The following is a 72,089-nucleotide window of genomic DNA, read 5'->3' as shown; positions in this document are numbered from 1 at the left end:
CGGCAGCATCCCCAGTTGTCGAATATGTGGCCTTCAGAATCTGAAGATGCCTGCCAGTTATTGTGCTTCTGTGTACTGGGAGGTGCCAGATGCAATAATTAATCTTTCACTCAGTACAAGGTGTCCTGGAATGCCGTGACCACTAGACCACTACAATTTTACGAAGGTGGCTCATCCTTGAGTTGTCATCGTGCTTACCTCCCATCTTCCAGAGCACACGGATCTTAAAGGTCTCTAACGTGCTAGCCACTTCTTGCTCATCTAGCCCAAATACCATGATGTAATTGATATAGTGGACTGATACAGTACTTTGCAAGATGTGTAGATTGTCCAGGCCCTTGCATATGATATCATGGAGATTACTAGCATAATCCTGGAGCTACATTCTAAATCAGTGATTTTTCAACCAGCATGCCACAAGAAATTTTAAAAACATTCGATACCTATTTAGTCAGGGGTACTGACCTCTTATTCCTTAAATTGTTAAATTAAAAAATGACAACAGCCACCTGGCTGGAGTAGCTCAGTGGATTGAGCATGGGCTGTGAACCAAAGTGTTGCAGGTTCGATTCCCAGTCAAGGTACATGCCTGGGTTGCAAGCCATGACCCCCAGCAACCGCACATTGATGTTTCTGTCTCTCTCTCTCTCCCTTTCTTCCCTCTCTAAAAATAAATAAATAAAATCTTTTTAAAAAATGACAACAGCCAACACAATAATAGCCAATCAGTGTGAATGAATCAAAATTATACCTATTTTGGTCATATTGGCAAAAAATATATTCTTGGTGTGCCACAGAATTTTACTAATTATTTTATGGGTACATAAGATGAAAATGGTTGAAAGTTGCAGCTCTAAATATATCCTGTTGCCTGTTATCTGAATTCAAATGATCTCTGAGAGTGATGGAAAGACCACATTTGATAAATCAATGGCTATATGCTAAGTACACAGAGCTGTTTGAATTTGCTCAAGCAAAGAATTTCCGCCTGGGACTGTAGCTGTAAATGAGGATGGCTCCCTGGTTGTGAGTGTGCCCTACTCTAGTGCCACTTTGGAGGCTTCCTCTGGTTTTCTCAAGGAGCAGGCTGGTGATGTAAGTGGAGAGATGACTGGAGCCACCAACCCTGCCTTCTGTAGATTGTTGTGAGTGGGATATGGGATGCAGTACTATTTTTGATTTGCTGTATAGGAAGGGAGTTTTGCAGAATCTGAAGCTTCCACTTAGAATTTCACACTAGAACCATTTTTACCCTATGATCCAAGGTTCCCATGTAGGTATTATACCATTGCCAAGGGGGACTACTCTGACTACGTTATGGACCATAAGAATGACTACTAGGTGGGTTTGTGCACCCAGTGTGCCCCTGTGAACCAGTTTTCATTCATGCCCTAGCCTCCATAGTTCCCCACTTTAACAGGTCATGACACATGGTACCTCTAGGTACCAATGTAACTCAGACTCTTCACCCATCATTCCATAAAACATTTAGCTGTTTACCTTTTCCTAGGCCACAATTATCCTAGCATATAGTTGTGTCTCCTGTGTTCATCCATTCTGAAAATTTCTGTCTTTTAGTAGGCGGTTTACACCATTTTCATTTAATGTAATTATTGATATATTTAAATTTGGCCTACCATTTTCTTGTCTGTTCTTCATCTTTCTGTTCTTCTTTTTTCTGTTTCTTCTTGCCAAATTTATTATGACTTATTTGAATATGTTCTAGAATTCAATTTTCATCAGTCTGTGTGGCTTTTGGATTCTGTGGTCTTTACTTAGGTGTTATTAGTAATTGCTATAGAAATTAATTTTTACCTAATTTCCGGCCAGTCTTCAAGTTAACTGATTTTTATGTCATATCCATTTTGCAAGTGAGCTATTTAAGTGATTTTTCAAAAATCCCATTGTTATATTTTTCAGTTCTAAAATTTCTATTTTTTCTTCTTAATGGCTTCTACTTTGCTGAGAACAGATTTTTTTCATTCATTTCAAGAATATTTGTCCTTCATGGAGTATAGTTACAATTTCTGCTTTAAACTGATAGTTCCAATTTCTGGGTCATCTCGGGTTTAGCATCTGTGAATTTTCTAGCACCTGTGAATTTCACTGAGATTGCACTGGTACTTTACGTATCAAGCACTTTTCAACTGTATCCAGGACTTTTTGAATATTGTGTTGTGAGATTGTTACATTCTTCAGAGAATGCTGACATTTTGTTTGAGCGGCAACCTACCTCATTAAGTTCAGAAACAAGTCTTAACCTTTGGTGGGCTGTAGCTTAGGTGTCAGTTTAGTTTTCCACGGTTATGCAGTGCTATTTGTGCTAGCTGGGGACTTACCAGTGATTTAAACTTGTGTGTGACAGCACTCTTGGGGTCAGTTAGTTCCATGCTTGTGCAACTCAGAGCGTGAGCCTGGGACCTTGGACACAGATTTAGGGATCTCTTACTCTAGATCCCTCCTCTCTGTGATTTTCCCCACACTGTCTTCAGAGCATCCTCTTTTGCTGACCCCCTGGCCATTAAGCTTAAGTCTTCCTGTCCTGTGTTGTCTGTCACACACTTCCTATAACTAAAAAATAACCCGAATTGTCCCCACTCTCTCTTTGGACCACAAGGACTTCTTTGCTGAGTCCTTCTAGTTAGAAAGGATTGTCCCATAGCACTGGGTTCCTGAGAGGCCACACTGCTGTCCTTGCCACGCAATGCAGCTGCATGTCTTGCGCTTGTATAGAAAGGGCTGGACTGCTGACTTTTGCTAAACCGGGAATTCCCTCTATTACTGTTCTACAAACCTCCCACTTCCTCATCCTCTGGCCAGAAAAGGGCTTTACAATTTTTCTGTCCCTAAGTGCAGATTGAGGATACCCAAAAACCTATGGTGGGTTCTGGCTGGTGTGCCTCAGTGGATTGAGTGCCAGCCTGCAAACCAAGGGGTCACCAGTTTGATTCCCAGTCAGGGTACAGGCCTGGGTTGCAGGCCAAATCCCCAGGTGGGGGTACATGAGAAGCAACCACACATTGATGCTTCTCTTCCTCTCTTTCTCCCTCCTTTCCCCTCTCTAAAAAAAGTGTGTGTTGTGGGGGAACCTATGGTGGGAGTCATAGAAGAAAAACATAACAGGAGATACAAGTCTGTATTGGTTATTATTCAGGTTTTTATTTCCCTCCCAAATCTGCTTGGTATTGTATTACTGATTTTTCACAGTTCTCAGTTAGCACCTTTATATATTTTGCCCAGGGTTTTCAGTTTTAATAAGAGATAGGGTAGAATGTGTTATTCCATTTTACTTGGAATTTGAACCCCAAAATTGAAGTATAAGAAATACATTATTGTGAATCTCATAAAAGAATGTTAAGCATTAGATAAATTAGTCATGGCATTTAAGAAATTAAAAAAAAACACACCAGGAAACATTCAATAATATTGGGTTGGTCAAAAAGTTCATTTAGTTTTTTCCATACGCATGATGGCTCTAGTAGTGCTTAGTTGTCTTTAACTTCATTCAAAACAGTTTCGTTAGATTGTATTATGACAGCTGTCCTATCATTGTGTATTAAAAATACTTATCATAACTGGTGATTTTTTGTGCAGCCATTTTAATACTGAAGATAGAAGATAGGCAACATTTTTGGCATGTTATCCTTTATTATTGAGAAAAGTAAAATGCAACTGAAATGCAAAAAAATATTTGTGCATCCTTGGCTGGTGTGAGAATACAGAGAAATTGTCTGTGTCCCGACATGCAGTGTTCTTTCACGTTTTCATGCCTCATGCATACTCTTGCGTCTTCTCTGGACTGGCATTGCCTTTCCCTTCCAGTAAGGGTTCGTTCCCTTCTGCTCTTCCCTGGAAGTAGCCAGAGCCTTCATGCGTTTACCTGTTTTACAGATAAACCACTTGTGGTTTGGTTACAGAAAGCATAATGAATCTCCTGCAAAAACATCTGCAATAAATACATTATGTTATATTTGACATTCTTTCAGGACCTTAGAAATTAAAAATTAGCCCTGGCCAGGCAGCTCAGTTGGTTAGGATATTGTCCTGATATGCCAAAATTGCCAGTTCCATCCCTGGCCAGGGAGCATGTAAGAATCAACCAGTGAATGCATAAATGTGTCATGACACATCAATGTTTTTCTCTCTCAAAATCAATGAAAAAAAAAAGAAAATTAGACCCCAAATGGGAGAGCTATCCTAGCTAGTTTTCCTTAGATCTAATATAAGTGTTCTGAAGCTGTCACCGTTCAGGAAGGTGGAGAAACTTCACACAGCGGGATGTCAGTGAGAAACACTAGTAGGAATGCTACATGGCAGGAACCTTGCCTTTGTCGGAGAACAGCGATCCCCTTAGGCGAGCGTAGCTCCAACACGCCAGGGCACAGTCTTTTTCAAGTCTCAGTTGGCAGAACTTGGGGGAGGGATCAGGATATTCTCAGGGGTCTGTAATGTCTTCCCAATATTTTATTTTAAATAGTTTTTATTTTTATTGATTTTAGAGAGAGGAACGGAGGGAGGGAGAGGGAGTGGCAGAGAAAGAAGTATCAATCTCTTGTTCCACTTATTTATGCGTTCATTGGATGCTGCTTGTACGGAGCCTCACCGAGGATCTAACCGGCAGCCTTGGTGGATGACGCTCTACAACCAACTGAGCGCCTGGACCGGGCCTCCGCATTTTAAATTTTATGCTTTTATTGTATTTGGGGCTCATCCCAACAGCTTGCTTCTTAAACTCTGCATGGTCATTTCAGTGCTAGCTTTTATACTTGCATAACAATCTCTTTAGCATGAAGTAGACCTATTTTAATGCAATGTGCCGTGAAATAAGAGAGCTGTTCTATGTCTGTACCTGGTGTGATCCCAGCAGGTGGAGACCACACGGCATTACACCGCGCTGTGCGGAGTCTGGGAGTGGTGCGGGGAGGGACGAGGGGGCAGTGAGTCGGTGCGTGCCTCACGTGCGCCTGCTCTGCATCACACATGGTAGTCTCACTCCAAACACGCTTATTTCACCCACTACTGGCATAATTAGATAAATGTTATTAAGGTAAATATTGTTCTGTGGCTGGTTGTACTTTGTATTTTCTATCTTATAGTTTTATGAGAAGGTAAGGCAAAAGAAGTCCATTTCAAAGTTTATGTTCATACGTATTCAATTGTGTGGAAAGCATATTGTGTGGGAAGCATGTTTCCTTTAAATAGTTTTTATATTATTCAATGTTTTGGAAACAACGGAGGTTGAAAGATTGGGGACCTTGAAACTAGACATATTCAAATTCTGATTCTGTTGCACCTTAACTGAGGAAGTAAATTAGATTCTCTGAGCCTATGCCTTCTCATCTACGAGAATAATGGCAACTTCGTTGTTAAAACCAGGAAGAGGATAAAACTGTGCAGTGTATGCTTTGTTCTCTTCCTTTCTTTTCTCTCTTTATCTTCAATCCACATTTTGCCATCTGCATTTCTGAATAGAACCTTCCAGTAGCAAGGGACACAGATTAGCAGCACAGTGCACTTCTGGTTCTTTCAGCCCTGATGGAAATTATGTGAGAGGAAGTGGAAGAAGATTTACAGCATTGGAATTATTTATAAAAGCAAATTACTCATGTTCTTTCTGGTCCCCGAAAGCAGAGGTAATCAGGATGTGTTTAACACCTGCTTCCTTATACTAAACTGGAAGAAATTTGAGGATTAAAATATTTTTTCATCGGATTAACATCTGCCTTGAATTTTTAGTCCTAAGAAATTAGCAACAAAGCAAACTTCTATACCTAAATTACATAGTGGTTTAAATTTTTATTTTTTTGAATTATGGCTGACTTTAATATTTTGTATTAGTTTTAGGTGAATAGCATAGTGGTTAGACAATCATAATTACAAAGTTTTTTTATGGCTTACTTTAATGTTATTTTGTATTAGTTTTAGGTGTGCAGCATAGTGGTTAGACAATCATATAATTTACAAAGTTTCCTTCCCACTGGTATTTCCAGTCCCACCTGGCACCACTCATCGTCATCCCAGCATCACTGACTGTATCCCCTATGCTGTCCTGTCCATCCCTGTGACTGCTCTGTAACTGCCAATCTGTACCTCTCGGTCCCTTCACCTCTTTCACCCAGTCTCCTAACCCTTTTCCCCTCTGGCAACCACCAGTCCAGTCTCTGTGTCTGAGCCTGTTTCAACTTTGTTCATTTCTTCTGTTCTTCAGATTCCACACATAAGTAAAAATATATATGGTACTTGTCTTTCTTTTAGTTCATTGAACATAAGACCCTCTCAGTCCATGCATGCTGTCTTAAATGGTAAGATATCATTCTTCTTTGCGGCCAAGTAATATTCCATTTCATATACAAACCACTTCTTTTCTATCCACTGATCTATGGACGGGCACTTGGGTGGCCTCCATATCTTGGCTATTGTAAATAATGCTGCGATGAGCATTGGGGTGCACCTATTTTTTTCAGATTAGTGTTTTTGGTTTCTTTGGATAAAAATACCCAGAAGTGGGATCACTGGGTCATAAGGCAGTTCCATTTTTAAGTTTTTGAGGAAACTCCACACTGTTTTCCATAGTAGCTGTACCACTCTGCATTCCCATCATCAGTGCAAGATCCCCCTTTTTCTCCACATTCTTGCCAGTCCTTGTTTATTGATTTATTGATGATAGCCATTTTGACAGGTGTGAGGTGATGTCTCATTGTTGTTTTAATTTGTATTTCTCTGATAATTAGTGACAGAGCATTAAAAAAAACAACAACCCTAGAAGTAAGTTTAACCAAGGAAGTAAGAGACCTGTACTCAGAAAGTTACAAGATACTGAAGAAAGAAATTGGACATACAAGTGGAAGCCTACCATGTTCATGAATAGGAGGAATTAACATCATTGAAATGTCCATACTACCCCAAAGGCAATTTGTAGATTGAACACACTCCCTATCAAAATACCAATGGCATGTTTCACAGAACTAGAACAAATAATCCAAAAATTTTATGGAAACACAAAATTAAGACTCATCAATCCTGAGAAAGAACAAAGCTAAAGAAACCACGCTACCTGATACTGAACTAGACAAGGCTACAGCAGTGAGCACAGCACGATGCTGCCATGAAAAGACACGAAGATCAACGGAATGGGACAGCCCCCCAAACAAACCCACATCTGTGTAAGTTATATTTGACAGTGGAGGCAAGAACACACGATGGGTTTTGATTAAAGTCGAAAGGTGTGAAATAAAAACCTTTCATGTTTGGAACACAAGTTTAGACAATTTATTTAATTTTCATGCCTATAAAAATAGAATATGGAGTATCAGAATATATAAAAGGACTGACACTCAGCTTCATTTTTAATTTTGGGGGGAAAACTCTCCAGCATGAAATCTTTGCTCTTAGACTTTTGCTGAGAGACTTTATGACAAGCATGGTTACGTGACAATATCCTAACAGCAATTTTTCAGGGTGCACATGCGTCAATCTCATCAGTCTGCTAATCCCCAGTGTGGCACATGAGCTAATATCATGGTTGATTCCACCTTTAACTTTTATGACTCTGCTTATTAAGCAAATCATCTTTTGAGAACAAGGCAGTTAATAGGCTATGGGCTCTAAAAAGATGCACTCAGCAGTTTGTGCCCTCGTAGAGCTAAGACGCATGTTCGTTACTACTATTATGTAATACTTGGTGCCTTACAAAAGCGGGTGGGAACAGAGAAGGAGACACAGAAGCGGTAACCTTCTGAGTGGAACCTTGAAGAATGAGTACACTGTTGATGGGAATGGTAGAGTGACTGTTTCACATTGAGTGCAGAGACAAGAAAGCAAGCTGTGTTCACCAGTGGCCAGTTGCAGACTGGGTGAAATATAGGTCTCATAAAGGCAGTTAGTTTAAGATAGGATGGAACCCCACAAAGTGGGCGGATAGAGGGCTTAGAGTGCCAAACTGTTTAAACAGGTGGTAATGTGCACCAGGACCCACACACAGCATGGAGCAAGATTGAGCTTAGTTTAAGAGAACTTCAGAAAATGCTTAATGACCTTCAAGTAACAAAGCTCATCTTATAAACCAAAGGACATGGGAAGCCTCAGTCCACTGAAGATACCTCTTGTCCTTAACTGGAGGCGAAAAAGGGAACAGTTTATGCCTACCATTCTCTCATGTTCAGGGGTCATTCACTATACTATCTCACTGGCTTGGCATAACTATGAACTGCATCCTTTTTCTTTCTAATGAATTTAAAAATCTCTCTTCTTGTTCCCATCCATGCATGATTAGGGTCTAAGCAAGGCATACCGTGAATGTTATCTCAGCTCCAGGCACAAACCCAGGAGTGTACCAAACTCAGGTAATATTGTAATGGCTGAGTGTGGGCTCTTTAGCCAGCCAGTCTAAGAGTTTAAATCATGCCCAACCCTGATCCTCCATGGCTACACCCTAGCTGTATATGAGCAAATTATTCCAGTTTCCCATCTTGAGTTAAGAATAAATGCGTAGAAGAGTGGAACCTCGGTTCTCAAACTTAATATGTTCCAGAAAACTTTGGGAAGTGATTTGTTCGAAAACCAAATGTCCTTTGTCACCTGGGAGACACATGACTGATTATGCAGGGATGAGTGTGAAAGGGTTTGTCAGGTAGAGACTTGAGATCCAAAGTTTTGCCAGACAACCGAGACAAACTGTTCAAAAACCGACATTCAAGAACTGAGGTTTGACCGAATTAGATAATGTAGTATTCTTCCTTGATGCTACAAAATGAGACAATAGTTTCTTCAAGTTTTTGAGTTGCAACAGGGAATTTGAAACTTACCAATGGAGTTCTCAAACCCTATTAAGATTAAAATCCATGGGTCTCGACTGTACTTACAATGGCTATTTTACCCATGCAGCATTTTGTAACATTTCCCATCGGACACTGGATACTGCCACTCACTGAGTCATGCAGATCTTTAAAATGTTAACATACATATTTTATAATACAATATTTAAAAATCCCATTAGTTAATATTACCACCTGTTATTACAAAAGCATTGGGATATCAAGTTCACGATGAATACAAGTTTTCCAAAATTCTAGTTTTAATTTTAAAGCTACAATTTTATTATTTGCAACAAATATGTCAGCTTCTTATGACAGGCTCACTTTATTCATTTCTGAGAAATGTCTACCAAATACCACGGGCTTAATAACCGTATTTGTCTTAGTCTTATGCTCAAGTAAAAATGATATTCCATGAAAACAAGGAGTTACTTCAGACCCCAACGGAAATAACTGCATCTCTGCAAAATACCCATCATGTTTTGGTATGCAGAAATGCTTTATATATAATTCCCATTTTATCATTCCAACTATTAAAGACATATACTCAGCAGGTTGATATAAAAAATGACTTTTACAATTTCATTAAAGACTCAAGTGAAAGTGCTGGCGTAGTTCAGTGGATTGAGCGCGGGCTGGGAACCAAAGTGTCCCAGGTTCGATTCCCAGCCAGGGTACATTCCTGGGTTGCAGGCCATAACCCCCAGCAACCGCACATTGATGTCTCCCTCTCTCTTTCTCTCCCCCCCCCCCCCGCCTTCCCTCCCTGAAAATGGATGAATAAAATCTTAAAAAAAAAAAAAACGTTTCAGATGCAAGGCAGGGAAAACTGCAGGCAGGGCTGTGGCAGCAGCAGCGTGGCGGAGCCTCCACTTGTGCACATGTGAAGGGCCAGTTTGTCCTTCTGTGTAAACATCTAGCTGTCAGTACCATCTATTGAAACTACTTGAAAATGGCTTGTATTTCGTAGATGACATTAGTCAATTTGCTAATATTTTCATGACTTTTGAGGACTACAGTCCTCTCATTTTCCTATCTTGTGATGTCTTTTGTCAAGTTTCAGTATTAGAACAATGGCCTCATAAAACAAGTTGGAAGTATTCCCTGCTAATTTGTCTTCTGAAGGACCTTGTGTTAAGACTGATGTTATTTTTTTCTTGACTGGTAAAATTTACAAGTGAAACCATATAAAACTGGAGTTTTCTTTGAGGGAAGATATTTAATAATACTTTCAACTGCCTTAACAGGTGTGAGGCTATTCAGGTTTTATATATCCTTGTATCAGTTTTGGTAAGTTTTATTTTACTAATCATTTTTCCATGTTGTCTAAGTTGTTGAATTTATTGGCATAAAGTCATAACTTTGTATCGTTTTAATTTAGCTAAGGATCCATAGTGACAACTCTTTTGCTCCCAATACTAGTGATTTATGATTTCTCTGGTTTGATTGGTTTAATTTGAAATACTCCAATTTTGTTGCTTTTCTGCAAACTAGATGTTGGTTTCATTGATTTCTCTCCATTGTTTCTCTGTCTTACATCTGGTGGATTTCTATCCTTTATTATTTATTTCCATCTATTTAATTTGGATTTACTTTGTTCTTGTTTATCTAGCATATAGCTTACAGTAGTAGAACCTTAGACCATTGAATCTGACTGTACCTGTTTTCTACTAGAAGCACTTTAATTTATCATTTCCTAACGATTTTTTTTAAAAAATCAAAATGATACCAAGTATGACTCCTCACCATAACACAATTAAACTAGAAATCAGTTAAGAAAAGGCTACCTGGAAAATCCCCATTGTAACTGGAAATGAATACACTTCAAAAAAAAACCCCACACATCCCAATTGCCTTCATAAAGCTAGTATTACCCAGAAACCAAATAAAAGCTGTAGAAAACAAACAAACAAACAAAAAACCTACAGGGCAATGACCCTCAAGAAAACACATAAAAATATTAGCAAACAGAATCCACCAATACATAAAAAGGATTATATACCATATGCAAGTGGGGTTTATTCAAGGGACATAAGGCTGGTTTAATATTTAAAAAGTAAGCATAGTACTAACAGTTACACGATCATATAAATCAATGTAGAAAAAGCATCTGACAAGATTCAATACTCTGCGAACGAGCCCTGATCCAACCAGGCACAGAGGCGAACTTCTGCCACTTGATAAAGGACATCTCCCAAAAGCCTATACTAGCATTATGCTTGCTGGCAACAGACTGAATGCCTTCTTAATTTTTGAAAAAAGTTAAATATGCCAGTTCTCATTATTTATACTAGGTAGGAAAAGGGAAAAAAAAGGCACATAAGTAAAAAATACTAAAACTGCCCTGATTGAGGATGACATGATTGTGGCAATGCTGGCCTGTTCGATCACTCTCTCACACTGGAAGTGGGATTCCCAAATCTGTGCTTTTGCCTTTCTTAGCGTACTTGAAATGCTGGGGGGAAAAAACCAAACCACAAGGAATCCTCTTGTCAAATGTTTGAGGTTCTTTTCACGTGTGCATACTGCTCATCTAAGCATCTCTCAAACTTATTATGTACAATAGATCGACAAGTGTTCGCTGTCAGAGAGGTCGCCTATCACGGGTTCTGGAGACCAGCTGCCGACATCCGTACCTGGGCTCTGCCACTGGGCTCTGTATTATCACCACGGGCAAGTTTCTTAACTTCTCTGCTCCATTCGGTTTCCTCAATTGTACAATGCTGACGATAACACTACTCGCCTCACTGGGTCATTAATGGACTACATGTGAAAACATGTGCATGTGAGAACAGTGTCTGATGTACAGAAAGAGCTCAACAGATGTTACTCATATTACTGCAGATGCGTGGAATCCATATTTCCATCCCACTGAATGTTTTCCCTCTAATCAAAGAACAACAACATTACTCACAAAACTTTAATGTTTGAGAATTTCCATCAAAGAGCAAATTTATGAGACAAGAATTATGAAAGCAGACACATAGAAAATGTGTTAGCAGAGGAAAATTCACACCTATGGCAAAATAATCACCCCACAAGTTATTTACACAGTGGTAATTAACAAAACAGTGAAGTAACATTTTATAACTAGTACATTACAAGTATTAACACCTGTGCTAAATTGTGGTCAACAGGTATACTAGATTGGTGACAATGTAAATTGACAAAGCTGTTTTTTGCAAACAATTTACAATACACTTGAAAGAAAAGAAAAACCTTCGTACGTCTGTTCTATTGATACTGAGCTTCCTATAACTCAGCATTTATAGCTTTGCCCCCTGGCCTCCCACAGTAGTCAGAACTGATTCCAGGCACAGACCTTTCCAATGTATCCAATGATATCAGTTACCTGGGTGTTCTCTGACAGCCTCACATATGTATGAGGACGGAAAGTAAGAAATGTTAAACCCAGGGCCAAGCAGTATGAGCATATGTCAGGGAAAGGATAACACAAAGGAGCTAAAACTGAAGTCTGAAGAAGGGATATGCATATAAAACATACAGAAACATACCCAAGATGAGACTGGCACATGTCAGAGCTTTCAAGATTTAGAGTTTGGAGGCACTGGTGATACACCTATAGATACTACGCAATCTTTTGAGATCTTAAAGAAACATCATCCTTTTAAACTGGAAAGCTGAAGACACTAAGAAATACAATAATCATCAAATTTTGAGCCCTACTGGTAGAAGAGATGAATTTAATTTACTTACACACATATCAGACTAAAGAAAAGAGATCTGTTGTCTCCTCCTTTCTCACTCACCAATAAATTGTTACTGACTGGATTATGAAAAGGCTGACAAAAATCTCTGAAAATACTGGCAGACATCAGGTAAACTTGCACCAGAGAGCAGCATGCAACACACCTTTTCTTAAGTGTCTACTGAAATATTCATAACGATTTTTTAAAAATGTGCAAATGCAGATTACTAAGCATATAGAAACATGATATTCAAACATCATAAAATGGGAAATAAATCTTGAAAGAGTCTGTCATTTGAGGCTAAAGCAGGGATCTAACATCCACAGAGAACTAACCACAAACAGCTCAGAACAGGCTTAATACCCTTTCTCTGTGTTCTCTTTGTCGGCCCAGCTCCTTGCTTCATACATCTTCCTTACCTGAGTGACTTCATTAGCCATTGAAAACACATTGACATTATTTTAGGAATTAAACTAAAAGCTGATTGTCGGCTATCTTTATCCTGTAATCTAATTTCACCTGTTTCTTTGTATTTTTGCTTTTACAAAAAGAACTTCCCACCAACCAGGTATCTCAGGCTCCCTAATATATTGTATAAAAGAGTTTCGTAAGGAAAAGAATTGATGACATGCACAAAATCACCATCACAGTAATTGGGCCACAGTTACACTTATTTTAAAAAGAGGAACCATGTTCATTTAAAAGTGATATAGAGAAATATGGATTAAGTAACAAAATAACATTAAATCTTTATATAAACAAATTAAATAAATCCCAATTTCTTTAAAAAGTTTATGTTTAAAAAACAGGTCAGGGTGAAGGAGTAAATTCATACTTTTAACTTCCACATGTGATCATTTGGGCTCTTTTGCCTTGGACTTGGCTTCCCTCGGAACCTTTCCATTTTGACACTGAGTAGATCTGGTTACTGTAGAAACACCATCCACAAACTTGGTTTTGAAAAGGACGTTTGCATTGTTGAACATACCTTCCTTCAGGGACACCACAATGAACTTAAGGGAAAAGGGGAAAAAAAAGCATAAAAATAATTTCTGTAATCCTTGAAGAAGTTCACTTTTCAAAATAATGGGGTTAAAGAATTGTTTGGAGATATTTAGATTTTTGATTTTTCTTCAAGTGCCTAGTTCCAAGCAAACACACATCCTCAAATGTGGATAACAACTAGTTACATCAGACACCTAAGTTAATTCTAGTTTTCCATATTCGGTTTTAGGAGTCTCTTAATTTTATCTTGAATGCTTCATTACCCAAGTTTACTATTTCCTGTTGGCTGACGGCTTGTTGCTATCTTCTGTACCTGGCAACTTTTTTTGCTACCTCTCAATGCCCCAGGGAAATCTTTTTCTCTGTGATATTCTAATATCAAGGCTTCAAGTTCTTATGGCATCACCACTAGTTCCATCGGAATATTTGTACTTGTGTAATTAAGAATAGGTGCCACTTCACTGTTGTATGCTAAAATAAAACTGCCGTTAAGAAATACACAATCTATGATAACTATGATAAGTAAAGCCCTTCAAGAGTTGTGCAATGCATTACCTATAAACTGTGTTTGGTGGTCCCAGTTCAATAAAACAAACTGTTCTTAGCCTAATGGGGCTTTCTCTGCTCTCTAGCCAGGAGAAATAAATGACAAGTACCCCAGCAGGGGCCACATGATGTTCTGACACACAGGTGTATCCTGAACCATTCCTGTTTTGACTGTGTGTCTCTGGCAGCTAGCTAGAAAAGTAATTACATTTAGCCCTAAATTAATCCCAAATTATGGTACAGAAGTATTACATTCTCCTCACACTACAAACAACTGTAATGTCTGGCTTTTTCTATAATATGAGACCAAATCCTTTTTTGTTCTAAACCCATTTGAATGTTAATATATATTTAAAGAAATACACAAACCTTTAGTATTCCTCAATCTTAAATATCTTAATAATGGCCAGTACAACGAATGGTTTTAGGAAAACAAGTATTACTACTGAGACATTTTTAAAACTTGAAAAAAAAAAAAAGATGTTCTTTCTGGTGCTTACCTGAGAATGTGTGAAATGAGTCCTCAACATCTGTCCGATATTCTGAGTATGAGAAAGATCCAAGGCTGCATCCACCTCGTCCAGAATGTAAATTGGAGCAGGTTTGAAGAGGAGCATGGACAATATTAATGACAAAGCTACTAAAGACCTAAGAAAAGAAGGTCAGGAAAAAGCTGTCAAAACTCGATTTTACCATGTATCAAAACACCAAAGCAAACCTGCTCTCTTGTTATCATTATGATGGAGAGCGCAGATTTAGCTAAGAAACAGCCACAGAAAAAGGAACCTTAAGTTTCAAACTGCAACACTTGTACTAAAATGTGTTTTATTTCTGCCTTTCATTTTTCCTCTTCAATGAGTTCTATTTTGAATAGAACAGGTTTATATCCTTCCCTCCAAATAATCAGGATGTTGTATTTGGCACCTGTCCTTAAGAAAACATTTTAGTGTTAAGTTTCTTTCCTTCCATAATTGTGTTAGATGCTATGCCGTTAGGTGCCTCTTTCGAACTTTCATATGTATGCATCTTCTTGCACACACATACTCTATCCTTTTTTTTAATGGCACCAATCAAGTAAGTTGAATAGAGTATGGCCTGTTACTCTAAATATTTCTCACTGCCCGAAGTTTAAGCAGTCCTTTTGTGATGGTTAATTCTGCATCAACTTGATTGAATCACAGGGTGCCCAGATGTCTGGCTGAACGTTACTACTGGGCGTGTCTGTGTGGGTGTGTTTAGATGAATATAGCATTCCCACTGCAACTCAGTAAAGCAGTATGCCCACCCCGGTGTGGGCGGACAGCATTCAAGCTGCCGAGGGCCTGAGTACTGAAACAGGTAGAGGAAAGAATTCTTCCCTTCCTGCCTGATTACTTGAGTTGGGACTTGAATATTCTGCTCTCAGTGCTCCTGGCTCTCAGGTCTTCACCATCTGACTGCCCTATACCACTTGCTTTCCTGGGTCTCTAGTTTGCAGACACCAAACTGTGGGAATTCTCAGCCTCCACGATAAAATGAGCTAATTCCTTGTAATAAATCTCTTCACATATATTACATAAAAACCCCTACAGGTTCTTTGTCTCTGGAGAACACTCACACACCTTATTTAAAATTTGTTCTTATGCCCACTCAGATCTGCATCTCATTTCAAGTTCTCTTCTAGCTAACCTCCCCCCACAAATGGTTCTGGTATGAAGAATCATAGTAATTTTTGTAACGTTATTTCTTAAGCATATTTTATAAGAAAGCCTTGTTTATTTTAGTACAAAATACTTACAATTATTCAACATGAGAATAAAAATCACAAACATTTGTAACACTCTGTAGTGCCTGCGTGCAGCACTAGAGTGAGCTGTCACCCTGATGCTCACTGCACACTGATAGGGGTTTATTAAGAAACAGGTCAGTGGGGTAAAAGGAAATGTGTGCACTGTAGAGGGTGTCTACGGAGGCGGAAACAAAACATCCAGCAGCGGAAATGAATGAGATGATACAATAAAAAACAACAGTGAGACTTAAATTTGCCTCTACTTTATGCATATAGAATTTAAGAAGCCCAATATGTAAGATTACATATTTTAGTTAGAAAGTTTGCTTAAAATAATAGGCAACAAAGGAAATGTAAGGATAATCAACTAGAAAACTAAAATATGTAGCTGAGGTTATTCATGCAACCTAATATTATTTCTCATTGGCTTTCTCTGGCCACTGAGCTTTAAATTTTCCATTCAGAAAATAAAAGAAAAATTCCTCATCAAGAGTTAAACTACTTTGCGGGATAATAGTATAAGTACAAATAATTTCATATCACCTTAATTATGGAAATAATTTTTAGGTCCCAATAACAAAATTAATTTTTGTTCTATTTTCCTTAAAACATTTTCTAAGACTCTGGCAAAAACAGTTCTTTAGATATTGGGGTCTAAACTGGAATTCAATTTTGGCTGACAGGAAGCAGAAACTCAAAATATTAAGGAATTTTATCAATAATGAAAATTACAGGGTGGATTGATATTACTGGTATTCTACTTATAAAAATGACAAGGATTTCATAAAGGAAACTAACAGGTCTTAGTATTTCCTACGAACGTAAGAGAAGAGGACCATGATGGCATTATGGAGCACAGGAAAAAATTAATAACCATCTTAAATTATGTAAATATTCACAAATTTTTCTTATGAGGTTTTACTTACTTGGTTCTCTGCAGGTAGGGAGTGAGGTCACATGACCTTTTACGTTTCTTTGGTAAGCTGACTGTCTAAATCACTGAGTAAAGGCTGGGAGAAACTTCCCTGAGCACCAGAACATGCTATTTCCAATGCTCTTCATTCATTCTTTTATGTAGGTTTCATATTGTATCTGGTACCATTTTCCTTTACCTGTATAGTTCTACTTGGATCAAATTCTTACAGCTTTTGTTTTTCTGAAAAATATAATTCTAGTGCCTTCAATTGGAAGACTATTTCTATTTGACATAGAATTCTGATGTTGTTCCAGAGTTCTGGCTTGCACAGTTTTTGAAAAAGTCTAAAGTTATTCTCACCTTTGTTCCTTGGCACTGTAATATGCCTTCTTACCTCTGGCTGCTTTAAAGGTTTGCCTTCTAATCACTGGCATATATAACCATAGCAACTGTACAATCTATGACATGCCTTGCTATATTATTCTATGCATGTGAGGTGTTTATTTTACCTGAAGTTAACAGAAATCAAGACTGTAGGTTTATAGAACTCATGAAACCTGGACAATTCAGGACCATTATTTCTTCAAGTACTTTTCTGTTTTGCCTCTTTCTCTCCTTGTGGAACTCTAATTACATGTATGTTGGATGGCTTAATATCTCACAGGTCACTGAAGCTCTGTTTTTCGTGTTCTCTGTTTCTCAGTTCAGCTTGAGTAGACTCTGTATTCAAATTCACTCCTGTTTCTTTTACATTGTCTGATTCATTGTTAATTTCATGCAATGAACTTTTCCTTTTAGTTATATATATATATATTTTAAAGATTTTATTTATTTATTTTTAGAGAGGGAAGGGAGGGAGAAAGAGAGAGAAAAACATCAATATGCAGTTGCTGGGGGCCATGGCCTGCAACCCAGGCATGTGCCCTGACTGGGAATCAAACCTGCGATGCTTTGGTTCGCAGCCCGCACTCAATCCACTGAGCTATGCCAGCCAGGGCTTTATATTTTTCTATTTAGAAGTTCCACTTGATACTTCTTTAAAAGTTTCCATTTCTCTCATCACATTTTTTTCTTTTAATTCTTGGAAATAGTTAATGTAACTCTTTTACCTTCCTTATATGCTAATTTTATCACCTATCATTTGTAGGTCTGTTTGCATTGACTGATTTTTCTGTAGGGTATGAGTCATATTTTCCTGATTTCTATCTAGTAATTTTTATTAGATGGCAGATACATTACTATGTTGTTCAGAGACTGGGTTTTGATGTCTTTCTGTAAAGAGTGTTGGGCTTTGTTCCATGAAACAATTAAGTTACATGCAAATTAGCTATATTCTTCAAGGCCTGCAATGAACTTTGCTAAGGTCTATCTATAGCAGCTTTCACTTCAGGAATAACACAACAAGAATACAAGAATACAAATAATTCTACGGTATGGTTCCCCAGAGTCTCCCAAACGCTAATGTCTGTTCCCTAATTTGGTGGTACTGCAGGGCACTGTGTGGGGTCCCGCTCCATCTGCATCCCAGACACGGCTGCCAGGAGGAAAGCAGGGCAAACTCTGGGCTCGCAGCACTGGTGTTCCCTTTCTCTCAGGTCTACCCTCCTGGGCCACTCTTTTTCCAGTGCCTGAAAATAACCATTTTTCATATATTTTATCCAGTTTTCTAGTTAATTATCCTTACATTTCCTTTGTCGCCTATTATTTTAATAAAATGTTCTAGTTGAAATGTGTAGTCTTAAATATTAGGCTCCTGAAATTCTATATGCAGAGAAAGATAAGCAATGCAAAACTGGCATAAAATTGATAGGCACGGAGATGATGGATTATAATAAAATAAGAGGAATTTGGAACTACAATAAAATAAGAGGAATTCATAATTATAATATAGCTAAGAGATTACTCACCTCTGACCGCCACTAAGTTCAGTTAGGTTTTCTTTCCAAGTATTTCCTAAAGCAACCTTGAACTCCAGACCATCCAATACAGTTTGCTTCTCTGGTGGTGCAAGCATAGCATTAGCACCAGGCAAAAGAGTAGAAAAAATAGACCCAAAGTCCTTGTTCACCTGGGTAAAAAAATCATGTTAAAGGTTTTCTAAAGTATCAAATTTTGACATGTGTATATGCAACCCAACAGTGTATTTTTTTGTTTGTTACTTTACCTCAGGGGTTGTCAAGTTATGGCCCCTGTGACAAATCTAGAAATCACATTTATGTATTTTCTATGGCTGCAAGCACTAAAACAACAGTCCAGTAGTTGTCACAAAGACTATTTGGCTGGGAAAACGACAGCAACAAAATTACTTATCCCTTTACAGAAATAGTTCACTGAGCTCTGCTCCAACTTCCAAAGGGAACTAGAGGCTATACCTCAACTCTAGCTTGAAGTTTTGGAGGCCATAATGTAGGAATACTCAAAGACACATAATTGTACAATATAGAATACTGAATTTTTGGTTAGAGAAGCAAAAACAAAAAAACTTTTTGTCACAAAACGTTCTCTTACAAAACTTGTTTTCTGTTGACTGGTATGGTTAAGATGGGCCTGTCATTATCAACTAACCTTAAAAAGCCTAGGATGATCAGGTGGCCCTGGAGAAAAAGAAGCATAAAACCACACAACCAGGTCTGTTCAAGGTGTGGAATGATTCTTTTTATGCCTCTTCTCATTGCCAAAAAAGTTGAGGTGTCAAGGTACAGGAACAGAATTGGACCCCAAGAGAAAAGGCTAAAGAAGCTGTTTGGCCTAGGAGATTAGAGATTTAGGGCCAATAGTATAGCTTTTAATTGGGTGAGTTTTGTGCATATACACTTAATGATGTGAGAATTTGGCCATCTGTTCTCAAAGACACGACTAATAACCTCCGAGTTCAGCAGATAAATGAGAGCATATATGCAACACACCACACAGCCACAGGGCTTGGACAGCCCCGTTCTCTAGGAAAATCTCCAAATTCAAGTACAAAATTCAAGGCAGATATACTTTTTATGAGCATGTTTAGTAAAAAAGAACTCTCCTAGACATCATCAGTTTTCTGGAATATAAATTTACTAAGGAATACATATTTTCAGAGCACTGTACACACGCTAAGTAATTATCCCACAGGGGACGCAGGCTCTAGTTTTATCTGGGATAAAGTTTCAGAGGTAGGCAAGGTTCAGCCAAATGGGGAGACAACAACGGTCTCTTTTGGGAGAGCTGGGAGGTAGCACAGTACTTATAAACATCTAGATTCTTAATATTTTGGCCAGGCAAGAGAGAGGCAGTTCAGAACTAAGACAGTAAAATGCCACTAAGCCCTAAACATGGCCATGGACCCCATATATAAGTCTTTTGAAGGAAGAAAGAGAAACTAACTTATCAGTTAATGGACAGCAAAGAATATACCTTGTCCTAGATAGAAAATAAACTGTATTCATGGGTAGGTATAGAGAGATACAATGCAATCAATTTTAAAAACCCAATTAGGCGAAAAAGGAAAAACACAACCAGTGCCTAAAATACTCTGGCTTTGTGAATGAAGCATGCTTATGGCCAGAAGGAGTACATAATGCTGACAACAATGCCTACCTCATTAGGTTCCTGTGAGGATTAAATGAAAAAATTAATGGGAATAGTGAATGACATAAGCACTCAGTATGAAGGATAAATTTATTCTAACCATTAACCCACGAACCACAGGGAAAACAAGAAACAAGAGACAAAACCTTGTAGGTCCAGTGTTAAATCCACACGATGTACACCAATGGGACCAACTTTTTGCATGCATTTTTAAAAAGACAGACAGATGAGACATGGGGAACCCTGAAAACTGACTGGAAGGGGTTAACTGTGCTGCCATAATTGAAAATAAAGTTCCAATAGAATTAAGAAAAAAAGAGGAATGGTGCCCAGTTAAATTCTAAAAGCATAGGATTGTTCAAGTACCAAACAGCATGGTAACTATGCTCAGAATTTAATGAAAAAGTGTTTTTTGCTATGGTAGACATAGAAAAATAGGTTAAGGAATTATTCTAAAGGAGACAAATATATACAGCCAGGAAATTAGAACTAATTAGAAGCTTGAAATCATCCAAAGTTGTCATAAAACAAAACAAAAATGGTAACTGAGATTAAAAAAAAAAAGAGTCCAGTAAAAAACAATACTTCCTTGTTTATTGCCCAATTCTTAAACAAAAGGGTGATAACAGTTAGTAACAAAAGGCAGTTTTTTTAACTTTGGTACTAATTTAGGAAAAAAGAATCCCAGTTTTTAATCTTAGGCTATTTCATTTTTATAAGCTTTGGTTTCTTCATGTATAAAATAGGAATAACTATCAAAGTAATGGAATAGTTTTAAGATAATTCATGTAAATTAACAAAGAAACTGTTTAATGTGTTAACTAATATACTTAATACAATGTGTACAAAAATGCTTTGTTAAAAACCTACATAATGCATAACATTTAAGAATTATGAAATTAAATTCAAAATTTTTTAAGTGGTAAAAAATGCCAACTTTGCCATAAAAACATTCTTAAAATTAATACTTGACCTCTGTGAGTCTGGGCAAGAGAAACCATGGAGGTTAGAACTGAAGGGATTCTTGGGAGAACTTTTCCAATAATCAGAGATTTCCCAATGTGAAAGTAATACTGCTTCCAGTTTCAAGCACAGGGTGAGCAGAGAGTATCTTAAGGTTTCTTTCAAATATAGAACCAGAGAAGAGACAGACAGAGTATGATGGAGTGACACAAACCTCCCTCTGCAAATCAGTAGCAGCCAGGCCCAGAAGGACAAAACGCATGAGGCCCTTTCAAACATAAACCAGTCATCTCCAATTCATCTTACATAAAACCTGTCACCAGTATTCTTCATCTTTGCCTCACACAGAATAAATGATACTAGTTTTGGTTCAAATACCTTTTGCCAAGCAATATTTAGGGCTTGGTTCTTCTTCTGGTCAAGGTCTTCTATAGTTGCGAGTATTTTGGATTTGTCATTTTCTACAATTCTCTTCTTCTTCATCAAGTCATTATACTGGAAAGATAAAAAGCATACTTAATTAGAAAAATTAGAAGTTGTTCTTATATTATAGAATTCAGTCAGGAATAAAAGGCATTATTTTATTTACATTATGTACACTCTTACTTACCCAAAAGATATACTGTACTGACAGCTATAATGTACACCAATCATGAGGAAAGGAAATTTATCAGTATATAAAATTCAATTATAACTGAGAAATTGTAGGACAAGCTCCTATAATATTTTGACTCCACTAATATTCCCTTGTCTTCCTAGCAGCCAAGACACAATGAAAAATGTATCATATGTAAACTCAAAAGTAGCTCTGCATGCTTAAGGTTAGTTAGTCTTAGCAGTGACAATTTCAATTCTTGGCCACAATGTACAAATACTACATAATCTGGCCTTTATCTATCTCTCTGAATCTGGGTATCACACTCCTCTCCACACTGCAGCCATTTGGTCTTTTTCAGTTCCTTGAACATCATCAACTCACTGTAGCCTCCGGGTCTGTGCACTGTTCTCTCTTCCTGAGCACTCTTCATCTGTATCTGACCTCTCACTTAGTGACTCAAGTTTTAGCTCCAACATCACACCTTCACAGTGACCTTTACTAGTCAATGTAGACATTTTCTGGAAACAAACTGAGGGAGGCTGCAGAGGGGTAACCATACCACAAGCAGCAGAACTCCCTAAAAAATTCTCTTAACTGGTTTTCCCCCAAAATCACATTTCAAGGCCTCAAACTCTCTCCCTTAAAAACTCCAGCCAGTCCTGCTAGCTTCCTTGCTGTCCTCTTCCTTACGGCCAGGCTCCTAAAACCTGTTCTCCACATTTTTATCTCATTCCTTGCATTAATCCATGTAGTAGTTTCTTAGGTGTACAGACACAAAATACAGCAGAAAAACAAACAAAAGGCCATCTACTTATCAGTAACAGAGCTTTTCTCTTTGGTAGAGAGATGGAAGTTAGTAAACTGCCTAAAAAAAGATTTTAACAGTTACCATTATCTACTATAAAAGCAAACAACTAAAAGAACAAGTTTCCCGATGTTCTGCAGCTCAAATTTGGGCCAATGATTTACTTCCCCAAGTATCCTATATATTGCAAAGCTTTAATGGATAAATGAAAACCAGCAAGAACATTTTATAGAGAGATCACAACACATACATTGTTAGCCTGTTTGGTATCTAACCAAATAATATAGATTCTTTGTGGATACTAATGTCCATAACAGTTAAAAAAAATCACAGCAAAATTTCTTAAAATTGAGCTTATCATAAAGTCTCACTTTTATAGAGCCCTCATTAATTCTATCATGCAAATTCAAACAGAATTTTGCAGAATGAAACATATAGGGCATAATATAAAATTACACAGATGGCTAATTTTTATGGGGCTGTCAAGGATAGGAACTGCCCTCCCCTCTGGATTTTTCTAGTGACATGGCAGACTAAAAATTTTCTCAGGGTAGGGTATATGGATAACCTTATCAGGTAACTTTGGGCATTAAAACAGAAGATGCTGCTGGTAAAACAGCAGTTATGTAGGTAACAATTTTAAGGACTGCTTAGATTAAACTGACGCTGCCAGTTTACACGGGAGCTAAAGGAAGACGGTAGTTGTGGAGTGACTGGTGAGGAGGCAGTGTACCTAATTTTTCATAGCCTTTCAAGGTAAGCGAAACAAATGCTAGCAATGTGAGGTGTTAAGATGATCAGAAAGTACTATTTTTATTTATACCAAGAATAGGATAAGAGTAGAACAGATTTATGATAAAGGGCAAAGCCAGCAGAAAAGTCATTCAAGGCACAACAGCACATACAAACAACTGATGATACAAAAAGAATGAAATCAGAAATCAAAGAACTGGAATGGAAGAAAAGGAAAAAGAAAGCAAGTACCAAGGACATCAAGCAAAAGGTTGACCCTAATTACCATCTCAGAGGTTATACAGAGCCATCAATGCACCTGACCTTCTCACGGGCCCAGAGCCGCAGGAAAACGACTCACCCGCTCTTCCGCCTCTGTCAGTACGTTCATAGCTCTCATGTTGACATTTCTTCCTAGTTTCTCCTTCATTTCTTGCAACTTCTGAAGTCTCTGACCAGCTTCTTTTGGGTTGTTAGTTTTGAAATCATAGGCGCTATTGGGTAGCCCAAACAGGTGTTTTTCTGCATTAATCCAGTCATAATCTTTCAACATTTTGGATACCTAGCCACATATGATAACAGAAGGATCTATCATTGCTTATAAAGTTACATTTAAAAAACAAGTTTCTTAAATATTTACAAATTTTAAATAAAATACTTTAGAGGAAAACCTCGTAATAGCTCATTTGAAAAAAAATGAAGTTCACTATTGACAGTGAGCATATATAGTTAAGTATGAATATTTTTAGCTGGAGCATGGGCTCAAGAAATAAGAGATTATACAGAAAAATATCTTCCTATTACTTAAGTATTAGAAGAAAGCCAACTCAGAAATTTTTACAATGAAATATAAGTCACATGAGGCTTCTTCAAATTTTACTCAATTCCCTCATTGCTTAAAAAAAAAAAAAGAAAAAAAAAGTTGTGAAAATTAAAATTCTTACAGAAACACTAAAGTCACAGATTTGGTAAGATCATGGAAACCTATTCCTGACTGATATCTAATAACTCTTCTCAGAATTATATTCTAAGTGAAAAACTGTCCTAAATGTTCATTCCATTACCGTTGCTCTGTTTTGACCAGACACAGTAAAACACTTCTTCATATAACCAATTAAAAATGTTGAATTGCAGTGCTTAAGGAAGGCTTTCTTCTACTAGAATTGTGTAATGTTGGTTCTGACTGGTAGAAACTACTACGTATCAGTTTGTTTATCCTTATTAATGTCCTGGTTATGGCCTCACCCCTAGGTTCCAAAGTAAGACAATTACAGTCTGCCTTCCTTGCTGATACTTAGACTCACTGAAGGCATTCTGTTTACACGCAGCTCATCTGTGTATCCCCAGTGCCTGGCATAGTATTGGAAACTAGTTTGTGATAAATATTCGATAAACCACTTATTTCACAGAATCCTTGACATTTTAACAGTTCTACTTCCACAACCCTTTGTCCCCTTAACTGTAAATAAAATCCCCTGGCAATCACAATACTATTATTAATTACCAAATCAGCTAATGATAAATAAATACTAATAAAATATTAAAACAGTACAATGGTTTAAAAAACATTTTTTATGGACAAGTAATGAACATAAACATGGTCTCCCCTCTTTCAGGGGGTGTGGAGACTATTTTGTATGCTGTGATCTTTTTGAGGTTAAATCTATTGTGCTTTTGTGATGCTAAAAAAGATTTAAAAGGCACCAAACTGTTACATACCCATAAGAAAACATAATGGATAAATTATTGAGACTACAAGGGTGCAGCCTCTTAACCAAGCAATAAATTTCTCCAAAAGCATGTATTTTCCTTAAAGTACTAAAGACACTATGATACACAAAAGGAAGGAGCTTTAAGAGTGACTAAAAATTCTTTGAGATAATCTCAAAAAGATAACTGCTTGGTAAAAATTTCAGATGAGGGTACAAAAATTATTATACTGATACTTAGGAAGGACATTCACATCCAGAAGCATATTAAGTTTAGAAGTTGCCTGTATACATATTTCTGCGAGTCTTTAAGTTCAAGTTGAAATACGGTAAAAAATATATATTATTACTACTAATATATTAGTAATAGTTCTGTGAACATTGGGGGAAAAAGCCACTTCCATGAGAGACCACTAAGTATGTGGTAACAACATCTTGCAGATGGAGATAAATTCAAAAATGAAACATTTGTGACATTTGGTGAAAATGAGCATTTGTGAAAAGCAGTTAACATAGCTGTAAAAGTTCAAAATTATGTTATGTAGTAGTTCTGCCATTTATACTTAATTTTTCATCTACTTTACTGGAATATTTCACTAACCCAGAAGCCAAAATTTTCTTAAGGGAAAAAGTGAACACAAACATGCCTTTGCAGCAGCATCTTCTGCTTCCCTTTTATGTTTGCTGATGTTGTGGTCCAGTTCCTTAATTTTAAGCTGAGAGTCATTGTTTTGTTCCTTGTGCTTCGCTACTTCTGCATATTTAGCTTTAATTACATTGTCTTGGGCTGTTATCACTTCTTTTTGCTTGGTCATCTCTTCTTGAGCTTTATTTAATGATTCCTGAAACAAATAATTAGGAGACGATATATATATATATAGAGCAAGGTAATATGGAGATATTTTTAGTTTACAGGCAAATGGTCATCCAACCCTCTATAATTTATATCCCCATTAAAGTGACTAATGAATTTTATACATAGGAGAAAGCTGGGATTTCCAGTAGAAAGAAAAACAAGAGAGGGGATGCAGGGATCATGCTGGAGGCAACCGCGTTTTGCTGAATTACTGCAGTTGGGATTAATGGGGGCAGAAGAGAGTACTGAAATCTGATCTGTGAGGTCTCTCAGAAAAGTGGCATTTCTGGGTAGCTAATAAGATAATTTGATCGACTCCCAAATGACATTTATCGGGAGGGGCCAGGAACAGGGGTAGAAAGTAGGCTGGGACTGGCTCCTCTGCCCTTCTGCAGATGTAAGCCATGTAAACTGTACCAGTGGCAACAGAAGGGCACTGTGTTTGCTTCTAGCCCCGGGGTCAAAACAGAAATGGAAGAGAAACTTTTTGAAGAAATAGATCTGTGGCACAAAGAAAAACTTCCTGGTCTGACTTCTGTCCCCATACTTCACAAGGTGAAGCTATTCAATCTCCAAAGTGGTCATTACAACTGGAATTTAGTCTACCACCAATGCGTGCTACCCACCCCCCAAACTCAGTGCTTCATCCTAGATCTTAAAAGAACTCACACAAATGCCTAAAAATAAACAAAACACCTCAACTGTATTTAGGTGATAGAAAACAAAGAAGGAAGACAACCTTAATTTCCCAATACTGTTTAATTTGTGTCATTAGAGGGCTTTTGCAGAAGAATATACCATAGCATTTACCTAAAAATGATTTTCAAACAGTGTGCTGCAAAGATTTTTAAAACAAGCAATGTCTGACCATTTAGTCAGGGGCACTGACCTCTTTTCCCTTACATGACAACAGACAACACAATAGCCATTCACTGTGAATCAAGGATGTTTCTCAAGGACAAGCTTGTCATGTGCAAGGGCTAGCAGCCTGCAAGTCTTCCCCTGACATCCCCAGTGAGGGGCCTTTTCTGCATGCTCATAGGCTGGGCACTCCCTATGGCCAGTCTCGCCTGGCATCCAAGAAAGCTACGTCCCAGCAAGTGCTGTCCGTGTAGCACTTGTTTACAGACAGCTTCCCCTGGCAGAGCAACCCTCGCCACCAGTGGGCCACACACGTCTCCTCCACTGGATCTGGCTCTCAGCCCTGACGGTAGGATGGGGCTCTCTTCCAGATGTGTTTCTTCCATGGGTGCACTGCCCCAGCTCTACAGGTGATGGCTGTTCCTTGTATCTGCTGTTCCTATTTTCAGGTTTTCTTTACCTGTTAGTGATCAATTCCATATCATTTCAAATTCCTATTATAGTTAATAATCTTGTATTTAAAATTTGCCCATGCAAACTACTGTGTAGCCCTGGCTAGTGGCTCAGTTGGTTGGAGGTCTTCCTGTACACCAAAAAGTTGAGGGTTTGATTCCTGGTCAGGGTACACACCTAGATTGCAGATTCAATCCCCGGTTGAAGCATGTATGGGAGGCAACCAATTGATGCCTGTCTTTCTTTCTCCCTCTCCTATTTCTCTCTAAAATCAATTAAGAAAATCCTCGAGTATAGATTTTTAAAAAATTACTGTGTAGTTTTTGTCATCTCAATAGACTCGGACTAAAATAATTAGTAATATTATTGCAGGACTCTTTCTGGATGGGTAGTCATTATCTTTGTCTCTCTTCATGAAATGAGTGAAGCGAATGAGTCCTCTCAAATCAAACATCTTTAGCCAACGTTTCAATGTTGAACATAAATACATTAACTTAAAAGCAATTTCTTCAGTATGGTAAGTAAATCTTACCTTACTTTTGGCCACCTCAGCTGCCATTACTTCGATTTGACCTTCATAGGATTTGATAGCTTCATTTACAGCTTCAAGCTGTTGTTCACAGGATGCATGTTCTCTCTTGAGTTCTTCCAGCTCCAGCGTGATAGCTTCAACTTCCTAGAAAAAACACAATATCTGGGCATTCAACAGGTTATTAACTACTAAAAATACGTATCAACAATATTAGCAAGAATCTCAAGCAAGTAAGACCCACAGCTTACTCAACTATCAAATACCCATGTATGCTATTTGCACAGAATCAGGAAGGTATTATTTACTTCCCTATACCTAAAAAAAATGATAAATCTATGTACAATGTTTATGGGTTCAAAAACTAGGCATAAACTATTTCCTTTATCCTTTTATTCCCATAGGGAAAAACAATATAGAATTCTATATAATAGATAAATTAAGTAGAAGTTAAAGCTTTTTCTAAACAATTATTCAATGTCAAAAATTAGTTTCTCAGTTTTCTTCTTCCCTAATATAGCTTTTAGTTCATTAGAACATAATTTGTGCACCTACTTAATTACAAAACCATAAGATGGTTAAAAAAACAAATTATGAAGAAAAGTGAAATTGCAACAGTTATTCACAGGCCCTGGAGACAGGAAAATCTAGGTTAAATTTCCAGCTTCGGTACTATCGAAAAGATATAATCAAATACCACAGGTCTACAATTAAATGGCACTTTGTAAATATAACATGATTTGCCCTACATCATTCTCTCAGAGTATACATTCACAAAAATGATCAACAAAAGAAATATCAACATTAAATCTCTGATATGACATAGCACCACCACATAATGTAAGTTTTGGTTCACTTTAGAATGAAGCTTTACCAAAAGGCAACTTTGTGCTTTCTCAAAAATTAGCAAGCCAATGCAATTCACACTTATATGACACTCAATTATAAGGTTTTCAGAGAAGACTATACTTTGACTTATAAGACGTATAATTTAATTTCCTAAAAAAAGCACATCTTGGTTTTAGACTTAGTCATGATGAATACTGATAAATAAGGCCAACCAATGGTGCTATACCACCTTCAGCTCTGCATTGATCTTGAAAGATCAGTTCCATTTCAAGAAAGGTTATTACCTGTTGTTTTTCTTTCATTTTCTTGCTGGAAGCATCTGCTTTTGTTTTGGCACAATCAAGTTTTTTCTGAGCATCCTTGAGCTCTTTCTCTCTTTCAGCTTCTGCATTTTTCATTTTATTTTCCAGTACTTCATATTTTTCTTCTGCTTTTTTTTGAATTTCTTTGGTATTTTTTAAGATCTCCTCACTTTCCTCTGTTCATAAAATAGACAAACATAGTTAAATGAAGTGCTCCAACGATTAGCAGTCACAGATAATGGCTTACAAATTCAACTTTTAATAGAAGAAATGGTCTGGAAAGGCTAAGACTTAAAAAAAAACCCAAAAAACTGTTCCAACCTTATTCCAGAAATAATGTATTGAAACATAGCTCCTGCACTTGTAAGAGCCATATTTGATTTATCTGAAAATCAATGATGAAATTATTTCCAGTCACATGAAAGTGAGTAATATAAAACTTACCTACTTTAACAAGGTTTTGAAAGTATTTATTAAAAAGTTTACAGACCATCTTTTTTATATACTAGTACGGTTCCTAAAACCAGAACCGAGACGACAATTATATTTTCCCTTCATTTTAGTTGCCAAAAAGCTTATAATTAATTTCATAAGCGAGCTTACTTTGTGTTCTTCATTCATTTACTTTGATTCAAAGAACTCTTATTAAAGAGAAATATTGTAAGAACATGTCTAGGATGAAGCATAGTAAAAATATTGTCTCTAAATTTATGAAGAAGGAAAGGTAAGACAGAATGAGTATGTAACTGTCACAAGTGACACACTGTGATAGAACCTAGGTGCAAATATAAAATATAACCTTGGATGCCATGATTGCACAATTTCTTATACCATTGGCTATAGAATACCAGTGCTAGAAATCAAAAGATGAATTCCCCCCCAAGAAAACACAAAACTGGAACCAAATGAAAAATGGAAATACAACCTACCAAAATGTATAGAATGTGCAAAAGCAGTTCTAAGAGGGAAGTTCATAGTGATAAATGTCAACATCAAGAAACAAATAAAAATCTCAAAAAAAGACTTCACTTTACACCTCGCTTTTCCTCTAGTTACGAGAGAGAACAAAGACTAAAGTTTGTATAAGGAAGAACATAAGAAAAATCAGAGTGGAAATAAATACAGACTAAAAATACAACAGAAATATAACACTAAGAATTGCTTCTTTGAAAAGGTAAACAAAACTGACAAACTGTTAGCTACAGTCACACACATATAAAAGACAGAGGGAAGGTTCGAAATAAATAAAATCAGAAAAAGTTACAAAATCAGAAAAAAGTTACAACCAATACATAAATACAAAATATCAGAGACTACTATGAATAATTTTATGTCAACAAATTGGATAACCTATACAACCTAAGGAAATTAAATCATGGAGAAATATAAAATCTCAAAGGACAAATTACTAGTAATTGGCTGAATCAGTAATCAAAACCTCTCAATAAAAGAATGAAAGTCCAGTACTAGAGGGCTTCACTGACGACTTCTACTGAACACTCAAAGCAGGATTAATGCTAGTTCTTCCTAAACTCTTCCAAGTTCATTTTATGAGGCCAGTGTTACCCTGATACCAAAACCAGACAAGAATGCCACATGAATATTATAGGCCAATATCTCTGATGAATATAAATGCAAAAATCCTCAACAAAAGATAAGCAAACCAAATTCAACAATACAAAGATCATTCCCCTGGGATGCAAGGATGGTTCAACATGTGCAAAACAATGTGATATAACCACATTAACAAAATGAAGGATAAAAATGATATCTCAATGGTACAGAAAAGGTATCAGACAAAATTCAACATCCATTTATGACAAAACTCTCAAGAAAGTGTGTGTAAAGGGAATGTACCACAACATAACAAAGGCCATATATGACAAGCCCATAGTTAACATCATAATTAACAGTGAAAAACCTGAAAGCTTTCCTCTAAGATCAGGGACAAAAACGGAGTACCCACTCTCACTATTACTATTCAACATAGTATGGGAAATCTTGACCGGATCAGTTAGGCAAGAAAAAGAAAGAAAAGGCATCTACATTGGAAAGAATGAAGTAAAACTGTCACTAATTACAGATGACATACTATATATAGAGATTCCTAAAGACTCTATCAAACAACCTAGAATGAATTAGGTAGAGTTGCAGAGTACAAAATCAATAAATATACTAAAGTCTGTTAACTTTCCTATAAACTAATAAACTATCAGAAAGAAATTTAAAAACAATTCCATTTACAACTGAATCAAAAGAATAATAATATGTAGGAATAAATTTAACTAGGGAGCTAAAAGACTTGCACAATGAAACTATAAGACATTAATAAAATTAAAGATACCAATAAGTGGAAAAATATTCCATGCTCATAGACTACAAGGATGTTATTACTACTACCTACCTACCAAAGTCACCTACAAATTCAATACCATCTCTATCAAAATTCCAATGGCATTTTTCACAGAACTAGAGTAATTCTAAAATTAGTATGGAACCACAAAAAACCATGAATAGTCAAAGCCATCTTAAGAGTGAAAACAAAGACAAGAGGTATCATGCTCCCTGAATCCCAACTATGCCACAGAGCTACAGTGATCAAAACAGTATGGTATTGGCATAAAAACACATACATAGCTCAATGAAACAGGAGAAGGAACCCAGAAATTAACACACAAAAATGGTCAATTAATTTACAAGAAAGAAGCCAAAAATACATAAGGAGAAAGGACAATTTCTTTAAAATAAGGTGCTGGGAAAACTGGACTGCCACATGCAGGAGAATGAAATGGGACTGCTATCTTATACCACACACAAAAATTGATTGAAGACTTAAACATAAGATCTAAAACCATAAAACTCCCAGGAGAAAACGGGGATCATGGTTGTGAATTTTTGCATTTGACATCAAAAGCAATGCAACAAAAGCAAAAATCAAGGTTGATTTTTGAGGACTACATGAAACTAAAATACCTCTGCAGAGCAAAGAAAACCATCAACAAAATAAAAGACAACCTACTAACTGGGAGAAAATACTTGCAAACCATATCTGATAAGGGATTCATAACCAAAAATCTATAAAAAAACATACAATTTAAAATAAAAAACCCAATCCAATTAATAAAATGGGCAGAACTTCTGAATAGACATTTTCTACAGAAGGCATCAATGGCCAAGCATTACATGAAAAGATGGTCATCATCACTAATCAGGGAACTTCAAATCAAAACCACCATGATATATCATGTCCACTTTTAAGAATGACTATTATCAAAAAGGCAAGAAATACCAAGTGCTGTCAAGGAAGCGTTGGCACTATGCTGGCAATGTGCATTGGTGCAGTCAATATGGACAACAGTATGGAGGTTCCTCAGAAAGATAAAGATAGCATTACCATAATGATTCAAAAAATCCTCTTCTGGGTCTTTAGCTGAAAATAAAACCCTAACTCAAAAAGATATATGCAACCCCTCACCCTGTTATTGCAGGATTATGCACAACAGACAAGATGTGGGGAAGAACCTAACTGTCCACTGTGGATGAATGGATAAAGAAAATGTCACATTCTGCCCTGACTGGTGTGGCTCAGTGGATTGAATGCTGGCCTGTGAACCAGGGGTCGCCAGTTCAATTCCTGGTCAGGGCATGTGCCTGGGTTGTGGACTGGGTTCCCAGTAGGGGGCACATGGGAAGTGGCCACACATTGATGTTTCTTTCCCTTTCTTTCTCCCCCCTTTCCCTCTCTCTAAAAATAAATAAATCTTAAAAAAAAAAAAGGAAAGAAAATGTCACACACATGCACGCGAATATTATTCAGCCATAAAAAGGAAGGAAATCTTGATGTTTGTGACAATATGGATGGCCCTTGAGGGCATTAAGCTAGGTGAAATAAGTAAAAACAAAACAAAACAAAACAAAAATCCCATTTGATCTCACTTATATGTGGAATCTTAACAATGACTACAAAATATCTGAGCTCACAGACCCAAAGAGATGGCAAGAGGTAGGGAGTGGGGGTGTAGGGTGAACAAAATGGGTGAATTTTTTATTTTATAAAAGAAAAGAAGTAAAAATATTTGTGGGGAAATAGGTGTGTGAATATTGTCCTAAGGAACAAGAAAAATTAAAACTACTATATACAATTAAATTTTGATTAAAACTGTAAGATAGGTTCTTAAAATTAGGCAAAGAGATAGCTATAAATGAATCAAAAACATAAAAAAAACTTCTGTATAACAAAATACTATAAATTAAAAAATTTAAAAGACAAGTACATAAGCCAACGATATTAATAATGCAGATAACTTACAAGAAATCAGAATATGACAACAACAAACTATAAGCAACTCAAGAGAGAAATGGGCAGAAGAAAATTCACAAAAGCAGAAACCAAGGAACATACAATAAATATCCCAAACTTCACCAGCAATCAGGGAAATGCAAATTGAAGTGCTAATTAACTATATCTTCACAACAGATTGGAGAATTTTAAAAGTCTAAAAAGGAATAGATTTGGAAAATTGAGAACTTTCATATACCACTGGTGCAAATGTGTACTGCTACAAATGGGCAGAATTTGGCAATAAAGTAATCACAATAGGTAACAACTGAATAAGTATTAAAGATAATTCAGCCCTGGCTGGTATGGCTTAATGGACTGAGCACCAGACGGTTCGATTCCCACTCAGGGCACATGTCTGGGCTGTGGGCCAGGTCCCCAGTAGGGGGTACTTGAGACAATCACACATTGATGTTTCTCAACCTGTCTTTCTCTCTCCCTTCCCCTCTCTAAAAATCTTAAAAAAATTAAAGATAATTCAAATAAATATATAAAAAAGATCTAAATGCCTAAAGTAAGGTTACCAGACATAGATTAAGCACAGAAGTTCTTTATCTTACCAATGGTTTTTTTAAGAGCATCTAATTCTTCTTGTTGCTTGTGATACGAGCTTTGCTGGAGCTTGGTTTGTAATAAATCTGCCTCCTCAGTTTTCACCTCCCACTGCTGTTTGAGTTTGCGATACCTTAGAAAAATAGGTTTGAATGCAATTTTTCTGATTTGAGATATAATTCAACCTATAGGCTTCTTACCTAAAATAAACTCACATACTATATGTAAACAGTATAACATGCCACTGGTTACAAGAATAGTTTTAAGTCATCAATTAAATTCAAGTCTGATTTGCTCACTGAAGGTTAACAACTCTAAATGACCAAGACAGATAATAACTACTTATAGAAATACTCTTAATTTTAGAAAACACTAAAAATGATTTTTGAATAAAATATGCTTCTTTAAAAATAATCCCTTCTACTAATCCTACAGAAAGGAAAAACTCTACAACAGTCCCCCACCTAAAATCAGATTACTACTATATAACAATTTCACAAAATTTCAAGAACTTGGTTATCTATTAATCTCCACTTTCAAATGTTAAAAAAATAATATTCCCTACATTTTCTAGTAAGACCGATAAAGTATAAAACAAACTCCCTTGAGTATCTTGCCTGAGACTGCCTGACACCAATTAAAACCATGTTAGTCATTTTTCAATCTTTAAAAAATATAGTTGTAGAAATCTAAGGAAGTAAGTTATGTTCCTGATATATATGGTCTATGAAAGAATGGCTTTTAGTTGACACTTCCACTCTCATTTTTTCAAAATCCATTTCCTTTCCTTGACCTCAGTGCCACAATTAGTCTACAAGACAATTCTGCAAAATAAATGATCCAATACTGCTGAACAAAGTTTAGTTCTAAGCCAAATGTGATCAACTCATTGCCTTGCCAGAGCTTCCACACATCTCAGAAAAATTTTGTTGCATTTTTCTCACAGAAAAAGTTGTCAGTTTATGGTTAATTTATGTTACTGAAGGTAAAATGCATGCTTTACATATGATGTTTGAAAGAGTGCATTTTGATACAATTTATGTCTTCAAATAACCATATTGACTGATTATGACAATTTCAATATACAGTGTCCTAGAATTGTTACCATTCTAAGCTTTGATAATGTTAAAGAAGAAGGCTAAAAATTTACCAAAATATTTCCAGGTTTATTTAATTTTTTTAAATCCTAATGTCAATATTGTGAATCCTGAATAAAATGTTTGATTTTAATTTTATCTCATCACTGTTTTCCAGCTTCAGAGGGACTGGAAATAATTACAATTCAACTTTCAAATAATGTTCCCTGTAAGCTTGTGGCATTTATACTCCTGAAGCTTTTAAAGCATGTAAGGACTCTTCTGCAGGATAACCGCATGTGAGGTTCACTCACATCATTCAGTATTTATTTAAGTGCCATCTTCTCAGCAAGGCCTTCCCTGGATACCCAATCGGAAATTTCAGCACCTGTTTGCCCCGAATAGCTGAAAGATCCTTTCCTGTTACTTTTTTCTAACATGTGTTTTACCAATTTAATTTTTATTTGTTTCCCCAACTATATATATAAAGACAATATGAAGGAAGGGATTTATCTATTTGACTCGTCACTGTATTCCAGCTCCTCTAAGAGAATTTGGCACCCAAGAGGAGGCACCATAGTGAACAATGTGTCAAAAAGGTTACATTCAACAGCATGACCCCAATTTTGAAGATACAATAACATGCATATACCCTGGATCATACACAAACAGAATTTTGAAAATTACACATACATACCTACATTCACACCCACAAAAGAGACACTAGAAGGACATGCTTCACACTTTAATTTTAGCAGTAACTATCAGACATAAACTTGTTTACCTCCTCCACAGGCAAACTAGTGATCTTCAATAGCTACAGGACGGCCATAATGCTGCTAAAGTTAGTGCAGATACCTGGTCAATGCTACACTGTATCACATCAGTTCAAATCAAGGACTCAAGTATCTCTGGCAACCTCCAGAGTGCCTGTGCGCTCCCCCACCAATCCCTTCAGGGTGCATCCCAAAGGGAAAGGGGAATATTTGGCTATTTTTTTTCTTCCCTTTGTTTAATTAGCTTTCCCTAATTTCTTATAACGAAGACATTGTCATTAGAAAAAGTGAATAACTGATAAACAAGTTATTGACTCAATTTATTCAGCTAAAACCAGGGATATTATGAAAAAATCAGAAGCTATATTACTCTAAATGAATTTGTTTCCCTTTCTACCATGCAAATCTTTGATAAAAAAATATATATGCATATATCTTAATTTAACAGAAGTCTTACTTTTCAGCAATGTTTTTAAGACCTGCTAATTCCTCTTCTAGAGCCCGTAGCTCATTCTCCTTGACTCTCAGCTTATCTTGAACATCTTTGAGCTCTTGAAACTTCATTAAAATAGAAGCTGCCTGGGATCGAGCACCTGACAGAAGCAAATTGAAAGACACCTTGGACAGTAAGTTATCACATATTTGGTAAACAATAAAAAGTTTTCTAAGAGAATTATACTTAAAATGACTCCACAGCCAATCTTTTACAGTGAGCTTATAAAGCTACAAAATTCACGTCATCATTCAACTTTGGAACTATACATACTTTGTACATAATCCAAGTAGATGTGGTGGATTATTTATTCAAAATACCGTATTTTTTGGACTATAAGATGCATCCCCCCCAATTTGGGAGGAATAATGGTGGTTAATGCTGCTGTTGAGTTCTGTTTACATTTACATTGGTGAAATACTATGTTATTAAATATTTTACCACATTTTTTGCTTCAAAATTTTTTCCCCTATTTTCCTCCTCTAAAACCTAGGTGCGTCTTATGGTCCAAAAACACGGTAATCACTCCCCCTGCCTATAGGGCCCATTCCTCCCAGCCCCATTTTCCTCCCCACTAACATTGGATTGGGTTCAGCCATGTAATTTGCTCTGATTAACAAGCTGGGAAATATGCCTCTTCTGAAAATAAGCCTTAAGACACAGCATTTAATTCACCATATTTCCCCCTTGCCCATTTCTCCTTCAGCCTGGGTCCCAGAATGAGATTCACATGGAACAGAAACAACTAACGTACAGTTAACGTAGCACAATTAAGAAAAAAACCTGTCAGCCACTGAGATTTTGGGGGCTGTGTGTTACCACACCATAGCCTTGCCTGAGCTTTGATTCAGCAGAGAAAATTGGGCACTTTAGAAGCAACTGTGTTTGTCTGGCAGTAACAAGCTCTTAAATTGGCAAGAAAACTATAGGTTTGATAAAAGAATAAAAGGTCAGTTAGCAATGCTATTATGAGTCCTTTGTTAATGTGATACAGGGTTACATATTTGCCATCCCTTGGGAACTTCACTGAAATCCAGTTTCTTCTGTTTTAGATAGATATTTACAAATATTTGGTCTACCTTCCAATTATAATAAGTCATCTTATTGTGTACCAGGGAACTTGGTACTTGATCATGGGATTCATTTTGCTCATGGGATTCATTTTGTTGACTCCTATTTTCTTGGCCTAGAGAGAAATGAAGTTAACTTGATATTCTAAGAGGTGTTCTACAACCTCTCGGTTTGGTTAAAGCACAAACTCTGTAATGAGACCACCTAAATTCAAATTCTGAGTTCTTCTGCTTGCCAGCAAGTTATTTAACCACTCTGCACCTTACTCCTATACCTGTACATTGGAGATGACAGTGAATGATGACAGTGAAATGCCTACCTCATAGTTGCTATAAGAATTAAATGAGTTAATTATCTAAAGCTCTTAAAGTTTCAAAGAATGATAAAAATATTCTATGTCTGCATTTTCTAGTTACCAATTAACCACTTGTGGTTATTGAGCTCTTAAAATATGACTTGTACAACAGAAGAAACTGTTTTTCACTTTAATTAATTTTGATTATTTAATTGAACGTAAAGAGCTCTAAGTGGCTAACAGATACTGTTTGGGGCAGCACAGACTGACAACACTGTCTGGTACACAGCAAGTGTTATTCAGTGTTTGTCATCATATGATCACTTGACACAGACCTAGAATCTCAATGGGACAAATATTAGAACAAGAAGAATATGGTCATTATCTAAGAATTCCTTTCTTAAAGCATTAAAAAGGTACGGTCTCAAGGACAGAGTTATTTTTCTGTTTTACTTTTTGCAGGACCTGTGGCATGCATATACACAAATTAGAAGTTAACATATTTCCTAAAGGAGAAATGGGTAGTTAAGCTAAAAGGGTACTGAATAAAAAGACTTCATTTCCCACTGACTAGAGTATCCTAGTAGGGCAAAAAGCAAAAGAAAATAAACAAATGATAATATACTCGATGAATACAAATACTATAGGATTTATTCCTAGAGCTCCTTGAGGACTGTGACACCATATAATCTCTCAATATTAATTAATACCTGTCACATGGTAGGTATTCAAAAGAAAACCCAATCCCTAGATTAGGAATAAAACTCTGGATTAAGTTATTAATCTATTAATAATCCCATTCTACTTACCACACAGAATTATGAAGACAAAATGATATAAAACCTACCTCCACTCAATGTCCCGTGAGGATCAAATACCTCACCTCCTAGAGTTACAGTTCTAGTCATTATCCTTTTATCGAAGGCTACTTTTTTTGCATTATCCATACTGTCACAAACAAATGTTGTTCCAAAGACAAATTCCATTGCTTTCTGAAGTTCTGGTTTGTATTCAACCAGGGAAAGAGCCACATGAACATTGTCAGGGCCAACCTGTGTGAAAACAGATATGTCACAGAACATACTACTGCGCTCCTTTCGAAAACTACTTTACAACATAGTAAGAACTGCTATAATAGAAATTTAGGTAATTCTTACCTAGCACTACAATTCCTTTGAACTTTCTAAAATGTTACAGAAACCTGAAGAGTTTACAAAAAAACATCAAATTTGAACACTACTGTGAAGTAAAATACTTAGCTGAAGAACCAAACATCACGAGAGTTCCTATCAAGTGGGAGCCACTACCAAGTTTCTAAATACAAAAAAGACTATTCAGGCATACTTTCTTAATTAAATTATAGCAACTGCTGGATCAACACTATGACATCAAATATTCTGTTTCAATTTTTTGGTAGTATGATTGTTCCTCAAGTGAATACTTTTTCATTAGAATTAAACATGCTAGGGCAGCCACCTGCCAGTTACAAAAATAAAAATACAATAATTGAGAGTAAAAAAAGAAAACTTTTTAATCCCTGTCCTTTATTTTGACCTGTCTCTTCTCAACTTTTTTTTTTTAAGATTTTATTTATTTTTACAGAGGGAAGGGAGGGAGATAGAGAGAGAGAAACATCAATGTGTGGTTGCTGGGGGTCATGACCTGCAACTCAGGCATGTACCCTGACTGGGAATCGAACCTGCGGCACTTTGGTTCGCAGCCCGTGCTCAATCCACTGAGCTATGCCAGACAGGGCTCTTCTCAACTTTTGACAGAGAGGTGCTCTTAAAAAATCCAGCCAGAATACTGGACATAAGTCTACTCCAGGAAACCTGGGACACATGTCACCCTAACTACAGTATACAGTATTTTGCAGTTAATTGTCTTTCAATTTTTTTTCTCCTGAAAATGGAGCTACAAGATAAATAGCACAACATTATCCCTACTTGTAAATGGGAAAACTAAGGCTCAGAGAAAGTTTAGTGTCTACTTCTGCCCATCTTTTTAAAAAATTAAGCATTCTTTATGAAGCTCAGCAGCAGCAGCAGTCAAAATGAAGGCAGCTCTATAGAACACATGCTCTGCACTGTACCCTGACATAGCAGCTACCACTGAACACATCTGACTAAGGGATCTGGGCTGTTACTTGAAATCCCAATCTACTTCTAACACTGGTGCTTGACCTAAGGCTGAAATAACTTCCAAAGCTTTTGAAGTAAAAAAAATACTAATGAATAATAATACCACCTTTCAATTTCTGTGCATTCATCTTCTATCTCCTGACAGTGAATAGGATCAACACAATTGTACTTTGAAATAATTTTCATTGAAAGCTTCTCAATTTCAGCAAGTACACTGAATATCTATTTAGTATCTTAACTACAAATGCACTGCTAGGTTTCATGGAACATTCTTTCAACTCATGCACTTGATATGACTACTCAAAAATAAACTTAAGACTGCTGATGAATGTTTGAATTCCTATTTCTACTCTACAACCGTAATAGCCTTTTAAATTAGTTTCCTTATACCTGTAGCCATACCACTTCAGATACACCTTAACAGCTGACTGGCTCGATATCTCAGTCACACGTTTTGAATGGCCATGGGCTGAAAGGCAATCTAGGAGAACTCTGAGAATCTACTCTGCAAGTCTAATAGATACCTTCCATTATGGTTCTTGCTATGGACAGCTTAAGAATGCCATGGAAAAAAAAAACAACTGAACAATTCTGGTATTTATGAACTCTGTAATTCAAGCTATTAAGAAAATAGAAATTTAATACAATCCAATGCCACTTAATGACAGAGATATGTTCTAGGAGATATATTGTCAGGTGATTTCATCGTTGTGCAAACATCGTCCTGTGTTACTGACACAAACCTAGACTGTATAGTATAGCCTATACAACTAGCCTAATGATCTGTAGGGAAGGAAAAATAGTTTCCCCTTTACCCTTCTGGGTTTTTGGCTGAGGGATCCCTATAAAAAAATATTAACAGAAGAAAAAACCCTCAAAGTTTAATAACATATATACCTCCTGTACACAAGAGTAGCTTCAAAATGGCTCAAGCCTTCACCTTAAATACCATCTATAGTGCAAGACAAAAGATGATGCTGGGGGTGAGGAGAGCCAGTTATGGGAGGTTACCAGAAAAAGCACAGGAAACAAAGGTAAGGTTCCTATGCAGATTTAATTCCTTGTCTTCTGCACTGACACGAGTTCCCAGAGATAATGTCAGTCCCCTCTACCTGATGTAGAAGGAGGCACCCTTAAAATGGGGATATCCTTTACAAATGTAAATATTTTTTACAAAGGGTAACTTCTACGCCCTTCCCAGAACTTTTCCTAGGTCTGCAGTTTAAAATTAGTAAGCCTAAAATAATTGTTATGTCAAATAGACATATTTGGGGGTGAAATATTGTTTCCCCATAGCTTCTAGGCAACAAACCTGTGCAGCATGTTACTATATGGAATACTGTAGACAACTGTAACAAACTGCTAAATATTTGTGTATTATGCTTTGCTGTGACATTACTAAGGCTAGGACTTCACTATAGTTCCATTATAATCTCACAGGGCCAGGGCCTTATATAGGGCCCTTTGTTAACTGGAATGTCTTTATGGGGTGAGTGACTGTATTTACTACCACCTGAAGTCATATGACTTAAGGATTAGACATTCTAATACTACATCTTGGAAACATCAAAGGGAGTTTTAGCTTTACAACATTTTTATTCTTTTTCCATCTAATTTCACAAACACCAACTCTATGTTTTGTTATCTTAATTTTTTTAAGAATGGTAACAATAAAATTTTGTGGTTCTGCAAAAAGAGAGGTAAAATATAAAACTTACAAGATTCTGAGCAATCCTCAGAGTTTCTGGAGCAATACATGAGGCTGAAATTTTATTGAGTGGAATTATGGTGTATCGACGCTTCAATTCCCCCTTTTCTAGAAGCTTTTTTCCAGTAACCTAAAACATTGTGCGTATGAAATAAAAAACACATACGTATTATTAATGATGACAGAAAATATTCAAATGGAAAAGTAAACATTTAGGAATCCAAAATCAATTAAATGTTTAGTAGTACCTACTATACTAAACAATTCAGAGTTTAAGATTGATAATATGCTTTCTGGATTCCCAAGTAAGCATGAAACTTTCTCTGAAGTACAGATAATCAAATATAATAATAACCAATAATATAGTAAAAGTGTCATTAACTGAATAGTTTTACCTTATATCTTTATAAGGTATAAGCAACCTTGGGAGAAGCTTCAAACATCAAGTACCCAAATCTTCTAGCAGCACATGATTTCCAAGCTGACCAGCAATTATAATTTACTTTATTTAAATCAATTTACCTCTGTGTCCACTACAACATTGTAAAGTCGTTCCCCAGCCACCAATTCTAAAGCTGTGGTTGCAGAGCTATCTTTCACATTAATCAAAGAAGCTACAAGTCCTTTCACACAATTTCTGTTCCAGTTCTTCTCTGGATCCCTAAAACAGAAGTTACAAAAATTAATCTAGGATAGAAAAATAGAAAAAGTTGTGTGTAAATTAATACTCAAAAGCTTTCTGACAACATATTAAATTAAAAGCATAAGACTCATACAGCATTAACAAAACAAAAACATTTTAAATGTCCCTGATGACTACCCAGCAATTGCTTCTAAATCAATCAACAGCTCTTTTTAGTATCAAAAAGAACTCAGACTCTCTAATCTTTGTAATACAGGGTCTAGCACAAATAATACCCCTTTGTTATTACAAAATCTTTTATTACAAAATCATATGCATATAATTCTGTAACATAACAATATCATACTCAAGCACACCATACGACATTTTAGGTTAAATGTTCAAATCAAAACTATAAATTATTACACCCGTATTATTACCCTACCAACCACACTCAAGCAGGCCTTACTTCTGCCGGACCCTGTACATGTTACCGTAGCAGTCCATGAAAAATTCCCATGTAGGAAATCAAACTGTAAAATGTTAGGTATTTAACATTAATGACAGCAAAACTTTAAAGAAATTTTGGACTGGGATTAAATTCCCCTCACTTTGGTTTTAAGATTGGTGGCATTAACAGCCATTAAATTTCAGAAGAAAGAATTTCCTCTGTCCACATTTGAAACATTTCAATAAACATTTAAGGAAAAAATACCAATTACGGTAAAAGCAGTTTATGATAATTTTCTTATGAAAATATTAATGTCCACAAAATTTCAATTTTCAGATTGTCTTCCAGCCAAAATAAAAAAATGTATCTTGGTTATTACTGTGTTAAAATTCAAGATTTAAATCTCTTACCTGTAGGCAAATTGAAGATTGGGAAATCTGGCCAGTAGAGCTTCATATGTTTCTTTCAGTCTACTGATATCACGGGTTAGCTGCCTTTGCTTTCCCAGAAGGCTTTCCTCCTTGTTTTCTAAAGAGTAAAATCATAAGTAAATTAAAACCGAGCCCTGGCTGGCGTAGCTCAGTGGATTGAGCGTGGGCTGTGAACCAAAGTGTTGCAGGTTCGATTCCCAGTCAGGGTACATGCCTGGGTTGCAGGCCATGGCCCCCAGCAACCACACATTGATGTTTCTCTCTCTCTCTCTCTCTCTCTCTCCTCCCTTCCCTCTCTAAAAATAAATAAATAAAATATTTTAAATTAAAACCAAATTAAAAATTTGGTTTAAAAATTAAAAGTCTACTGTATAAAGGAAAATATTAGTAACCCCTATTTCCAAAGCATTTCTACAAGCAAAATACAACTTTCTGTTAAGTATTAAGTAAAAAGCATGCTTAACATTCAAATTTCTGTCAAGTGTCAAGGACACATTTCTGACAATACATCTTCCATTCCAAAAACAACATAGGAACTGAATGCCTACTTATATAAAAATATACATATGACATTTTGAGTTTTCAAGTAATACTTCAGACTGAATGAAGCAGGAAATTCTAAATAGTGAGTTTTTAAACATTCAAAGCACTGTTTTATAGTTAGATATATTTGTGACTATATTTACAAAGTTTCTTATACTAGTACCCAATTTCCCTATTTGCTATTTTGTTTATTTATATTTGTTTCTATCAACAGTCACAACCTCCTAATTATCTAATAGCACACTTTAAAAACAAACCTTCATAATTTAGCTTTTTCATTTCAGCTTCAAGTTTTTCTTTAAGTTTCTTCACGGCTTCTAAAGCTTCTTGATCCTTCCGGTAGCCACTATCCATCTTCTTAACTTCAGCTTGTTTAGTCTTTAATTCTTGTTGGGCATGTTTCAACTTCATCTGAGCCTGCAAAGAAAAATGTAACAGACTACCTGAAGCAGATGATGCGAGTGATGCTCACAGATTCAGACTGGTTTAAGAGAACCAGCCTTAAAAATGCAACTGGTCACCTGGATTAATCTCAACAGAACAATCATTTCACAAAATTTTCTCAAAAACCTACTCCAAGTAAAAACTAATATATTCTTAATATAAATCATTAAGTAATTTGCAATTTAAGTCCATATTTTTAATATTTGTAAAGTATGACATTAATGTGTTCAAAATTATTTCAAAGAATACTTGTCATTAGCTGGTTAAATTAAAAACACAATAGAAAGCCAAAAATCCTAACTTTAGTTCTCTTCCTTTCCACTGAGATTGTGCCTGTGTATTTGTGTTGTCCCCAAAGAGGAGAAGTATATTGAGCTACCAGAAACAACATTACATAAAAAAGGGAAGTTAAACTGACTGTAATTTAAATGCAAGGAGTCTGCTATTTAAATGCTGGTTTATATAATTCAGCACTATTCCTTAAAACCATGAACTAGTATTCTAAGCCTGTATGGCTATATCTTACCTCATAAACTGAATAATAATGGACTTTTCCAAATACAAAATAAGTTTTCAGAAAAACTGAGAGGACTTTAAAGTTTTTCTGCTACTGATTTTTTTGTGTGAAAATTTTTGTGACCATGTTAGTTGAATGAAAAAGTGGCAAATATATAATAGAAAACCTTGAATGGGTTTAATATACACAACTCACACCTGCAGGTATTGTTAGAGCCCAGTCCTCCATTAAAAAAGTACTAAAATAATGTGTGACCATACATTTTTTTCTATCACAATTCTTGTATTCACAGGACTTTAAGTTGCACAACTACCTCAACAAATTTGAAAACCATTCTACAAGACTGACAACCCTTTGAAGATTATGAAATCAGAATAGGAAAACCAAAGAATAGAATGGGGATAAAAGAAGGTAGAGATACTTTCAAAGAGTATGTAGTAAAGTTTCAGAAGCAAGGTTTTGCCCTGGCTGGCTGTAGCTCAGTGGATTGAGTGCGGGCTGCGAACCAAAGTGTAGCAGGTTCGATTCCCAGCCAGGGTAGATGCCTGGGTTGCAGGCTATAACCCCCAGCAACTGTACATTGATGTTTCTCTCTCTCTGTCTCTCTCCCTTCCCTCTCTAAAAATAAATAAATAAAATCTTAAAAAACAAAACAAAACAAAGAAGCAAGGTTTTAAGGACTAGATGTAGTGGGCACAGAAATGGAGAGGATGCTTTTCTTTTCCTGTTAAAACTTAGTACTTCAAGTTTATGATGTCAATAAATACAGTAAAAAATAAAAATTAAAATTAAAAATAGATTGACTAACCTCAAATATTCCATACATTGCTGGAAACAGAATAAAGAATTTATTACACTAACAATTTCAATTAACCTATAAAAAGGAATTTCAGGTTTTAAATTATTTTAAATTATCATCAATATTTAGCAATCAACATATTTGAATTCATTGTATTAGATGCTATAGAGTAGCTGAATAAATAAGTTCCTTGACATTGATCTGATTATTCTTTAATATTTTATAACAATTGTCGAAGCATACATGTGAAGTATCTTCTCAAAAACAAAAAGTAATCACACAGAGCTCCATCCATGTCTACATTTACCTGTTTGGCTTCAGTCTGAGCTTTACTTATATCATTTTTACAGGCCATCATCTGACCAGCGAGAGTTGCTTCTGTTCCATCTTCATTACTGGACAGCCCGGCAGAGACAGCGTTGAAATGCTGCTGTGCTGCAGCCAGCGCTTCGGCGTCTTTAGCACTTGCTTCTTGAAGGGTGCTCAGCCCATCTGTTATCTTTTTAACCTCTTTTTCCTTTGCTGCTAAAGTTTTAGAATCCTTTAGGAAGTACAGGTTTTAGATCGTTAATATTTTAGGAAAAACATCCATTTTCTTACAAAAACATACACTTATGTCATCAAATTTCATAGAAATTTGAAGTGGGCATGGTAAGAAGAAAAACAATTTAACCATCACTTTAAATACTTTATTCCCATTTTGAAATTTGCCCTCTGTTTTCAGGATGAATGTATTTCTTATCCCTCTAGAAACTTTCATATATTACAGAAAAATGTGAAAGTAAATGGAAAGATATTTCATACAAATGGAAACGAAAAAAAAAAAAAGACTGGAGTAGCAATACTTTTATCAGACAAATTAGACTTTAAAACAAAGGCTACGGTTAGTATTACGAGAGACAAAGAAGGGCACTTCATAATGATACAACAATGAACACAACAAGAGCATATGACTCTTCTAAACATCTATGTACCCAACATAACACTTAAATATATAAAGCAAATACTGATGGATCTAAAGGGAGAGATCGACAGCAATAAAGTCATAATTGGAAACTTGAACACCTCAATGAAATCAATGAATAGATCATCCACACATCAAATCAATATGGAAAAGTGGCATTAAATGACACATTAGATCAGATAGGTTTACTTGATATTTTTAGAGCATTTCACAAAAGAGCAGTAGGATATATATTCTTTTCAAATGAACATGAAACATCTTCTAGGATAGACCACATGTTAGGACACAAAACAAGTTTCAATAAATTTAAGAAGACTGAAATCATATCAAGCATCTTCTATGACCAAATGGTATGAAACCATAAATCAATTACAAGAAAAAAACTGAAAACACACAAATACATGAAAGCTAAAATATGCTATAAATAACACTTGGGTTAACAACAAGATCAAGGAAGAAATCAAAAGGTATCTTTGGGATGCCCCACCTTTTGGCATCTCTGGGCCACACTGGAAGAAGAAGAGTTGTCTTTGGCCACATGTTAAATACACAAGCACTAACAAAAACTGATGAGCAAAAAAAGGTTTTAAGTAAATTTACAATTTTGTGTCTGGATGCATTCACAGCAGCCATCCTGGGCTGTATGTGGCTCACAGACCACAGAGTTGGACACCCCAAAGTCAAATGAAAATAAAAACTAGACAAACCAAAATCTATGGGAGGTAGCTAAAGCAGTTGTAAGAAGGAAATTCACATGAATACAAGCTTAACCTCAAGAAACAAGAAAAATCTCAAATATTAACAATCTAATCTTACACCTAAAGGAACTAGAAAAATAATTAAACAAAGACCAAAGTGAGTAGAATGAAGTAATAAATATCAGAGTGCAAATAAACAAAATAGTGTATAAAAGAAAATCAATGAAACCAAGAGCTGGTTCTGTGAAAAGATAAACAGAATTGATAAACCTTTAGCTGGACTCCTTAAGAAAAAGAGAGGACCCAAATAAATAAAATCAGAAATAAAAGGTGGTACCTGACACCACAGAAATACAAAGGATTAAAAAGAAAGTATTACAAACAACTATATGCCGACAATCTGGATGAAATGGATAAATTCCTAGGAACATACAATCTTTCAATATTGAATCTGGAGCCCTGGCTGGTATAGTTCACTGGACTGAGTGCAGGCCTGTGAACCAAATGGTCACAGGTTCGATTCCCAGTCATGGCACATATCTGGGTTGCTGGCCAGGTCTCCAGTAGGGGGAGCACGGGAAGCAACCATACATTGATATTTCTCTCTCTTTTTCCCTCCCTTCCCCTCTCTCTAAGAAAGCGAGTCCTGTACAGACATATAACTACCAATAAATTAGAATCAATAATCAAAGAGCTCCCAGAAACATAAGTGCTGGACTGGATGGTTCTGCAGACAGATTCTCTAAAACATTCAAAGAATTAATACCTATCCTCCTCAAACTACTCCAAAAATTGAATTTGATGGAAAGCTTCCAAATTCATTTTTAAGGCAACCATTACCAATACCAAAACCAGACAAAAACACTACAAAAACCCCACAAAATTATAGGCCAATTTTTCTCATAAATTTAGTTGCGAAAATCCCCCAAATAATATATTAGCAAATCAAACTCAGTGGTACTTTAAAAAGATTATAGAACATGATCAAGTGGGATTTATTCCTGGATGCAAGATTGGTACAATATCCACAAATCAATTAAAATGATATACCACATACACAAAATAAAGGATAAAAATCATATGATCAAATGGTGTGTATTTGACATAATCCAGCATCTACTTATGATCAAATCTCTCAGCCAAGTGGGGATAGAAAGACCATATCTCAATAATATAAAGGCCACACAGGAAAAACAAAGCTAACATCACACTCAATGGTGAAAGGTGAAAGTTTTCCAACTTCAGAAGGAACAAGGCAAGGGGGCCCACTCTCACCACTTCAATTTAACAAAGTATTGGAAGTCCTAGCCAGATTAATTAGGCAAGAACAAGAAATAAAAAGCATCTAAATTGGAAAGAAAGACATTAAACTGTTATTTCTTGAAGATGACTTAATACTATACAGAACCCTAAAGATTCCACAAAAAAAAACTACTGAAGTAATAAATGAATTAAGTACAATAGCAAGATACAAAATTAATATTCAGAAATAGATTGCATTTTTATACACCATTAACAGACTATCAGAAAGAGAAATTAAGAACACAATCCCATTTACAATTATATAATAAAATAACTAGGAATAAATTTAACTAAGGAGATAAATGACCTGCAGTCAAAAAACTATGACACTGAAGAAATCAAAGAAAATGGAAATACAAATAAATGGAAGGCTATATTGTGCTCATGGGTAGAAAAGAATTAACATAATTAAAATGACCTTACTATCCAAAGCAATCTACTTAATTCGGTATAATCTCTATCAAAATATCAATACCATTTTAAACAGAGCTAGAACAAATACTCTTAAAACTTATGTGGAAACAGAAAAGACACCAAATAGCCAAAGCAATCTTGAGAAAGAACAAAGTTGGAGGCATCAAGCTACCTGATATGAAACTATACTACAAGGCTATATTAATCAAAACAGCATGGTACTGGTATAAAAAGAAACACACAGATAAATAGAACAGATTAGAGACTCCGGAAATAAAATCAGACATACATGGTCAATTAATCTATGGCAAAGGAGGCAAGAATATACAATTGGATAAAGACAGTCTTCAATATATGGTGTTGGGAAAATGGGACAGGTACATGCATTAAAAAAAAGAAAAAGAAACTACTGCTTTCTTATACCACCTACAAGAATAAACTCAAGACCAATTAAAGTTTTAAACGTAAGACCCTAAACCATAAAAATCCTATAAGAAAACAAAGGCAGTAAACTCTTGTGACATCACTCTTAGCAATATTTTGGGGGGTATTTCTCCTTGGGCAAGGGAAACAAATGAAAAATAAACAAATGGGACTACTTGAAATTAAAACTTTTTTCACAGCGAAAGAAACCATCAAGAAAAATTAAAAGACAACCTACTCAATGAAAGAACATACTCACCAATGATATATCAGATCACATGATAAGGAGTTAATATTCAAAATTTATAAAGAACCCACACAATTCAACACCAAAAGCACAAACAGTCCAATTAACAAATAGAGGACCTGAATATACACTTCTCCAAAGAGGACACATATACTGCCAACAGACATATGAAAAGATGCTCAATGTCACTAATAGAAAAATGAAAGTTAAAACTGCAGTATGATATCACCTCACACCTGTTAGAATGGCTATCATCAATAAATCTACACACAAGTGTTGGCAAGGATGTGGAGAAAAAGAGATCCTTGTGTACTGTTTGCAGCATTGTAAATTGGTGCAGCTGCTATAAAAAACAGTACAAGGGGCCTCAAAAAATTAAAACTAGAACTACCATATGACCCAGCAATCCCACTGCTACTGTGTATTTATCCAAAAAAAACCCAAAACACAAATTTGAAAAGATATGCACCCCTATTTCATTGCAGCATTACTTACAATAGCCAAGATATGGAAGCAATCTAAGATTTCCATAGTAGACAAATGGATAAAGATGTGATATATATACATATGGGTATGTGTGTGTATATTTAGTATATATAATGGAATATTACTCAGCCGTAAAAAAGAATGAGATCTTGCCATTTGCTACAACATGGATGGACCTAGAGGGTATTATGCTAAGTAAAGTAAGCCAGAGAAAGACAAATACCGTATGATTTCACTTATATGTGGAATCTAAATAAACAAACAAAACAGAAACTAATTCATACTGGTCAGATGGGAGGGCAGTCTGGGGGATGTGTAAAAAAGGTGAAGAGATTAAGAAGTACTAATTGGCAGTTATAAAAATAATTGCAGGGATGTAAAGTAGAGCATATGAACAATGTCCATAATATTGTAATAACTATGTATTGTGTCAGGTGGGTATAAGACTTATTAAGTTGAATACCTTGTAAGTTATATAAACATCTAATCACTATTTTGTGCCTGAGACAAATACAATAGTGTATGTCAACTGTAATTTAAAAATTAAAAAAAAACAACAACAAATGATCCAATTAAAACAACAAAGAAATGTCACCTTTTTGCTGAACCAATCCCAGTGGCCTCCTACGTCACTGGAAATATAGGTCAAAGTCTTTCGCGCTGCCTTATAAAACTACATGTAAACCTACATCTCTTTACTTTTATGCATTCCTCTACTCAGTGTGAACCAACCACACTGAGATGTCCTTGTTTTTCCAATACCTTAGGCCTTGGGGGACTTCTGCTTGGACCATCTTTGCCCACAGCCTCCCAATTTTTCTAGATGGTTCTCTGACTTCATTTTGGTCTTTAAGAAACACCACCCTCTCTATGAAATTTTCAATGGCTATCGAAAGTAAAAGTCCAAATTGCAACCCTCTCTCATATACTCCTAATCTTCCCCTCTCCTTTATTTTCTGTCTACATCAGTTATCACCACACGACATGCTATGTATTTCACTTATTTGATCACCTTTTTCCTCATTAATGAAGACCCACAAGGCAGTTTGTCCATTTCTATCATTTTGCCCTTTGCTATATACCCAGCCTAAATAAGTACATTTGCTGCGAACCAAAGTGTCGCAGGTTTGGTTCCCAGCCAGGGTACATGCCTGGGTTGCAGGCCATAACCCCCAGCAACCGCAAATTGATGTTTCTCCCTCTCTCTCTATCTCCCTCCCTTCCCTCTCTAAAAATAAATAATAAAAAAAAAGTACACTTGGTACACTGAAGACACTGAATAAATATTAATAGAATGGATGTTTACTAGTGAAATTAAGCTTACTTGCTTACCTCAATCATATTTTTTTCCAGTTCTTTGCGTTTGTTCTCTTCACTTGTCAGATTGTTCTTTTTGAGATCAAAGGCACTCTGACATTTAGTATTAACTCGCTGAGCTTCTGCAAGAGTATCTTCTAAAGATCGAAGTTTACCTCCAATTTCCTATAATCAAATGTACCCAATCAAATTAACATACTTAAAATTTGTTCATGTCATCATTCCCTTGATTTCTATATGAATCATTTACTTTTTAAAAGATTAGATTGACAATGCCCAGTGAATCCTAAATAGTCTTTGTATATAATTTAGTATTTGTTCAGAGTATATTATCTTACATGTATGACTGACCTTATCTTTTCTTTTTTCCAATTCTTCTATTTCATGATTAAGTGCTTTTATTTTTTTATCAGTCTCAGACAATTCCTCTTGAAGCTTTAGAACTTTTTCCTGCATTTCTTTTAACTCCTCAGCTGAGCGTTCTTTGGTATCTTCAGCCAGCAAAAATTGGTAAGCAATATATAAACGACTCAAATGTTCAATTTCCCTCATTACTTTTTGATACTCCAAGTAGGAAGATCTTTCCTGAAAGAGAAATCATCACATAAGCATAACTCAGAATTTGTATTTTTAAACAAATCTGGAAAAGACTCAAACTACAGCAATGTGTATAAAATTTCCTATTACATAATAGATTTTTTCCTGAGACCAAGTGATCATAGATAATACATTTTAGGAAACTTGAAATAACATCAGAATGCTGGTTTTTTAGACAGCATTATATCAACTCCAGTGAATTCTGTGTGGCTCTTTCTTCTAATACATAATCAGGCAGTTGGGATTAACACATAAATGTGGACACAGGTTCACAAAGACTGGGGTTCATAGTAAGTCTGTAAGTACAACTATACAACTACCAGTGACACACTATTGAATGGCTTTTTGTAATAGTCCAGTCATCCCTCTTTATTCATGAGAGACTGGTTCCAGGACCCACCATGGATACCCAAATCTGCAGATGCCCAAGTACTTTATATATATAAAATGGCATAGTACAAAGCACACATATTACCAAAATGCCTACCCAACATTCACTCATGGAACTACAGCCGACCCTCAAAATATCGTGGTCCACTTATTGTGGCTTCACTGTGAAGGACAACTGTATACTTCACTGGTGAGTATCCATATAGAATTTTATATGTTGTTAAACTTACGTAGGTTTAAGAGTACAGAAAGTGTTCAAGAGCATATGAAGTGTTTATAAGAGAGAGGGAAAGGTTTATAGGAGTGTGGGAAGGGTTTATAAAGCCTTAAAATATAAATAAATATAACGCCGCTACTTCATGGATTTTCAGCTATTGCAGGAGTCTATGGAACATAACTCCTGCCATAGGTGAGAGATCACTATATTTACATGCATTCACTCAGATAATACTAAACCCAACTCCCATAAGGACCTGCTGGGGCACACAAAGTCAATTCCTAATATGTAAATAAAGAAACAAATTCAGAGTAGTTAGATGATCTCACCATGTTGTCAGACTTAGAATTTGGCAAAATCAGATGTGAAACCTAGGTTTAAACTGTGATCTAGTGTTGTCTACTAAATCATGCATACAATGCAGGTACATTCAAGACCACATCTTTCATTTTATCTAATAATACTTGCAGTACTATATGGAGCCAGAAAACAGCTCCGAGAGGTATCAAATTTTAATGAGTTAATTCCTAAATGTATACCTTTAAAAACAATGTGCTACATAAATGTATTCATTCCCTGAAACATTGTTAACATCAGAAGCTGCATAGATTATAGAGAATACTTAATTATGTATCAATAGTTTTCTTTACCCAAATGACTTTATAGTAGTAATTGCAGTGATACCCATACTATTCTAGAAGTTATTCACTCTTTAAGAAATGTTGTTCTGTTCAATTCTAATTATTCCAAAAAAAAAAATCTAGATGTGTTTCTCTTCAACAAAGTATTCAAATCTGGCATATCATTAGCTGATATTATCCAAAATCACTATGACTTACATATGAGGTACATGTCCTGTAGGAGCAGAAGGCTGAGTATAGGATACCAACTCTCTTTATCTCTTTATCTATGTCTTAGGAATTATTATCCCAGAAAATAATTCCTAAGACATGGTACACATTTCATCCCTATGTGTATGATCTTGGATACATCACCAACTGTGAGAGATTCTAGCTGGCTGTCCTCACATGTACAGTATATACCTCTTTTAATTTTTGAATGGTTGGAGTAATTTCTTCTTCAAGTATCTGAAAAATAAAGAAGAGTCAATGATGTAAACTATCATTAAAGAAATAAAAAAGGAGAAGTAGCATGGAAACTGGAAAACTGAACCAAGGATAGGGGTTGGGGGTGGAAATTTCCCTCTGCAGAGCAAAGAAACTTTAAACACAAAATTATATAAATTTAATTACCGTCTTAATTTCTTTTAGCTTAGCCTCCTTTTTTTCTATAGTTTTCTGGGCAGCTATCTTTTTGTATTCATACATCCTGGTTCCAGCTGCCTCTTCTATCATGGACAAAATCTAGAAAGATGATTGTATTAATGTTTTAAGAATCTAAAACAATAAATAACATTGGAATTTACATTAGGTATATCATTTTAAAGCCATGGCCTTGACATCTTACCAAAATAATGGCCCAAATGGACCATTATAAAAGATAAATACATAAAAATGTACATATTACTCACAACCCTCACTGTCCAGAAACATTTCTGACCTTCACTCCAGTTTTAACACTAAACTTGATGTTATACCAAGGTTCCAGAGTACATTTCTTTTAAAACTGAAGCCAGTAATTCCCCACTTCTCTCTTCCTTCAAACATAAATCTAAAAAAAAGTAAAGGCTAATACCATTCACCTTTCATTTTGGAAGTTTCTACTTAAGCTTATCCTAAGTAAGACCAGCCATTCTGTGCCTACAAGGATGAAGCATGGCATACTATCTGCATCCCAACTGTGGCACATGCTTCATTCAAGACCTTGGGCAAGTAACTTAATTTTCTCTATTCTCAGTTTTTTCATCCACACAGTACTTATAATATTTCACAGCACTGTTGAAAATTCAACAAAATAATTCATGTGAAAGGCACTCTGAAAAAGGCAAAAATATCAATTATAATTATAGAAGAGGGGCAATTTTGCCAGCACTTGGTTTTCAGAAGCTTCTACTCACCACTGATCCCTATCTCAAGAGAATTATTTCTCTGGAAATCACTTTGATTTCTAAGTATTTGGCAGTTTTCAAATTACAAGTTTATCATTAAGATGTTATCTAAAGGAAATAAGTATGCCCCACATTCAAAGTAGATAGGTGGTATCAATTATCAGTCTTCTTTTTAGCCCTTCTCAGTAACTGAAGAGCCTATGTTCTCTTCAAAACATTCATTCCTTTGTATCAACTCTTCTCAAGGGAAATCCAAGAGAAAATTAAGCCTTAATGCCCTAAGTAATCTACTGTATGCAATGAGTTAATTTTACCCAAATCATTTTCTGTAGTTTTTTCCTATAGGGTTGAACTCTGACATGAAACACCAGTTGAGAAAGGATGCTTTATACAGTCAAAATTTCTTTTAATACTGGGTACATAAGAACCTTACAGTAAGGCACAGGCAATAAGCTCCTTGACATCCATCTTTGCAATGAGTTTTTTGGATTTGACAACAAACACAAAAATTAACAAGTGGGATTACACCAAACTAAAAACTTAAAGGAAACTTCTGCACAACAAAGGAAACCATCAACAAAGTATATAAAAAGACAACCCACAGAATGGGTGAAAACATTTTTAAATCATGTATCTGACAAGGGTTAATATTAAAAAATATAAAGAACTCAATACGAAAAAGAAATTCAATTAAAAAATGGGTTCAAGTCATTAAGAAAAAAAAGGAAATCCTGCTGTTTGTGACAACATGGATGGACCTTGAGCTGGAAAGCATAATGCTAAAAAAAAAAAAAAAAGTCAGAGAAAGACCAATGTTGTATAATCTCATATTCTTTTTCAAAAGGAAAACTAAATTCATAGAGAACAGATTGGTAGTTGCCAGAGGTGGGTAAAATATGTGGTTAAAAGGTATAAATTTCTTGTTGTAACATAAATAAATCATGAGAATATAATGTATAGTATGGTGACTATAGTTAATAAGACTGTATTTGAAAGTTGCTAAGAGAATTTTACAAGTTTTCCTAACAAGAAAAAACTACAACTGTGATGATGTTAACTAGAATTATTGTGGTGATCATTTTGCTATATACATATATTGAATCATTATGTTGTATACCTGAAACTAATGTGTAAATTGTATTTCAATTAATAAAATAATTTTTAAAAATCTGCTTGATGTCTCATGACTTTTCTTGTACATCTTTATTTAATCCTTAGAACAGACCTGAGGTTAGAATTATTGACTCCAATTTGTGGATAACAAGAGTAAAGCTCAGATGGTTATATTATAAAATAAAATATTGGGCAAATATTTTTTTTTAAAAAACTACTTTCTTTACTAATCATTTTTAAATGTTTCTAAAAACTTAATAATGGAAGAAAGTATGTTAAAATTATCTAGAGATTTAAAACAACACCTATTATTACTATTTTTATGTCAACAAGTAGTTCTCTTACCTCTGGAGGTTTCATATTCAATACTTTGGTGATTCGTCCCTGAAAATAAAATGGCAAACTTACCACAATGGTAACAAATTAAAGGCATACATGCATATCTGCACTGAGGCTACTATGTCCTAATATGTCAACCTTTTGGGAATTCTTTCTTCTACACAAGAAAGACATTCTTTGTATTTGAAACCGAAGGTATCTTGTAATTCTAAAGTTTGCTATTCACTTTCTTACATCACAATGATACAACTTACAGAAGTTATTAAACTTCACAATGATACAAGTTACAAAGTTAACTCAATAGTTAATACTAATGATGTAGCAGTCTCCATCCTAAGAGATAGATAGCAATAAATTTTAGCATAATTATTGAACATTTCTTTATTTTTTGAATGACAGCCTACTTCTAGGATTTAAATTGAATAGTAAAATGCTTTCTTTCAATGCCAGAAAATCATCAAAATCATTCATTCAGTGCCCCAAAAGGACAAGTAAAATCCCACCACTAAAAGCTGCTATCTAACTCTGAGAGAAATTTATAGTAAGCATGTATTGTTTTTATAGTAAGTAACAGAGTCAGTCCAGGAAAATTACTCTAGAAGTTCTTTAAAATTCAAATGTATACAAATAACTAACTCCCATTTCTTAACAGGTGCCTAAACACCAGCATAATAGTAAATTAAAAAATGGAAAAATAAAAAAAAGTCCTTCTATTGTAGTAACTTAATAAAAGATGTCAAAACCATTACAAAAGAGATAAAAGGATCACAAAAAACATACCTGCATGATGAGAAAGTGAGGGTTGTTAACATTAAGACCAACAGAACAAAAGAGATCCTGTACTCTGGTATTGTTTGCATTCACTCCGTTGATCAAATATTTATTTCTGCCACCTATAACCACCTAAAAAGGGAAGTATTTCTAAAGATTAATAAACAAACTCACATCTTAGCTAAGATAATAAATTCCTAAATATATTATCTTACATTTGTGTGGGAGTGTGACATGGTCAGGAAGAATACGTGATTGATTCAGGACAACTAACTTCTAATCCAGGGACTTGAACTAGTCATGTAACCAGGCACAAGTCTCCTACCGTCACTGGACCAGGTCTCCAAGGTCACTTCTAGCTTTGTTTCCAAGTATGTGTAAAATGTTTTTTCTATCCCTGGTCACCATCTTTCTGCAATTTTTCCACACTCAGAGGTTAACCCCTCGTCTTCCACCTTTCATTCCCAAAAAAACAGAGGTCAAATACTAAAAACTAAAGATAAGCAGTGTGGTATCAATCCTTGACGAGATTCTAAAAGGGATTAATAAGGATATGGCGTAAATATTTGCAAGAAAGAGTAATATGGAGCTTCAGCATGGACTCATTAAGAACCTGTAGCAGATACCAGCCTGTTTATATTCTACCACAGCACTTAAACACTGTCATTTATTGGGTATGACTGTCTCACTCCTATTTTGGGGTCCTTAAGGACAAGATGTGTTTCCTATTCTTCTTTCTACCTGTATTTCCCAGAGCATTCAAGAATGCCCAACATACATCAATCACTTAATAAGTATTGAATAAATGTTGATTTATTTCTGTTTATTAGGCTGAGAAAACATATATTAATATATTTGAGCAAAAGACCTAATATGCCCATAAGTAATTTGACAAAGTCTTTGTAACAAAATTTTGATGAAGATAAAGGCGTATGGAGCACATGAGAACAGAGATTTTGGGGAGATTAGCGGCAGACTTACCTTAAGATTTCTAAAGAGTGCTTAGTTGATGGATGCTTAACAACACAGGATTCTGTCCCAACCCAGCCAATGTTGTTCTTACCAGAGGCTTTCATTAAAATACAGAGGGATAGCTATGAGTTACATATACTAAGATGGAAAGTAACTGAAGTTAGAATTTTTAAAAATGAAACTTTGACAAACTAAAAACATTGACTATAATAAGACAAAAAGATTTTAAGGGTCAAATGTAAGATCCTGCATTAGTTTAAAAATTTGCTTACATACAAAAACGGCAGTATTGTGGCTAACAGCACACATGAAAAAAATCAGTGCAATTTTAAGTCAGATATGAATTCATAGGGTATTATTAACTCTCTAGTGTCATATTGAGAAAAACAGAAGTAGAATATCTAAAATGAAATAAGTGGCAATTGTCTTTAACCCTGACCTCACTAGAATAATTCTGGTACATGCAATTTGTGGTGCCATGAAATAAATAAATAAATAAATAAATAAATAAATAAATACATAAATAAATATTTTTTAAAAAAGAACTGGAGCAAATTTGTATTCAATGTGCTCAAAAAGTCAAGGAATTAGAAAAAACTAAATAGCAACAGAAAGACCTAAAGAGAGTTAGCTTTGAAACCATTTAGACTAACAGAATGCTTAAGTATTGAAATATGGAAAAAAGTAGATCTGCTCTTGGCTCATTCAAGAGAAGTAGAATTAATGTGTAAAACTTGAAGACTGCACTTTGGCTGAAATCACAGAAAAAAGGTTCTGATTAGACCCGTCCAAAACCAGAATGGGTTACTTAAGAAGAGAGCAAGATCCTAAGTACTGTTACACGTGTTCCAGCGCAGACATAGAACATTCAACTATGGTTCAAGACTCAAGCATGGCTGAGCACTTATAATGACAGGTGACTTTTCAAATCCCTTTCAATCCTCACGGTAAATGGTAGAGTTGCATGATCAAAATTTTAACATAAGGAAGATATTCTTAAGGAATCTAGTTGGTATTTGATGCACAGATTCCTCATAAACTTTCCCCAGCAAAGTCTTATCACCAAAAAACACAGCAGACTTACAAGTTCTTTAGTATCCAAATATTTAATAGCCACTCACCTGCCTTGTTACTGTAATTTCATCATGAACTTCAAACCCCATAGGACTTTGCTTTTTGTCAGAATTGTCAAAGGTGATTGAGACTGAAGCTTTAGTAATACCAGCCTGCCCATTTTTGTAAACTAAATCTTGTAAATTAGAAGCCCGAACCTAAAATAAAAGAAAAGGTTATCAGTTACAAAACCCCAAATTGTGCTTATTGGCACTGCAAATGGGTTTCTTGATGCTGAAAAACCATCTGTGCAGTATTATCCATCAAAAAGCCAAGGATAAGCAGATGCATTCACATAGGCAGAACTAAACGGGCAACAACCTGAAATGAATGCCTTTTTCCACAGGACTTTTTCAACCCTGAACTGAATTGTTTTCTACTCATTTCTTAACAAAAGTTCATTTAGATTTACGGGTATATAGTGGCTAAGGATTTCACTGTTCATCCAATAATATTAGACCCTGAAAAGGCATTATAGCACTTGAGTCGGGAGGGAAGAAGGCGCAGAATACAGACTGGAATGAAACTTCCTTAAGGTAATAACACCCGAGTTTGAGTGTTGCTCCAAGTATCGTTAACAGGATGAAATCTTATACAGCTCATTCAAGTGTCCTTTTATCACCTTAAAAATGGAGCAATCATCCCTAACTTTAAAGGACTGTAGTGAGGTATAGTATAATTCACATAAAGGAAAAAAGAAGCAAATATTGGTAATAGGTTCTGTCTAAATCCAATGACGATTAACTTTCACATAAGTCAGAAAGTCAATTTCACATAAGTCAGTTTAAACTTTACCTGAGACAGGTTGGAGATGCCCAGCAAAAAGCAGATGGAGTCCAGTATGTTGGATTTCCCACTGCCATTTAAGCCAGTGATAGCATTAAAGAGGGGGTCAAAACCATTGACCTCAGTCCTCTGCGCATAGGACTTGAATCCTTCAAGAACGATTGATTTTATATACATTTTCACTAATTTGGACAGGTAACCTTTGCTGGGAATCAAATAGCCACAAAGCAGTTCTGCACAAAACAGAAATAACACGTTAGTGGAAGGTAAATCTGGAGTCACACATAGTGAATGTAAAAGACTGAATCATAAGAATGACAGCCCCAGAGAAACAACAGCTACTTGCCAAGCCAAGCTACTTCCTTTGATGTAGAGAAATCTTTCTCCAATTTAAAAACAAGAGTTAGTCGTTCCCTGGAAGCTGATTAAATCATTAATTTCACCTGGAAGTCAACTAATTGCTTTTCCAGGCCTATCCTCTACCAATACTCCAGCGAACAGACTACCGATTATTCCAGAAGCCCCTCTCTTTGCCCATAACGTCCTCGCCAATATTAGCATGGCTCACTCTCACCACTCACGTCTTTGCTCACAGGTCACCTTCCTGGAGTCCTTCCTGACTTCTCCATATAAAAGAGCATCTCTGTCCATGCCCCTACTCTGCTTTCTTCTTCCTTCATTGAACTTAAAGGTGACACTACACAGTACTTATTCGTCTATCTCCTCCTACGCCCACCACTGTGTGCCCAAACAGTGCCCGACAACTGGAGGGCGTGCGGGGCGGGGGAATGGGGTGGCGTCAGCATATATATATATATACCAAATACATGAATCGCATATAGTCTCCGGCCTCTAGCTTTCACACGGGCTGTTCCCTCGCCTCACCAGGCCTTCCTGTCAAACACTTTCTCGCCCTAATCCAAGGCTGGACAGGAACCAGCCAATCGGCCGAAAACCCTTTAGTGCTAATTTTAATCTAAAATCCTTCCAGGCTACCATCCCTCCTCCCCGACCCGCAGCCCCCACCACCTGCAGAGAACGCCAAGCTAGGACCTTGCGACCGCGCGCACGTACCGCCTCACCCCTGCGTCTGGACGCCTGGGCCTGAGGCCCCCAAATGCTCTTGCGACTCACAAAGGCAGGGAGAGGGCCAAATCGGCCCGGTTTCGGGAACTACACAGCAATTCCTACCATGGCAACTACAACACTCCCTCCCAGCTCGGCATCGCTGCCGGAAATATTTATACCTTTGAATTTCGGCGCGAGCAAAGGACCCCACCTCCACTACCTAGTTCACTGACTGGTGTCTAGGAGATGCCTGACTCAGGCGGTTCCATTTTTCTCTCCTATCGAACAATCAGAGTAACAAGGAGATAGGAAAGCGAGTCGCAACAATGCCAGCTCCTGGGATGCGAAGGCTCGGGCCTGCGGAGTGGAGGAGCAGGTAGCATACGTTGAGGTCAGCGTCCGGCACACCCGGGCCAGCCCTCACCTCAGCCTTGGGGCCTCGCGCCTCATTGGTTCCGCCCAGCCTCCGGCGCCGTCCGGCAGCAGGCCGCCTACTGGAGATCCCGCCTTCTCGCAGGTTTGGCGGGTTCCGAGATGCAGTTAGGTGTCCTTTTAGAGAGACGGAGGCAGGGAGGCTAGAAGCCTCAGAATGTCCCCGGGTGGCCTCGGATTCCTATGGAAGTTGTACCTTGTTGGGGCTGAGGACGCGCCGGCCATCTGACGGCTCTAGGTTGCGTTGTGGCTCCGCCCCTCGCCGACTTCGAATCCTGGCGGCTTCTGCGTCTCAAGTTTCCGGTCCAGACCGGACGACTCTACTGGATACCTGGGCCCAGAGAAGTTGTGTGGGCGGGTGTCGGGTATAGTCTCCTTACCTTGAAAAGCGGTTTGATCGTGAGCAATAGCACAATCAAGATTTCAGAGAATTTGGGGGGGGAAACATCCTTATGACAGCTAGAAAGCCAGCCTGGGTCCCCAGGGCTTTTAAAAACCCCGGTAGCTACCCTTTGTAATCCGTGATGCTGTTCCCATTTTACACACGAATAGAGTCACAAAAGTTAAGCAATTTACTCCGAGTGGTAAGTGGAGAAGCTGGGGTTCCAGTCTACCAGAGCGCGTACTCGTTAAATATTTTATAGTGTCCCTTCTCATTCCGCAGAATCCAGTACTAGTAACACATCCTGCTATTATTCTTTCCTTAGAAAACAAAATCTGGCCCATTTACTCAGTCGAGCACACTGATCCCAATGAGTTAGGAAGAGCTTATTTTGAGAGTGCACTGTAGTGCCATATGTTAAGATATAGAAAGAAGGTGCTGCCGGTGTATGTTAGGTCATACCAAGAACGGGCCTATATTTTGAAATTCTCTACCTAAGAGTGTAAAATAAGTTTTTTGGGGTGGAGGGTTGTTTAAGAAAATATGTTTAAAGATTGGACAATGATTAAAATAAAATTAAAAAAATTGTTTATTTACTCATATCCCACCCCCTCCCGTAATGTCAATCGTTACAGGCCTAACTAACATCAATTTGGTTAAGAAGTTTTTTGTGGACCTTGATTCCTGCATCCCCTCCACACCATAGCTGTTCACTTGTCCTGAATCTATTTGATCTTTATACATTTATTTTTGGCAATGACCCTTCATCCCTTCACTGAATAAAGAATTTTAATTTACCAACAAACTAAAGTGAATTTTATTGTGAAATAATCCTTTGGGGTGAAAATATAAGTGTTACGACAGATGCCAGCCTTTGGACTTATTTAATAGATTGATAACTAGCTGATATATTTAAGATAAATGGATGAAAACATACAGGCAAATGCACTTTTGCCAGATGAAGACTTCTGGGTAGTAGAAGAATATACACATCTAACTGTTCCCACTGAAACTATTTATTAAAATGAAAATTGCTTATAAAGGGAGGCCTCTTTATCCATTTTAGAGCATGCCAGAAACACTAAGGAAATACTAGTAGAATCACTAATGGCTGAATTATAAGTCGGCCTAAGATCACAGGGAAGTAGAGAAGACCAAGGCACAAAGGCACTGATACTCCCCAAATCTGGAGAGATAAGGACTGGAAGTAAAGGTAGACCAGGGTAGATGTAGTGTAAATAGAGCACTGTTTTTGTTTCATTGCTATGGATCAAAGCTTTTGAAAGTTTCCACTCTGGCAGGCCAGAGGAGCCTTAGTTCTTAACGTGCAAGGCAGCAGCACCAGCAAGGGCATCGTCAAAGTCCTGAAGTGGGACCCAGGAAAAGGATTTGTTCCTTACTCTCCCAGAGCATTGGGAAGGACCTCGTTTCCCAGGTGCACTTTCCAAACGTTGGAGTCCCAAAGTAGCCCTTAAAGGACCTGGGTGAATCCTCTCTTTCCTGGAACTTAGAAGAAAAAAGTGAAAGGACTTCACTGTAGAAATAAGGAAAAGGTTGATTCAATTTGTTGAGATTAATTTTGGCTTCAAGGGAATACACTGATAATGACAGGAAGTTATTACTGTAAAACTTGAGTAGCAGCACATTTTGAATACACCAAGTATAACCTATCTGACAGACTGGGAAAGAAATGCAGCTGAGCATAATCTAGAATGAGGGCTAGAAGGAGATATTCATTCAGCTCCCAGATCTGGTTAGACCCATTTGTTTTCACTTCAATGACAATATTGTTTTCAATACCATATGTTCCCTTGGTTCTTTGTGAAACCCACCTGTTCTTTCATTATTTCTATTACGTTGCATCTTTAATCAAGGTAAATATCTTTATTTTATCCTCTCTTTCAGGCACTTTCATTTGCGGTTTTTGAGTTCCACTTCTAACAACATTTGCTGACTTACTCATAGTGATTTATTGCCTCCTGTGGTGCTGCTCTGGGATGGGGTGATTTTGTTTATGGGAGTCTCTTATGCCCCAACTTGTAAAAGAGCAGCTATGCATTTGCTTCTGCCAGAGTTCTTTGGTTCTTAAAGATCTGGGAGCATTGGTAAATGATTATTTGTGTTGGTGGTTCCTGAATTATACAGATGTTGTTAACATATCAGTTGCAAGCCTAAGAATTTCCTGTTTATTGTATTCTGTTATTGAGCTTGGTGTGTGGTTTACATGACAATAATTATATGTTGCTCAGAATATGAGTTTTTTTTTTTTAAAGATTTCATTTATTTATTTTTAGAGAGGGAAGGGAGGGAGACAGATAGAGAGAGAAACATCAATCGGGCAGTTGCTAGGGGCCGTGGCCTGCAACCCAGGCACGTACCCTGACTGGGAATCGAACCTGCGACACTTTGGTTTGCAGCCCGCACTCAATCCACTGAGTTACACCAGCCAGGGCAGAATATCTATGAGTTTTTAAAAGGGGGTCCAGTCAACCATGTTGGAGGAGGTCTTCTCATTTACTTTTTATGAAAAACACCTGTAGTCTTTGTTTTACTCCTGGCAAACCTTTCTTTCAGGTTCTGAGAGTCCACATTCAAGGTAGCTTCTGAAAAGAAATCTGATACCAGTTCTTAAGAATATATTTTTACCCACTATTTAATAAAAACCAGTCTTTTCTCACTTATCTCATATTTGTTGTCTCAGTTTTTCCAGTTCTCCTTGGCTTTTATCAGTTCCTTGCTGGTTTATAGCCAAAGCTATTCCTTTCATCTGTCTTCTGCTTTTCCACATCCTTCATTTTTGGGGTTGTTACTGGCTTCTCTTTCTCAAATGTTTTTCTCATTTCATTACTCTCCCTGTTATCGTGGTCCCTTATTACCTTTTATTTCAAATCCATACCAACTCAGTTTTTACTAAACCCCAAAGGCTCTTCATTCAAATCGTTTTTCACAGGATTTGCCTCTCCTGTGATTAATGTTTCCTTTACCTGTTACATCATTCTGCAGTCCTCTACGATCACAGTCTTCAAATTCTGACTTAAATTCCAACTCCAAGAATACTTATTAGCCACCCATCTCTACCCTCTCTCTCTAAAGATTGAGTCTACAAAATAATTTGTTTTTATATCAGAAATATATCTCTTTACTCTGTATAAACCCTTTGTGAAAACTGCCTACAGAATTAATTCTGACTGAGTTAAGGTGGCATGCCTGGCCTTTCACAACTTATTCTCAACCTAGTTTTCCAGACTCATCTCCTGCTGTTTTGTTGTTTACCACGGTGAACCAAACAACTACCAATGACCAAAAAAAATGTGTTAGCTAGCTTTGTTAATTCATAGATGAATGAATGAAGGAATTCAGTAGGCATTTATAGAATGCCTACCTTATACTAAGGATCATGTTAGGTCCTGGAATACAAAGATAAATAAGATATGGGCCTGTCCCCAAGGAGTCTACAGTTGAGTAGAGATGACACATATAAAGACATAGCCAGAGGAAGAGTGAAAGCTATTATAAATAGAGAAGGTTGCACAGGCAAGGACATAGAACATAAACACAATATATGAGGCCAGGAGTAACAAGATTTAGTGTAGGAGATGCTCAGAAGCCAGACTACAGAGCATTTTATGTGCCATTTTAAAGAACTTTTTGTCATTGCTGAAATATTGTTCTCTTCCCCATCTCTGTCTGCATGTGCTGAACTTGAAATGATCATCCCCTCTCTCTATCTCCCATCATGTGTATTTCTATTTCAAATGCTGAATATGATCTCTTCTGGAAGAATTATTTGCAACCTCTTCTATAATTCCTTAATCCTTCATCAGATTTTCCTTCTGACCTCTATTCCTTTGTGACATACCTCAGGACCTAGCACACAGTATACAATAAATATTTGTTGAGTATGAATAAATTTAGGGGGTTCATTTGCTGCTCTGATTAAGGTAAAGGCAAAGAATAGATTAAAAAAGACTTGAAAATGTTGAATATTGACATATATGATATATTCCATAAGCTTCAATATTATAAGGTTCAGTAAGTTAATGTTAGTGATTATTTTCATTGATCTAACATTGATTTTTTCTTTCAACCATCTAGCAACAGGTTCTGTTTGTGTAATACCATCGGCAACCACTGTCACATTCATAAGGCTGAGGACTGCCATGGAATACATGGTCCAGCTTTTGGCCTAGGGCTCTCTACACCATATACTTCTGTCCTGATTTTTTGACCTATAAAATAAAAGCAAGTTCCTACTATGTTATGGAACAGCTGCAGTTTCAGGTTGAAAGAACATAATTCTATCACCACTTCTTAATTGCTTCCCAGATATAATTACCACCACTCCTTGGTGCTCCTTTCTTACACTGACTCTTGTTTATTTATTCATCTACATGTTTGTCTCTGCCCTCTGTGAGCACCTTGATGCCAATGGTCTTTCCTTATTAGTGTTCACAGCCTAGCATCCAGCCCAGTTCATGACACAGCTATGTGCCCCATAAATGCTTATGGAATGATGAATAACCACATGAACAGATAAAGATTATAAAAGTGGTCATTCTTTCAAATAAACATTGGTTGTTTTTACCCTTATTTGAATTGCTAGGTAATTACCTGCACAGTCCATCAAACATTAGCATGCATAGAAACTCAGGAATTATCTCCATGACTACCTCTCCTCACTTTCCCATTCAGCCTTATCTTCAAACATTAACTTCCATAGCCTTCAATTTATTCCCTTTCAGTCTTCACTCACCATACTCCATTCTCCCCAAATCCCACTCCCACCCATAAAGGTGGGGTCTTGCCCTTTGGTTCCCAGGACACTACTAATCATCAATACGTTTCTAAGTGTTTGAGGAGGGTTTCCTTCAAAACATCAGCTTTTGCAAGACATTCACAGTAGAGATCAGGTGGGGCTTCAGCAATCCAAATTTGATTCTCTTTATGTTGCTGGGTAATAGAGACCATGTCATCTCCAAGTCTTTCCTGTCATTTGCAGGTCCTTGTTCCCAATCCACTACAGGTAAGCACTTGGGGAAAAAAAGCAACAACAACAAAACCAAACCAATGCTCATATACCTATCTAAGGACAAGCAATAATGTCTAGGCTTAGAATGATCTAGATCCATAATAGTAAAGAAGCATTTTTTTTTAAATGGAGACAGCTGTACTTGAACAATAAAAATGAAAAAAGAAACAAGACTCTGCCTACATTAATATCAATGTTACAATATTAAGCAAAGCTATTTATTCCCTTGGTGCTACATGTCTAAAAGCTTTCTATTCCAGCAGAGTACTGCTACATTTGTACACACTTGAGTATCCATTCAGATAACTTTACAAAAACAAAGGCTTTTTGTGCCTAAAGCTTACTCAATCCTTCACAATTTAGAAAAAAGAACAATGCTTGCAACTTTTAAACACATTTTCCTTATCACTGCTCTTCAAGGATTCAAAATAATATTTTATTTTAGACTTAGCTTGAGCCATTTTATTAAGTAACTTTATCACTTAAAATGTTGATACATACTCATACTGTACTGCATTCCACTTTCCCTAAATTACTTCATGTAATTCAACAGTTCTGTTATTATTATCTCAACTTGATAGATGAAGAAGCAGAATCATAGAACTTGACTTTGATCATAGAGCTGCACTAGGACTAAAGTCCATCCATCCATTTATTCAACAAATGCTTGAGTGCTTACAATGTCAGTGAACAGTACAACAAAAATTTCTGCTTTATGGAACTTGTAGTGAGTACCAATTCTTATTTTATTGATTATAAGGCATAACTTTTTACTGTAATCTTACACTGCCTTAGGAATAGCTATCATTCTTAATCACTTAAGTAAATTGTCCTTTCCATGTCACTGAAACCCCAGCTGACCTACATTTTTACCAGATGCTTGGATGTTTTCAGTCAAGCTTGGATTCACATTAAGTATCCAGGTTTACATGAACATACTAAAATCTGAACCACTTTAAACACTACTTATAGAGAATGGATTCTTAGTGGAGAAGCAATGTCCACTAGTAATAAATGCTATACCAGGCTAAAATGTAGATTTGTAAATATTTATGAAAAGCAGATGGGATGTAGCCTAGGTAGAAATGCTGAGCCAAGGGAACAGGAGGCAATGTTATTAGCGCTGGTTGGGGCATCTTTTTAATACAAAGAAATGTTGCCAGCTATTCTGCTTATACAACTAATTGGGAGTAATTCTTATTTTGTATATTTTTATTAGCTAATGAGATCTAGGAGTGTAATAACCTGGTGAGAATTTCTTGGCAAATGGCAGTCAAATTAGTCTTATTCATGAAACTCATAAATAAACTATAATTCAGCATTTTATGTTTAGGGAAAAGTAAAACTGGGGTCATGCTGTTTAAGAGGATAAGGGAATTTAACAACACTAGGGGATTTATAGCAGGTTTATGATGAAGATACATTCTAACTGGAAGCTTAATTGTGATTTAAATTACAGGTCAAGCTGTGCAATGTATTTCTTTTTAGGGGAAAATCTTTGAGGAGACAGAGCATGCTCATTTAAAGAAACAGCAAATGAAAAAAACAGATTGCATTTTCACTTTTTCTTTTAAAATCTGAAGCTCCTTTAAGTCAAATTGCCTCTGAGCTCCTGATGATGGCTGTTGTCGAATTTCTTTGTTTCATTTCTTTGTGTTGTTTTCACCCTCTGTTCCAGAGCAGTTATTTCACTTGACAGTAACAAAAAGATGTAAGCAGCATATCTGCCAGCAAACTAATATGGAAACTGGAGATAAGGTATTCTCGACCTTTCCAGAATTATGACATCTTGGCTGACTCACACAATATCAGCAAGTTCTGCAACCGAAAGAGCCCTTGAAGAATTTCAGCTGCTCATTTTCCAATTGGGAAATTAAGCTCCTAGTGATTTCCCTAAATTTACTCTGTATCTCAAGTAAATTAAGGAAGGTCTAATAAGGTAGTAAAATATATGTATGAATAATTTTAATTAAAAGTATAAAAAAAGTGCTTCCCTATAAAATAAAAATTAAAATGATTAGATAATCAGAGCTTGCTTCTGAGGGAGGACTTACACTTGGTAAAGAACAGTTGGACCTGACAGCCCAGGCTCTTACTCTCTGACACTTCCCGCTCCCTCGGTGAAATCCCTCCATAAGTAACCCCGCAACCACCGTGCAGGTTTCAGCTGTGGATGGGGAGGGTGTCGGGGTGGGAACGAGAACAGAAGGCCTGAGAAGCAATTGAAACGATCTCTCCCTTTAAGGCTCTGAGAGAAGGCCAAGTCAAGAATGGAACACTTAAATGGTCCTTTACTAAAGCTTTAGTAACAATAATGGGAGCACAATCCATAGAATATGGTAAAAAGGGGAATTTGGCTTATAAGACACTGTAGCAACGAGATACGCTGGGACTCACAGGCTTAGTGTCATCTGTGTGGGACTCGAGAGAAACAAGTGGCACTGGTGTTCTATTCCAGTCCCTCCTCTTATCCCTCCCACACCTGCCATCTTCCTTCTTAGCTTCTCTGCCACACATTTGAGGAGCAACCCCGTAGTCATCCACTTAGCAGACCTTCTGCTCATACAAGGCAAACTTATAACAGGACTGGTACAAAAGTGCCAAGAAAGTCCACAAGAAGAAAAAATGTCATGGCTGGCATCACCACGAAGAGGTACTTTCTGGGAGGATTAGTAACCCATAAGGATAAATATGCTTCTGACAGTTGGAGATGGGGAAACGGTCCAAGTGCACAGATCACTGTGGACAAACACTGACAGGTCATGCTTTCGGTAGCAGATAACCCAGTACAGACTTCCAATGATTTCATTAGGAATGTGTACTACTCATGCGTGGAAAACGTGTTGTACCACACAGAATCCCCCCTCGGGACCAAGCCACAAGATGCTCCAGTTGCCAAGAGTGTTGACGCTGGTGGCTCACTTCCCAGCCATCGCCCTCCACTGACGGAAGCTGCCTCATTGAAAGTTACACCTCTCCAATGCTCACCCATATCCAGTGACTGACTGGCTGATGCAGGGGCATAAATGCCTCTTTTCTTTAACGAGGACAACTGTAAAGGGCCATCCAAAACAGCTGCCATAACATCAGCTGAAGCCTTGCTACCGCATCGCACTGTGGCTTCTTCCTGTAGCCAATTCTGTTTTCTGCACTAGGTCACAGGTATTCTGCATAGCACCCCACATAAACCTGCATATCAGTCTGTCTCATCTCAGTCTATTCTCTGGGGAATCAATCCCATACAACTCCAGATATAATTTCAGGCGCAATAGGCAATTTTAACACAAATAAACTGGAGAGCTGAAAGAGTACATATGATTCAGTCATTAGAAGTGCTGACTTGTGGTCTCTATGGGTACCAAGTAAGCATCTTAAGTGCTGAATTACTGAACTAATTTATATTCCAATGACTAAAAACGGGAAAGGAAAAATCTTTCTTTTGTTCCCAAGCTTTGCCAAACTCATCAGTCAGTTCTGACCACTAAGTTTTAGGGACTCAACCAAAGGCTCGGTCAGGAAGCTGTGAGGCAGGAAAAACATATATATAAAGGGCTTAAAAATAAACAACAGTTTATTTCTTGTTCATGCTACTTATCCATTACGAGTCATCAGGGCAAGGAGGTATTTTGGCTCATCATCATCATAGTCACTAAGGAAACCAGTCTAGTGGAGCAGCCAGTACCTAGAACATTGTAGATCCTACCAGAGGGAACAAGAGCTCTGGAAGGGTCTAGAACCAGAATGTAAACACTCCAGCCAAAATGACACACATCACTTACAATTCACAACAACTTTTTACTACAAGGGCTCAGGAAGTGGCATCCCAAAATATGCCTGGGAATGCACAGTGGTGCAGGGAGGATTGGACCACTTGGCAGGCTATACTGATAAAGACTTGGGGGAAACTCAGAATACAGAAAATTTGAAAAAAAAAAGAAAAATCAGGTTAAATATGTAGTCAAATCCTCAATTTTCAATTAAATAGAGAAGCTTAGTAGTAAATAATCATTAGTCCTTTACCTTTCAAATCTTGTTTTTACTATTTAGATTTTATATTTATCCCTTGTATAAACATGTATTCATTACATTCTATTTACAAAGTTCAGTGGTGGTTGTTTGGGGGGCACAACTATGAAACTATCTTGATTTTTTTTCTTTAAAGACACACATCTAGTTGGAAATCCATGCATTCAAAGTATATGAGGGGGAGAACAAAAAGAGGACATAGCAATGTTTTAGTGAGTGTAAGGAGGGATTGTCAAGCGCCAAGTTTCCATGTTTGGAAACAAAATTCTGCTTCTGCAAGAATGCTTGAAAATACTCTTGTGAGCTGAGCTGTACAGAGGAGCTAGATAAGTGAATGGTACAGTATTACTTGTAAATCTACTTCATTTCTATTTCCCCTTCCCATTCCAGATCCTTCTATTTCTACTTAAAATGTTTCCCATAGATGGTGCCACAAGTCTTTATGTGGTTAGGATAAATTGTTGTGAGTTGAAAGCTTATATCATTGCACCTTGAAGTCAGGAGGCATGCTTTTTTTGTATTCCATACACTATCCTTCAAGTTAATGATGATTTATGGTGATAATTATAATAAATTGCACCTCTAATGCCTCCTAGAGCTTACAAAGCAAGTTTACATATACTACTAAAGTTATTTCCACAATATGCTCATAAGATAGATTCAGGAGTATTAATAAAATTGTTTCCATATCATAGATAGGCAAATGGAGGTTTAAAAAAGTAAAATAATTTAACTATATGTGATTATTTATAACTGATGATAAACCGCTCTAAAACAGTGGCTTAAAATAATAACACTCATTTATTTTGCTCACCTGAGGGTTAACCAGGCTCAGCTTGCCATTTGTCATGCAGTTGCAATCAAGTGATGGCTGGGGCTGAGGTCACTCGAAGGCTCCACTGGTGTGTGTGATGCCTCCTGGGCTGGGAAGGCTCAAACATCTGGTAGGAGAACAGTTGGAGCTCTTCAAGCATAGCTGTCTCTGTGGTCTACCCACATGGTGTGTGCACATTGGATGTGCCAACCCCATCCCCAAGGGTTGTGAACTTGGGAAACTTGGTTCTCTGCAGCAGAAGCAATCCCTAAAGGTGGTGAGAGTGGAAGGCTGCCAAAAGGACTCCCAGCAGCTTGAAGCAACAAATTCCTCATGAAAGAACAATGATCTTACTTTGGCTTTGAATCCAGTATTTTGCCATTATATATCCCTATCTCCATTAATATAACATCACTATTCTGTAGACTTTAATAAATGTTCATTGTAAATTATACAGTGAAAATGAATCATCACATTGGGATCATTTGTAAAACAATTACATAGCACTTTTGCATATATATATATATCTATTACCAAAGCATGACATATCTTACAAATGTGTAGGTATCAATGAGATCACATCAACATTTGTGCTCAGATCTTGTTCGTTTCAAGCTCCCACATTATGCCCAAACAATACTAGTGTCTTTCCTTTCAAAGTAACCATCCTTAAACACTTGTGGGAATGCCCCTAGATGGACTGCAAATCAGTCCAGCCTTTAGTTGTGCTCCAGGTTGTATTACTGATCTCCAGTCCTTAATTCCATGCCTGTTGCAGAGGAGACTTGTTGTCGTATTCCAACCTGTTCATCAAGCCCCATGCTCCCATATCCAACTGCTTAATCAATATTTTTGTTAATATCAAGATAGCATCTCAAAATTTCCTTGTCCCAAACCGAACACTTGATTTTGCCCACCAAAACCCCTACACTTATACATTTCAG

The 72,089-nt window shown here is 36.6% G+C and overlaps 1 protein-coding gene across 2 annotated transcripts; it reads right to left on the bottom strand.

Moving 5' to 3' along the window:
* Positions 1–11,719: 11,719 nt before the first annotated feature.
* SMC2 (structural maintenance of chromosomes 2) lies at positions 11,720–60,623 on the bottom strand. 2 transcript variants are annotated; one of them, XM_045840582.1, is made up of 25 exons: positions 60,469–60,623; positions 59,404–59,627; positions 58,617–58,766; positions 56,533–56,655; positions 55,759–55,797; positions 53,546–53,656; positions 53,336–53,380; positions 51,440–51,673; positions 51,104–51,253; positions 45,545–45,778; positions 43,735–43,894; positions 42,914–43,031; positions 41,953–42,091; positions 41,441–41,560; positions 38,429–38,633; positions 36,180–36,315; positions 33,879–34,003; positions 28,962–29,155; positions 27,832–27,975; positions 25,777–25,971; positions 23,782–23,982; positions 21,664–21,780; positions 18,666–18,826; positions 14,575–14,722; positions 11,720–13,536 (listed from the first exon to the last, which is right to left on the bottom strand). In XM_045840582.1, exons 2-25 carry the CDS (start codon positions 59,569–59,571, stop codon positions 13,378–13,380), a joined length of 3,576 nt encoding a protein of 1,191 aa, XP_045696538.1. In that variant the 5' UTR covers positions 59,572–59,627; positions 60,469–60,623; the 3' UTR covers positions 11,720–13,377. The 2 variants fall into 2 exon arrangements, with proteins under 2 accessions (XP_045696538.1, XP_045696539.1); XM_045840583.1 differs by lacking the exons at positions 56,533–56,655; positions 58,617–58,766; positions 59,404–59,627 and having other exon boundaries at positions 60,477–60,609.
* Between the last annotated feature and the right edge of the window lie 11,466 nt (positions 60,624–72,089).

The sequence above is a fragment of the Phyllostomus hastatus genome, unplaced genomic scaffold, assembly GCF_019186645.2.
Source record: "Phyllostomus hastatus isolate PE091 unplaced genomic scaffold, TTU_PhHast_1.1 phas_contig_34, whole genome shotgun sequence".
Classification (NCBI taxonomy): Eukaryota; Metazoa; Chordata; class Mammalia; order Chiroptera; family Phyllostomidae; genus Phyllostomus; species Phyllostomus hastatus.
This window is presented reverse-complemented; position numbering and strand designations above follow the sequence as displayed.

Bases quoted from the DNA above. Each gene is read 5' to 3' on its own strand.
- SMC2 (XM_045840582.1), bottom strand. From the start codon at position 59,571: ATGTATATAAAATCAATCGTTCTTGAAGGATTCAAGTCCTATGCGCAG. The intron at 25,972-27,831 runs GTAAGATTTACT...TATTTGTTTCAG, and splicing joins CTGAGGTGGCCAAAAGTAAG to GAATCATTAAATAAAGCTCA. The intron at 18,827-21,663 runs GTATTTGAACCA...TTTTTTACCCAG, and splicing joins TAAATATTGCTTGGCAAAAG to GTGAACAAGGACTTTGGGTC.